This window comes from Staurois parvus, unplaced genomic scaffold (assembly GCF_062004578.1).
Source record: "Staurois parvus isolate SC_StPar_1 unplaced genomic scaffold, SC_StPar_1.0 ptg000209l, whole genome shotgun sequence".
Lineage (NCBI taxonomy): Eukaryota > Metazoa > Chordata > Amphibia > Anura > Ranidae > Staurois > Staurois parvus.
Window position 1 is genome coordinate 12,206,181 of NW_028318005.1, and position 72,089 is coordinate 12,278,269.

A 72,089-nucleotide genomic window follows, 5' to 3' on the forward strand; every position below is an offset into this window, starting at 1 on the left:
GGACACAGTACAGGAGATGACCAGAGACTGCAGACACAGTACAGGAGATGACCAGAGACTGCAGACACAGTACAGGAGATGACCAGAGACTGCAGACACAGTACAGGAGATGACCAGAGACTGCAGACACAGTACAGGAGATGACCAGAGACTGCAGACACAGTACAGGAGATGACCAGAGACTGCAAACATAGTACAGGAGATGACCAGAGACTGCGGACACAGTACAGGAGATGACCAGAGACTGCGGACACAGTACAGGAGATGACCAGAGACTGCGGACACAGTACAGGAGATGACCAGAGACTGCGGACACAGTACAGGGATGACCAGAGACTGCGGACACAGTACAGGGATAACCAGAGACTGCGGACACAGTACAGGGATGACCAGAGACTGCGGACACAGTACAGGGATGACCAGAGACTGCGGACACAGTACAGGGATGACCAGAGACTGCGGACACAGTACAGGAGATGACCAGAGACTGCGGACACAGTACAGGAGATGACCAGAGACTGCGGACAGCACAGGGGATGACCAGAGACTGCGGGCATAGTACAGGAGATGACCAGAGACTGCGGACAGCACAGGGATGACCAGAGACTGTGGATAGTACAGGGGATGACCAGAGACTGTGGACAGTACAGATGACTGCTGACCTTTGGGGAGGGGGGGAGCGGGTACCTGAATTTGACAGATACCCGCCCCCACTTCCGCGGAGTTGTTCTTTCATCTTACCTGTTTCTCTATCCAGCCGCGCGCTGTCTTCCCGGCTTCTGTAATGGTGCTCGGCATGACAGCCGGGTGCCCAGTGCTCATGAGCGAGAAGCACTTGCGCTTTGTGATTGGTCCGGCGGCTTTGGGATCTGTCATGTGTCCCAGGTGCCGCCTTACCATTCACAAAAAGCACCGCTTCTTGCGCATGCGCACTTGGCACCCGGCTGTCATGCCCACACTACAGAAGCCAGGAAGACCGCGCCGCTGGATAGAGGAACGGGTAAGATGAAAGAACAACTCCACGGAAGTGGGAGCGGGTACCTGTCAAATTCAGGTACCCGCTCCCCCTCCCTCTCCAAAGGTCAGCAGTCATCTCTATAAGGTCCCGCTGTAGAGCTGAGCGGCCGGCCCGGTATTCTGACACGGCGGCAGTGGAAATACCGAACCGGCCGCTCCATATTCGCTCCATAAGACGCACTGACATTTTCCCCCCTTTTTTGGGGGGAAAAAAGTGCGTCTTATGGAGCGAAAAATACGGTATGTGCCACTTTGTGTTGGTCTATCACATAAAATACCAATCAGACACATTTACATTTTTGGTTGGAACATAACAAAATGTGGAAAATTTCAAGAGATATGAATACTTTTTCAAGGCACTGTGTATAAGTGGACCACCACTTCTGAAAGCTATCAATAACATCAGTTACTTTTCACTTCTTGCACTATAAAAGACCAGCAATGGAGAACTGTGGTAACATCTTGATTGTGTTACAGGCTGCAGTAGACATCCCTCAATACATTGGGATAAATTTGCTGGTTGAAGGAGCCATGGTGAAAAATCCACGTGTCCCTCTTCCAAGACAACCCACTAACCTTGTCAACCCAGGCATGACTCACCTGATCAACCACCAAAGATCTCTCTCCATGGTGCAAGCCAAGGTGTCAACAGCAACAAGCTTTGTTGGGCCTCATGATACCACCAGACACCCACCCGCCATCCCATATTCAACATTCAAAGCAAATTATCGTACCAAAACACTGCACACCTTGAACAGGGCAAAAACCACAGTCATAGATAAAGAAAACAAAGCAACGACAGAAGCTCGGTGCGGATCAGAGAGCGTAGAGTTGGTCAGGCTTTCTGAGAAGTTTGGTGTTGATCACAAGAACACAAAATCGCTCATGCAAGGAGTAAGCACAGCAAAAGTCATACAGCTTCACCAACGTTTGCTTGCCACTCCTAAGCTGTGTGTTTCGGAAAAGCCTTCTTTAACAAAACACCTGATTGGGCAGAAAGATGCATCACGTTTGGATCTGAAGATTACAAGCCTTGACTCAGGAGAAATACAGCTTCTTAAGAGGGTGACGAGGGCAGGTAAAGAGATCTGTCATTTATAAAACATACACTCATAATTTGTCCAAGAAGGAGTTTAATTGGTTGATTGCTTCTAGTTTTTAAAGCGGAGCTCCACCCAAAAGGTAAGTTCCGCTTTAAGGACTGCTTCCCCGCTCCCTATTAAGGATTAGTACCTTTGGGGGGTGGGGGGGAGCGGGTACCCGAATTTGACAGGTACCCGCTCCCATTTCCGGTCCGATTGCCTAGGCGATCGAAAGCGGAAGGTGTCCTCCCTCCCTGTAGTCTTTTGGGACATGTGACAGGTCCCAGAAGACTACAGGACCATTCAGGAAGCGCAGTGCTACTCGCACATGCGCAGTGGGTACTCGGCTGTGAAGCCGCAAGCTGTCACAGCCGGGTGCCCACACTGAAGATGCCGGCCTCCTGGAATACAGGACAGCCGGTGAAACGGGCTACGGGGGACACACCGCGGGACCGAGGGACAGGTAAGTGGCTGTTTTTTATTAAAAGTCAGGAGCTACAGTTTTTGTAGCTGCTGACTTTTATTTTTTGACAGGGTGAACTTTAACTGGATAGTACACTTTTAATGGCGATCGCTTTTCCATTTGACGTATAAGGGCTACCCAAGGGCTGTGGTAAAGCCAATATCTCCAACTAGACATGTATGAATCATTTCATTACAAATTGAAATTCCGACAAAATTTTTGTTATTCAGAGATTCAGATGTATCAGAATCTCTGAATCACAATAGCAAATTTCAACAAATGTGAAAGAATTATAATGAAAACAACGAATGCTTTCGTATTCATTTGTTTAACCCCTCGCCCTCCAGAGGATTTACCCCCCCTTCCTGACCAGGCCATTTTTTGCGATACGGCGCTGCATTACTTTAACTGACAATTGCGCGGTCATTCAACACTGCACCCAAATGAAATTTATGTCCTTTTTTCCCACAAATAGAGCTTTTTTCCGGTGGTATTTGATCACCTGTGCGTTTTTAGTTTTTTGCACTTTAAACAAAAAGACCAACAATTTTGAGAAAAACAATATTTTTCACTTTTAGCTATTAAACATGTCCAGTAAAAAAATAAAAAAAATCAAATTTCGTCATAAATTTAAGCCAAAATGTATTCTGCTACATGTCTGGGTGGTGATCAGCAACTTATAGCGGGACTGCAGCGAGCATTCTGGGGGGGGACTGATTAACTATAGTAAATGTAGATCACTAATTCTCCCCAACTCTTTTTAAGCACACTTCACCTCTACCCTTAGAGGTGTACAAATATAAACATAAATATGCTCAGTGAAAATTAATAAATGAAACCCTTCATTAGATAATAATTTCAAATTAAAGTCCAAAATCTATATGAAAATAATTAAAAAATTGAAAACCGAAATGTCCAAAAAAAAAAATATATATATATCCAATATCCCAATAAAATAAATAAATAAATACGTGTAGTCCAAAAATTGATTCAAGTGAAAAAACTCTCCGCTGCTTGCAAAAACTTGATTACCTCAAAAAAAAAATATACACAGTGCATTATCCTTTATAAATCAAAAATTTACATGTGAAATCACTCCAGTAATATTCACCCAAGTGAAAACAAGTGTATATATCAAACCACATACACATGCAATATACAGTGCAAAACCATGCATGTGAAACACTCTACTGTGCTCAAAAACTCATAACACAGTGCACACTTCTATCAGGGTAAGGAGTGAATACCCTTACCAATATTCAAAACAATTTATGCTTTGATCTCAATCCACAGAAATTGCCTGATGATATAAATCCTCTTGCAGATGTCCTCAGGGTTTGCTTTGATCCTATAACACTGTATGGATCCTTCCACCCTAGCAACTCAGATATGTTTCCACCATATACGCCAGTCAGATACCCATATATAAGGAACAAATCATAGTGTAATACTGCCACATACTAAGATCCAAACTTTTAATCATACTGCTTACATTAAAAACATCTTTCCATCGCATAAAGCATATAGAAACCTTTCTGCCATCCAGGATCCAGGAGAGTCCTAATCGCAAGTACTTTAACTGACAATTGCGCGGTCATTCAACACTGCACCCAAATGAAATTTATGTCCTTTTTTCCCACAAATAGAGCTTTTTTCCGGTGGTATTTGATCACCTGTGCGTTTTTAGTTTTTTGCACTTTAAACAAAAAGACCAACAATTTTGAGAAAAACAATATTTTTCACTTTTAGCTATTAAACATGTCCAGTAAAAAAATTAAAAAAATCAAATTTCGTCATAAATTTAAGCCAAAATGTATTTTGCTACATGTCTGGGTGGTGATCAGCAACTTATAGCGGGACTGCAGCAAGCATTCTGGGGGGGAACTGATTAACTGCCACTGATATCCCCAGTGAGACTAATACAGTAGTTAGTGCTAATAAAAAAAGCACTGATACTGCACTAAAGGCACTGGGCAGGAAGGGGTCATTATATGGGGCGATCAAAGGGTTAACTGTGTGCTGTTTCATATTATGTGCTGTGTGGGTGCTTTCAACTGTAAGCACACTGCTTTGCATGGCTCTGCACAGACATTTCCCCCCATTTTTTTTAGCTAAAAATATGGTATTTAATGAATGAATCCAACATGAAACAAAATAAAAGAAAAAATTCCTTTCTTCTGAGTACTCTACACTAAACTGAGCATGCTAGGTGAGGTTGATTATCTACCTCACGGGTGTCAAACTGGTGGCCGTCCAGCTGTTGCCAAACTACAAGTCCCATGAGGCATTGCAAGATTGACAGTTACAAGCATGACTCCCAAAGGCAGAGGCATGATGGGACTTGTAGTTTCGCAACAGCTGGAGGGCCGCCAGTTTGACACCCCTGATCTACCTATAGTGTACTGACATCTTTAACAGTCCAATCTTTAACAAACTCGTGCAGACTCCACCTCCACAACATCGCCAAAATACGCGCGTTCCTAACCCCAGAAACCACTAAACAGCTCATCCACTTCCTCATCATATCACGACTCGACTACTGCAACTCCCTCCTCACTGGCCTGCCTCGCCGCTGGCTATCCCCGCTTCAGTCCATCCTGAATACGGCTGCCAGACTCATTCACCTTTCCAACCGCTCCATTTCCGCCACCCCCCTCTGCCAATCCCTCCACTGGCTTCCGATTGCGCAATGGATCAAATTCAAAATCCTAACAGTGACGTACAAAGCTGTCCACCATACTGCCCTGAACTACATCACTGACCTAATATCCAAGTACCACCCAGCACGCACTCTCCGCTCGTCACAAGACCTCCTTCTCTCTAGTTCCCTGGTCTCCTCCTCCCATGCCCGCCTCCAGGACTTCTCCAGGGTGTCACCCATCCTCTGGAACTCCCTGCCCCAACCCATCAGATTATCACGTACTCTCCTCTCCTTTAGGTGCACCCTGAAAACCCATCTCTTCAGGGAAGCCTACCCCACCCCCTGCTAACTTGCCGACCTCCTCCACTCTTCCTACCACTCCATCCCCCACAGCTATCTCCTCCTGTACCACCATCCCCTCCCTCCTAGATTGTAAGCTCGAAAGAGCAGGGCCCTCGATCCTCTCATGTTTTGCATTGTATTGTTATTGTTCTGTCCCCCTTTGTAATGTACAGCACTGAGCGAACTATCGGCGCTTTATAAATACTGTATAATAATAATAATAATCTTGAATGTTAGTGTCCAGATCCTCCTGTAGGTGGCAGTATAGCCATAACATGGAATTTAGAGCTGTGTCCCTAATAGAACATATAGAAAATGATGCTGGTATCCCCTATATGTAAAATAGACCTTGTTACTAAACTAACCTTCTTTATCATGCAGGACTTGACTCCCATCGGATGCCCTGCCTGTTCTGTAAGGGAATCTCCTCTCTGCAAGCCACATGTAGCTGTTGTAAGAGCACCAAACTCCCCCCTAAACCAATCCGCTTCCAGCTATCCAAAGGGACGCATCTCAGCAGGTTCCACGGAGGAGCACAACAGCTCTCGGCACGAGGAACCGCCATCATCACATCCTTGCTGCTGTGATCTCACCTGTCAGTCCATGCATCGACCTTTGGTTTTAAAGAGACTCTGTCACCTTAAAAACATGAAAGCTGCAGGTATACAGTGCCTATATTTTTTTTTTTAAGGTGACAGAGTCTCTCTAAAGTCAACCTATCACCAACTCAGACCTTACCAATGCAGACTAGACAGTATTGAAAGGTATCTCTTGCATTAGAATCTGTCGCTGCGGCATGATACTGTAAAACATGCAATATGCAAACACTGACTTTTTCAAAAGTCAGCAGTTGGAATCGCTTCCTGCACCTCCCTATATACACATTGCATTGTGGGATGTTTGGGGACATTTTCAGCCTCAACATCTCCAAAGACAGAAAGTTGAATATTGTAGGCCACGGAGTTGTTGAGGCTCCTCGGGGGCCCTGCAGTGGAAGACTCATGTAACCAATCAGAACCCGGTGCTGTCTTATCTTCATTGGTAAACATAGCCATATCAGTTGGGGGAGTGGCAGGTTTGTTTTAGAGAAACATGGAGGCTGCCATTGTTGATGGGTCTATCTGAAAATGTTGGCTGCCTGGCTGTTTCTTGCTTCAATAACTTGTGACCTGGAAAAAGCACTCAGGATTTGACTCTTCTGTGACTTTCTCTACATTCTTGATCCAAGGGGTGACTCAAAGTATTGAACTAGTAGCTTCTCTGCACCAAAAAAAATTAGCACTTTAAACTGAGTCATCCAATGTCTTCTAATACTGCTGCTGTTGCTGTCTTTACAATCAGCCTCTAAGAAGCCCAGGACCCTGGGTGTTTGGGCCATTCCACAGTCTTCACTGGTGTCTTCACTGGTGCTACCTTCTCCGAGCTTCCCTCTTTAAAAACATATTCAACATATTTCTGCCATAAATGCAAATTTCACTGTTTTATCTCTTTAAAAATGCTGAAAGTACAGAAAAAAACCAATCAAATCTGCCAGAAATCCAATGAGCTCCCAACTTTCTGTAGTGAGGTGACAACGCTGCCTCTGCTGCACTGAACTCCCAAACAGTGTTGTCAGCTCTTCCAAGCTCTTCTCTGCTGGATTACAAAACACCTTCCCCTCTCCATAACCCTAGGGAAAAGTGTACTGTAGTCAAGCAGAGGAAAACTCAGACAGGACTGACAACACTGCTTGGGATTTCAGCAAAATATATCGGTATTTTGGTGTTGGAGGGGTATAGCCAAAGTAACTTAAAAGTCCAATAAAAATCCAGCGAAATGTTCAATAACAAGTCCGTAAATAAAGTCAAACTTATAGCCAGGGGAATTAAAGGGAGAGGGATTGTTGGACAGGCTGTGGTTAATCAGGGGGGGTAGTGGGCAATAAATGGTAGCATCAGCGGCAGCACCCTTAGAGTAAAGCTGAACTCTGTAAACAGGGAAAGAGAAAATGGGGGCGCCAATCTAAGTGCAGCATTAAAAGTCATTTATTGCAAGGTTAAAAATATTAGCAACTCACTAGACATAAGTTGATAAAAGGCACCCTTGTACAAGGTCCTGAAGGATCGAGAAGCCGGTATGCGGCACAGCGAGTCTGGGCGTCCCGTTGGTAGCTGAGAGCAGGTTCTCTGAGGCACAGGAAGCGTCCGACCACGATGAAGGAACGAGCCTGGAGCGGAGATGGCGCTGGAGTAGACATGACGTCAGAGCGTGATGGCGTGAAACGGGGCAGTAATGCGTTTCGAAGCGTAGCTTCTTCTTCAGACCTCCTAAAGGCCTGAAGAATAAGCTGTGCTTGGAAACGCGTTACGTCATGTCCACTTCAGTGCCATTTGTGCTCCAGGCTGGTTCCTTCATCGTGGCCGGCCGCTTCCTGAGCCTCAGAGAACCTGCTCTCAGCTACCATCCGGACGCCCAGACTCGCTGTGCTGCATATCGGCTCCTGGATCCTTCAGGACCCCGTTCGAGGGTGACATGCCTTTTAACAACTTATGTCTAGTGAGTTGCTAATATTTTTAACCTTGCAATAAATTACTTCTAATGCTGCACTTAGATTGGCGCCCCTATTTTCTCTTTCCTTGGGATTTCAGTGCAGCAGAGGCAGCGGTGTCAGTTCACTAAAAGAAGTCATGAGCACACTGGATTTCGGACAGGTTCAACAGGTATTTTTTGGTACTTTTTTAAAGAGAAAGAAAATATAGGGAACTGTGCACATATTGAAGAGATGTACTGAATACTTTTTTTTTTTATAACTTTGACCAGACATACGCCCTCAGAGACTATATGACCCATGCTGTTTGTGAGGCCCCCTACAGGCTAAACATGGTGCATACACTGTGCTTTACTATTGCATACATGAGACTGTGATATATACTTTTTCTGTACTGATTGATGTAAAACTGTTTGGAAAATGAACAATCACTGCAGAAAAATGCACTCTTCTCTCACTATCTACCTTTATCTCCCTGGAGAAATGTGATGGTGCTGGTTGTCCCAGCTCTGTGCAAATAAAGTTTTATAACTGCTTATCATGTGTTTTCTTCTGGCTATTTCATTCATATTCCCTGTAAGGCCTCTGTCCTGGTTCAGACTTGAGTCGCACAGAATTGCATGATGATGGAAATCACATTGTTCTCAATGATGTCTATTTACATGAATGCAACTCAGCATGGAGCAATTTTGGAACTTTGATGCGATTCCAGAACAATTTTGGCCCCATAGAGTTCAAAGGAATCACATAGAAATTGCACGTATATTCGATTCTGATGCGATCTGGAAAGTGATTTCATGTTTTTTAACCTTCAACTCTCCATCCAGGTAAAGCAGCAACACCTTGACTACTAGGGATGAAACTGCATGAAATCCACAGGAGTAAAATCATGTCAAAATCACTCACAAGTTGCACTTCAAATTTATTTATTTCAGGTACTTATATAGCGCTATCAATTTACGCAGCGCTTTACATATATATTGCACATTCACATCGGTCCCTAACCCTCAAGGGGTGTACAATCTAAGGTCCCTAACTCACATTCATTCATACACATACTAGGGCGAATTTAGACAGGAGCCAATTAACCTACCAGCATGTCTTTGGAGTGTGGGAAGAAACCAGAGTACCCGGAGGAAACCCAGGCAGGCACAGGGAGAACATGCAAACTCCAGGCAGGTGGTGCCGAGGTTGGCATACGAACCAATGACCCTAGTTCTGCCAGGTGGAAGTGCTAACCATTTAGGCACAATCTCCTCAAAAACGCATTGCACTTGTTTGAACCAGGCCTTAGAGTCCAGGATCGGGATCCTTGATCCAGCTGGTTACAGTCAGATCAGGAAACTTCATGGGGTTGATTTACTAAAGGTAAAGAGGCTGTTCATTTTGCCCATCAGTTGAATCAGTGCCACCTAACAGTGCAGCCTCATCAGTGGCTCCTCATCAGTGCAGCCTATCTGTGCCAATCAGTGAAGGAGACAAATTAATTTTTTAAAAACTTTATAACAAAACTAAAAAAGCTAAAAAACTAAAACAATGTTTGGTCTTTTTTGGTTTGTTTAGCAAAAAATAAAAACCCCACTGGTGATTAAATACCACCAAAAGAAAGCTCTATTTATCTAAAAAAAAAAAAAAAAAAAAAAAAAAAGATAAAAATTTAGTTTGGGTACAATGTTGCATGACCGCACAATTGTCATTCAAAGTATAAGACTGCTGAAAGCTGAAAATTGGTCTGGACAGGAAGGGGGTAAAAGTGCCCGGTAGGTTAAACCGGATACAGTGAAGGAAATGCGTTCAGCAGGATTTCTGGCTACCAGATGTCTTTTATGCAGGTAGCAAGTTGAGATTAGAAGCAGTCTCTTAAAGGGAGTTCTGCTAATCTCATTTAATTACCTGTATAAAAGACACCTGTCCACAGGAGCAATCAAACAATTAGATTCCAAACTCTCCACCATGGCAAAGACCAAAGAGCAGTCCAAGGATGTCAGGGACAAGATTGTAGACCTACACAAGGCTGGACTGGGCTACCAAAGTAACACCAAGCAGTTGGTGTAATCATTTGTGAAATGGAAGAAACGCAAAACAACTGTAAGTCTCCCTAGTTCTGTTGCACCATGCAAGATCTCACCTCGTGGAGTGTCAATGATCATGAGAACAGTGAGGAATCATCCCAGAACTACATGTGAGGATCTTGTCAATGATCTTCAGCCACCAAGAAAACAATTGGTAACACACTATGCTGACAAGGATTGAAATCCTGCAGTGCCCACAAGGTCCCTCTGCTCAAGAAAGCACATGTCTGAAGTTTGCCACTAAACATCTGAATGATGCAGAGGAGGACTGGTTGAAAGTGTTGTGGTCAGATGAGACCAAAATCGAGCTCTTTGGCATCAACTCAACAAATTTGGAGGAAGAGGAATGCTGCCTATAACCCCAAGAACACCATCCCAACTGTCAAACATGGTGGTGGAAACATTCTGCTTTGGGGGTGTTTTTTTTGCTAAGGGGACAGGATAACTGCACTGCATCAAAGGGATGATGGACGGGGCAATGTACCATCAAATCTTGGGTGAGAACCTTCTTCCCTCAGCCAGGGCATTGAAAATGGGTCTTGGATTGGTGTTCCAGCATGACAATGACCCAAAACACACAGCCAAGGCAACAAAGGAGTGGCTCAAGAAGAGTGGTCTAGCCAGTCTCCACCCCTTAATCCCATTAAAAATCTGTAGAGGGAGCTGAAAGTTTGAGTTGACAAACGTCAGCCACCAAACCTTAAGGACTTGGAGAGGATCTGCCAGGAGGAGTGGGCCAAAATCCCTCCTGAGATGTGTGCAAACCTGGTGGCCAACTACAGGAAACGTCTGACCTCTGTGATTGCCAACAAGGGATTTGCCACCAAGCACTAAGTCATGTTTTGTGAAGGGGATCAAATACTTATTTCCCTCGTGAACATGCAAATCAGTGCATCATTTGTTAGCCATGCATTTCTTTCGAATTTTTTGTTACTATTCTCTCTCTCAGTGTTACAATACACCATTTGATTTTTAGACTGATCATTTCTTTGTGAGTGGGCAAACATTCAAAATCAGCAGGGGATCAAATTTCTATTTCCTTCACTGTATAACCAAAAATGATCATTTATTTTAATTATGTATAATTTATTATTTTTTAATATTTTTATTAGTTTTTTTTTTAAATATACTGCCTGATGAAGATTTTTTTTGAATACACCATAAAGGCTGTAAAAGCAATCATTTCTCCTACTGCGAGAGCTGCAATTGGTCACAGCTTGTCACATGGTACAAGGCTGTTGTGAATAGCCTTGTAGCGTGTGATCTCTGTGATCATTCACAGATTTCACTAGTAGTAAGCAATGATGTCAGGAAGTGACATCTTGCTTACTACTATTCATGTGATCACTGAGGTCCCGTACAGCGATCAGTGTTCCGCTGTGTCCGGAGGACAAAGCAGACACCAGATTGCGGTGCTGCACGCTCCCATGGAGCACAGACAGGCTCAAAATGCGGGCGCCATTTATGAACGGCAACCCGCTCCTGCACTGCTCCCGCCCGGCCGTTTATGGACATGTGCTGGACGGGAAGTGGTTAAAATGGTGACAACACTGTTCATTCTGCAGTGAAATCACACATGTAGACAGGAGATGGATATTGTCCATACCTCTGTTATTGCATGGTCCACGGTTCAGATTTTAGGTCCTTCTCAGCCCTGACAAAGGGGGACTCTTACAGCACCTGAAACACGTTGACTTTCCTATGAAGATTTTTAAATAAAATCCCATTCTGAACTTTTAGTGGAGGAGTGGTACTTCTATTACTTTATCTATATGGTATTGCACATCTTTTTATTGTATTTTGCCCACAGTCACATCAACCTATGCTTGGAGGCCAACATTAGAAAAGGTGATGTTTTATCATTACATGTGTTTATGTGTTAAAAAAACAATGAAGTCATAATTAAGAGCATGAAGTGACACTGTCATTTTAAGTTGCATTACAGTTAAAAAAAACAAAACAAAAAAACTATTTTGTAAATCCAGAAACGAGGCTACTTATTGTATGTGTTTTGGGATCACTCAAATTGTCCCCAAAAAATATATTCTGCAGGGAGCTACAGTTAAAAGTCCACAGTGAAATCATGATACAGTTGGAAATGGCTTAGACCAGGGGTGGGCAAAGTTTTTGACTTGAGGGCCGCAATGGGTTCATATATTGGACCTGGGGGCCAGACCAAGAGTAGATGAATGATGTGTATGTGTCATCCATAGTAAGTATAGTAATATTCCCCCATAGTAAGCATAGTAATTCATCCCCCATATAGTAATTCATCCCCCATATAGTAATTCATCCCCCATATTAAGTCCCCAAGTCCCCCGTGTCAATTCACTTACCTTTGCTTCGCGCGTTCCTATCGCCGTATTCTCGCGCCGTTCCGGTGTAGCATGAAAATCTGTCTCCTATGAGGATCTGTCCCCCTCAACGTATCTGCGCATGTGCCAGTTTCAGGCATTAGCAGCCGATCGGCGATCTCCGGCACATGCGCAGATACGTCGAGGGGGACAGATCCTCATAGGAGACAGATTTTCATGCTACACCGGTCTTCAGGGCAGACTGTGAGAGGAGCCTAGCGGGAGCCTAGCTCCGCGGGCCGGATTAAAAGGTCCGCCGGGCTGTATACGGCCCGCGGGCCGTAGTTTACCCATTGCTGGCTTAGACAATCCTGAAATCCATCTGCAGATGAAACCATGCTTAATGCAAGCAGGTTAATTTTGCATCCTAAGTCCCAAGAGTTCCATTGTCCGCTGGAAGAAGGGCAGGGGTGGAGCCTGGATATGTGCAGGGTACCTCCCTCGAGGATCCTTTGGCATTAACAGCTGGTGAAGGTGGAGGTGAAGAGGCATCCGATGCATCAGCTGGCTTGAAAAATGCATCTTACGAAGAATCCTCTCTTCTACCCGCTGGAGAAAACCAAGACAAACATGAATCGGTTTGTTACCACAATGTTCAGTAAACTTCTCTGGTGTTGGATAAATACAATGGATAGGTTTTCCTATTGAGATGATTTATTAGGATGGGAAATGTCTCCAATAGGGACACAAACAACAATACAATTTAAGCCGTGAAGAGGGGTTAGAACATCTGAAATGGTTTACTATCTGCGCCTTTCTGTCACGGTGATAATCCCTTTTATTTGGTGAACAGGAATTAAGGGGGAAGTCTATCAAACAGGTTCACAGGCAGAAATAAAAGCCTGACAGAAATGCAATTCTTCCTCAAGCCATCTAAAGCTAGAGATACATTTTGGTTGGAGTTTAAAGCCCAGGCTCACCCCTGCAGCCCGAGTTGTTTTGTTTACTTTTGCCCTGACTGGGTGACCATTTGCCTAGAGTTGAGCTTTCATTTTGGCTGTCTGAAGTGAAATTATGTCTCCCAATGAGTCTGGAATGCCAACAGGGTCTAAATGATTATCATCACTTTTTGCTCTTCAATGCCGTAGTATGTTATTAAATAAAAATAAATTTTCTTGTGTTTATTTTTTATTATAGGTCTCGTCATAAACATAATTTTAAACAAATATTAAAGCAGAACTCTAGGCATATACCTACAGCTACAATACAGATGAGATGGTATCAAAAGGTTTGGCGACTACCACTGTTTACAAGAAAGTACTTTATCTACGTTCACACACTTCCACCTTCAACATAGTCCCCTTGCACAGCAATACAGCGCTCCCAGTGTTCCGGTCACTTCTGGAATGTGTCCTGGAGGTCTTCTTTTCAAAGCGCATCAAGCACCTTCTGCTATTCTTGGATCTCTTCTTTACAAAGAGGGTAAAGTCTGCAGGAGCCAGATTTGGTGAGTGCAGAAGTGAGATAATTGCAGCCTGGGGTCGAACTTGGCAGCAACATGTTGTTGGGAATGCAACACAATGTACTATAATGTACTATATATAGTGTTGTATGTTAATATCACTTGACCAGTAGATGGCACTGTACACTAAGGTTATTAGTTGTGCATATGTGTAAAACTTGTTGGTTCTCTATTCTTCTCTCTCATCTCAAACCAAGATGTCTGCTGTCACAGTTTGCTGAAATGTGTTCTGTATGTTTGTAACTTAAGCCACACAAGTAAAGGCAGAGTTCTGCCTCATCACAAGCTACCAGTGTCTTCTCTAACACATAACCAACACATGTCACATGTTCAAATCACACATGAGGATAGCCTGGACTGCCTTCATGTTTCTTCAGGGGTGCCTTGGCCAAATGCCCAAAACTTGTATACAAGCCTGCCTTTTAGTTACACAAAGCCACAGGGTTTTCATTGTGCAACATTATGACCTTCTAGGTGCCAGCATCCTGACAACCAATGACATCATCAGTTGAAAAGCAGGATGTCAGCTGCCTGCACAGCATCCTAGTTTGACCCTTCCCTGCCCCCCTCCATCAGTGCTGGGGTCACATTAGCTCAGTGATGGAGAAAAACTGAGGGAGAGGAGAAACATGGGAATACTAGTCAGTACCAGTGTGCAAAAGTGTATTTGCTTTGGAAGAATGAATCCCCTCTAATGTTGGGTGTCCTACATGTGTGGATGTTGCTGCGTTATATAAAACATTTCACTTTTAGAATGGGGTGCCTCAAGACTGTCCATTTTAAAAGGGTGCCTCGGGATTGTCCATCATTTTTAAGGGTGCCTCGGGATTGTCCATTTTTAAGGGTGCCTAAACTGTAAAAAAGGTTGAGAAACACTGCCGTATGATATACCGACAATGGCAGCAATGTTGTGGATTGTTCTCCAATGATCATCATGCACAAATTGCCGATTGGTTTCGACATTTTCGAGGGTTGAGCTTGTTGAAGGTCTTCCTGATCTCTCCTCGTCTTCCAGTGATGTTCTTCTGCTCTTGAAGCACATGTGCTACTCAAAACACTTCAACCAACTCATTGCACCATTGCCATAAACTTTCTGAATCATGTCAAATGTCTCTGTGAATTTCACGTTTGCCCTTTGTTTTTTTTATTGCAGTAGTTAATACTTACAGACCTTATTCCCCTACACCCCCTGTGACTGAAAAGTGAATAGAAAAGCAGTAGGTTTGATAGGCTGAACTCTGGCACTTCACTCTCTCCTCCTATCGGGATACGCCACAGCAAAAGGAAATGCAGCAAACATTACTGCCTCCTTTATGCTGTTTCTCTTACTCCCAGTCTGAGCTCTGCTGTTTGAGGAACTACAAGATGCTGATACTGAGTCACATTCAGGCACTTACACTGCTTACATTAACCTCTTGCCGTTCACGTAATGCAAAATGAGTGGGCTTTAGAACCCACACATCTCATATATGCGTCCGTGGAAGGCAGAGCTTTATGAATTGAAGGCGTGCTCACGTCGTATACCCAGCACAGTGACCAAGCTGTCAAAGACAGCCTTTGGTCTCTATAAGGGCTCATGTACACGGGGTGTTTGGAAAACTCTTCTGAACTATGGAAACTGACTGCTGTAAAACGTAGGTTAAAAAAACATCAGTTTAGCTGCGTTTGCATACCGTGTTTATGCACGTTTGTGTTTAGAAGCATTTTTAAAAGATAACCTCAGGAGACCTTCCCAAACGCCCAGAATGCACTGAAAAACAGTAAAAAAGTGAAAACACTTTGCATGCATTTCTGATGATGAAAAAAGGCTCTGGACAGCATCTGGATATGGACCAGTTAAAAAAATGCTTCTAAACGCAAATGCTTATAAACGCAGTTAACCACGTTTACAAGCGTTTGAAACGCTGGTAAAATCTACTCCAGTTTGGTGCGTTCAAAAAAACAACTGTAAACTCAACTGCCTGTAAATGACTGTAAACGACTCTGTGTACATGGACACATAGGAAAACATAAAGGAGAGTTCAGGGGCTGCAGAAAAAAATGCTGAATGGCTCCTGAACGTCAGTTTATCAGCTGCAGTGTACATGAGCCCTTAATGATTGGAAGCTGGCAGGACTGGCTCACAATCACATAACCACCGATAGGCAATTGCAATGATCACACGATCGGCTGGTCTTTCCCACCCACCAGGCATAAAGACCCTGATACAGAGACCCTGGGCTGGGCTGGAAGGGGTTACAAAATACACGGAATGATAACAGAGCTGCATTCAATTGTGTCTTATATCTGCCTGGAGTTCACATTTCGGCAAAGAGCAGCAACGCTTCACGTTGTAAGATTTTGTATACTGGCTCTAGAACATTATTTATACTGGAAATGTGACAGGTACTCTTTAAGAAAATCAGCCAAGCATCTACCTGAGTTTGTGGAAGAGCCACATCAAAGGGGATATAGATGTCCTTTCCCAAAATCTTTACTACCCGCATGCTGTACGTGTGATCGCCAAGTACTGGACAAAACTTCAGGGTGCATTGAACCAGCAGCTGGTCTTTAAAGACTGCAAATAAAAAGTAGTAAAAAATATAAAATAATGATAAATGCAAATAATCCTCCCCAAAAGGAGCAATTCCATTTTTAGGTGACTGTAAGACAGTGGTCTCCCAACTGCGGCCCGGGGGCCAGATGTGGCCTTTTTCTTGGCTTTATCCGGCCCTTGGGACACTATTTCCCTTCACTGTCAGGAACAGTGGGGGATACTGTAGTTCCTGACAGACAACGGGACACCCACATTCTCCTCACTGACACCAATGATGGGACACTATTCTTCTCATTAACAATGACAGGGCACTACTCCTCCCGCTGACACCAATGACGGGGCACTACTCCTCCCGCTGACACCAATGACGGGGCACTACTCCTCCCGCTGGCACCAAAGACGGGGCACGACTCCTCCCGCTGGCACCAAAGACGGGGCACGACTCCTCCCGCTGGCACCAAAGACGGGGCACGACTCCTCCCGCTGGCACCAAAGACGGGGCACTACTCCTCCCGCTGGCACCAAAGACGGGGCACTACTCCTCCCGCTGGCACCAAAGACGGGGCACTACTCCTCCCGCTGGCACCAAAGACGGGGCACTACTCCTCCCGCTGGCACCAAAGACGGGGCACTACTCCTCCCGCTGACACCAATGACGGGGCACTACTCCTCCCGCTGACACCAATGACGGGGCACTACTCCTCCCGCTGACACCAATGACGGGGCACTACTCCTCCCGCTGAAACCAATGACGGGGCACTACTCCTCCCGCTGACACCAATGACGGGGCACTACTCCTCCCGCTGACACCAATGACGGGGCACTACTCCTCCCGCTGACACCAATGACGGGGCACTACTCCTCCCGCTGACACCAATGACGGGGCACTACTCCTCCCGCTGACACCAATGACGGGGCACTACTCCTCCCGCTGACACCAATGACGGGGCACTACTCCTCCCGCTGACACCAATGACGGGGCACTACCCTTCCCGCTGACACCAATGACGGGGCACTACCCTTCCCGCTGACACCAAAGACGGGGCACTACTCCTCCCGCTGGCACCAAAGACGGGGCACTACTCCTCCCGCTGGCACCAAAGACGGGGCACTACTCCTCCCGCTGGCACCAAAGACGGGGCACTACTCCTCCCGCTGGCACCAAAGACGGGGCACTACTCCTCCCGCTGGCACCAAAGACGGGGCACTACTCCTCCCGCTGGCTCCAAAGACGGGGCACTACTCCTCCCGCTGGCACCAAAGACGGGGCACTACTCCTCCCGCTGGCACCAAAGACGGGGCACTACTCCTCCCGCTGGCACCAAAGACGGGGCACTACTCCTCCCGCTGGCACCAATGACGGGGCACTACTCCTCCCGCTGACACCAATGACGGGGCACTACTCCTCCCGCTGACACCAATGACGGGGCACTATTCCTCCCGCTGACACCAATGACGGGGCACTATTCCTCCCGCTGACACCAATGACGGGGCACTATTCCTCCCGCTGACACCAATGACGGGGCACTATTCCTCCCGCTGACACCAATGACGGGGCACTATTCCTCCCGCTGACACCAATGACGGGGTACTATTCCTCCCGCTGGCACCAAAGACGGGGCACTACTCCTCCCGCTGGCACCAAAGACGGGGCACTACTCCTCCCGCTGGCACCAAAGACGGGGCACTACTCCTCCCGCTGGCACCAAAGACGGGGCACTACTCCTCCCGCTGGCACCAAAGACGGGGCACTACTCCTCCCGCTGGCACCAAAGACGGGGCACTACTCCTCCCGCTGGCACCAATGACGGGGCACTATTCCTCCCGCTGACACCAATGACGGGGCACTACTCCTCCCGCTGACACCAATGACGGGGCACTACTCCTCCCGCTAACACCAATGACGGGGCACTACTCCTCCCGCTGACACCAATGACGGGGCACTACTCCTCCCGCTGACACCAATGACGGGGCACTACTCCTCCCGCTGACACCAATGACGGGGCACTACTCCTCCCGCTGACACCAATGACGGGGCACTACTCCTCCCGCTGACACCAATGACGGGGCACTACTCCTCCCGCTGACACCAATGACGGGGCACCCTTCCTCTCGCTGACACCAATAACGGGGCACTATTCCTCTCGCTGACACCAATAACGGGGCACTATGCCTCCCGCTGACACCAATGACGGGGCACCCTTCCTCTCGCTGACACCAATGACGGGGCACTATTCCTCCCATTGACACCAAAGATGGGACACTATTCCTCCCATTGACACCAATGATGGGGCACTATTCCTCCCACTGATACCAATGATGGGGCACTATTCCTCCCACTGACACCAATGATGGGACACTATTCCTCTCACTGATACCAATGATGGAGCACTGTTCCCCCCACTGATACCAATGATGGGGCACTATTCCTCTCACTGATACCAATGATGGGGCACTATTCCTCCCATTGACACCAATGATGGGGCACCATTCCTCTCACTGATACCTCCGATGGGGCACTATTTCTCTTACGAATACCAATAATGAGGCACTATTGCTTCAACTGACACCAATGAAGGACCACTATTACTCTCCCAATACTAACAGTGTAGCATTTACTCCACTGACACCAGGACGCCTGTTTCTCCTACCGGCTACAGTCTAGCCCCCCTAAAGTCTGAAGGACAGTAATCTTGCCCTTTATTTAGAAATTGTGGACACCGCTGCTGTAAATTATGTTCAACACATTGGCGGGGGGAATAAAAAAAAAAAAATGAAATGCACATCTTTTACCTGCTAAATAATGTGCATTTACTATTTTTTTGTAAACGTTAGTAAACTGGATAAAACAATCTTTATGTATCCTTTGTTACTTCTGATCTCCTGCAGCTTCTTCCTGTCTACATGCACTCCAGTGATGGCTGCATAACATTTCTCAGGGTGGGTTTCCTGATGACAGCAGTAGACCATGCCTGTGTGATGTGGGTTCAAACAGCCACTTGTAATCTCTGTAAGAGGTCGTGTTACAGTGTGACAACATAGGAGCACAACTGGTAGACAAAGACAGAGCGTTGTCGCCCTGTAACAGGAAGTGCCTGCACAAGTACATTCATGGCAGGATCAGCAGGAATTATTAGAATGAAAAGTTGCAGATTTGAAAAGCTTGTATGTGATTTTAGCAATTGGATTTACATTTAACCTCTTCATGCCGGCCGAACCCAAATGTCCGGCCTGCCGGCGTTTGGGCCTAGACGCCGAGCGGCCACACATTTGCGTTCTATTAAAAAAGAACATATGTGCTGAGAGTGCCCGCCCTGCACGCTCCCAGGACACATGTCTGGTACTCACGGAAATATCCCGATCTCCACTTTCGATCGAGACCTTTCCCGATCATGTGACCGCCGTGACAACGTGTCACGGCGGTCACATGATCCTAAACCCCGCCTCCCAGTTTTCTGAAACCCTTAAAAGGGCCGGGAGGCGCCAGCACCAAGAGGTTAGAGCACTACGCACTCATTGAAAATATACTGTACATGGCCTTCCACCACAGGTGCGCTGCCTTTGCCCTCTGGCCTTGTTACATAGAGCAGTACAGGGGTTCCAGGACATGCAAACGTCTCACCACTGACTATCATTGAGCCTACAGAGCATTTATGATGTACCTTTCATGGGCTGCAGCTGTAACAAAGAACAACCATCCACAGAGTCCAGAACCTTATAGAATGTACGTCTCCTTCAATTCTCTTCTCTCCAGGCTCCCTTTGGATGGGTCAGTCACTAGAATGACCTGTACAAAAATCATAAACTGCATCTACACAGAAAAATAACTCAACACATCTGCTTATTTCATACCTCCTTCCCCCAGCAACATGCTAATGACATTTTTAAATAAAATCTTTTCATTGCATACCTTATTTTAGACCCAGTGACACTATCACTGGGTGTCTGTGCTTCTCTATGCAGTGCAGGCAGATCATGGCTATTGTGAGGGGCCAACAAGGTGCTGTACATACAGTAGTTTCCTAAATACACCACAGCCCCCTGCTTTAGTACTCCTTTCAAGAGCCCTCAGTGCCTAAGAAAACAATGAGCTGGTTCTTGGGAGGAGTTATGCAAATATTAAAGTGTCTTGATTAGTGGGAGCAGTGGGCATTCCGAGTCAGGCTTTATTTGTATGCAGACCCCCCTAGGTAACACCCCCAAGTGATCCTGAGCCTGCATGATTGGAAAAAACTGAAATCCAATGAATGAAAGGGTTGGGCCAGGGACAGTCAGGCTGGGGAGGAAAGGCCTAGAGCAGTGGTTCTCAACCTTTCTAACGCCGCGACCCTTTAATACAGTTCCTCATGTTGTGGTGACCCCCAACCATAAAATTATTTTCGTTGCTACTTCATAACTGTAATTTTGCAGGAGGAATAGTGCCCCGTCATTGGTGTCAGTGGGAGGAATAGTGCCCCGTCCTTGGTGTCAGTGGGAGGAACAGCGCCCCGTCCTTGGTGTCAGTGGGAGGAACAGCGCCCCGTCCTTGGTGTCCGTGGGAGGAACAGCGCCCCGTCATTGGTGTCCGTGGGGGGAGGAACAGCGCCCCGTCCTTGGTGTCCGTGGGGGGAGGAACAGCGCCCCGTCCTTGGTGTCCGTGGGGGGAGGAACAGCGCCCCGTCCTTGGTGTCAGTGGGGGGAGGAACAGCGCCCCGTCCTTGGTGTCAGTGGGGGGAGGAACAGCGCCCCGTCCTTGGTGTCAGTGGGGGGAGGAACAGCGCCCCGTCCTTGGTGTCAGTGGGGGGAGGAACAGCGCCCCGTCCTTGGTGTCAGTGGGGGGAGGAACAGCGCCCCGTCCTTGGTGTCAGTGGGGGGAGGAACAGCGCCCCGTCCTTGGTGTCAGTGGGGGGAGGAACAGCGCCCCGTCCTTGGTGTCAGTGGGGGGAGGAACAGCGCCCCGTCCTTGGTGTCAGTGGGGGGAGGAACAGCGCCCCGTCCTTGGTGTCAGTGGGGGGAGGAACAGCGCCCCGTCCTTGGTGTCAGTGGGGGGAGGAACAGCGCCCCGTCCTTGGTGTCAGTGGGGGGAGGAACAGCGCCCCGTCCTTGGTGTCAGTGGGGGGAGGAACAGCGCCCCGTCCTTGGTGTCAGTGGGGGGAGGAACAGCGCCCCGTCCTTGGTGTCAGTGGGGGGAGGAACAGCGCCCCGTCCTTGGTGTCAGTGGGGGGAGGAACAGCGCCCCGTCCTTGGTGTCAGTGGGGGGAGGAACAGCGCCCCGTCCTTGGTGTCAGTGGGGGGAGGAACAGCGCCCCGTCCTTGGTGTCAGTGGGGGGAGGAACAGCGCCCCGTCCTTGGTGTCAGTGGGGGGAGGAACAGCGCCCCGTCCTTGGTGTCAGTGGGGGGAGGAACAGCGCCCCGTCCTTGGTGTCAGTGGGGGGAGGAACAGCGCCCCGTCCTTGGTGTCAGTGGGGGGAGGAACAGCGCCCCGTCCTTGGTGTCAGTGGGGGGAGGAACAGCGCCCCGTCCTTGGTGTCAGTGGGGGGAGGAACAGCGCCCCGTCCTTGGTGTCAGTGGGGGGAGGAACAGCGCCCCGTCCTTGGTGTCAGTGGGGGGAGGAACAGCGCCCCGTCCTTGGTGTCAGTGGGGGGAGGAACAGCGCCCCGTCCTTGGTGTCAGTGGGGGGAGGAACAGCGCCCCGTCCTTGGTGTCAGTGGGGGGAGGAACAGCGCCCCGTCCTTGGTGTCAGTGGGGGGAGGAACAGCGCCCCGTCCTTGGTGTCAGTGGGGGGAGGAACAGCGCCCCGTCCTTGGTGTCAGTGGGGGGAGGAACAGCGCCCCGTCCTTGGTGTCAGTGGGGGGAGGAACAGCGCCCCGTCCTTGGTGTCAGTGGGGGGAGGAACAGCGCCCCGTCCTTGGTGTCAGTGGGGGGAGGAACAGCGCCCCGTCCTTGGTGTCAGTGGGGGGAGGAACAGCGCCCCGTCCTTGGTGTCAGTGGGGGGAGGAACAGCGCCCCGTCCTTGGTGTCAGTGGGGGGAGGAACAGCGCCCCGTCCTTGGTGTCAGTGGGGGGAGGAACAGCGCCCCGTCCTTGGTGTCAGTGGGGGGAGGAACAGCGCCCCGTCCTTGGTGTCAGTGGGGGGAGGAACAGCGCCCCGTCCTTGGTGTCAGTGGGGGGAGGAACAGCGCCCCGTCCTTGGTGTCAGTGGGGGGAGGAACAGCGCCCCGTCCTTGGTGTCAGTGGGGGGAGGAACAGCGCCCCGTCCTTGGTGTCAGTGGGGGGAGGAACAGCGCCCCGTCCTTGGTGTCAGTGGGGGGAGGAACAGCGCCCCGTCCTTGGTGTCAGTGGGGGGAGGAACAGCGCCCCGTCCTTGGTGTCAGTGGGGGGAGGAACAGCGCCCCGTCCTTGGTGTCAGTGGGGGGAGGAACAGCGCCCCGTCCTTGGTGTCAGTGGGGGGAGGAACAGCGCCCCGTCCTTGGTGTCAGTGGGGGGAGGAACAGCGCCCCGTCCTTGGTGTCAGTGGGGGGAGGAACAGCGCCCCGTCCTTGGTGTCAGTGGGGGGAGGAACAGCGCCCCGTCCTTGGTGTCAGTGGGGGGAGGAACAGCGCCCCGTCCTTGGTGTCAGTGGGGGGAGGAACAGCGCCCCGTCCTTGGTGTCAGTGGGGGGAGGAACAGCGCCCCGTCCTTGGTGTCAGTGGGGGGAGGAACAGCGCCCCGTCCTTGGTGTCAGTGGGGGGAGGAACAGCGCCCCGTCCTTGGTGTCAGTGGGGGGAGGAACAGCGCCCCGTCCTTGGTGTCAGTGGGGGGAGGAACAGCGCCCCGTCCTTGGTGTCAGTGGGGGGAGGAACAGCGCCCCGTCCTTGGTGTCAGTGGGGGGAGGAACAGCGCCCCGTCCTTGGTGTCAGTGGGGGGAGGAACAGCGCCCCGTCCTTGGTGTCAGTGGGGGGAGGAACAGCGCCCCGTCCTTGGTGTCAGTGGGGGGAGGAACAGCGCCCCGTCCTTGGTGTCAGTGGGGGGAGGAACAGCGCCCCGTCCTTGGTGTCAGTGGGGGGAGGAACAGCGCCCCGTCCTTGGTGTCAGTGGGGGGAGGAACAGCGCCCCGTCCTTGGTGTCAGTGGGGGGAGGAACAGCGCCCCGTCCTTGGTGTCAGTGGGGGGAGGAACAGCGCCCCGTCCTTGGTGTCAGTGGGGGGAGGAACAGCGCCCCGTCCTTGGTGTCAGTGGGGGGAGGAACAGCGCCCCGTCCTTGGTGTCAGTGGGGGGAGGAACAGCGCCCCGTCCTTGGTGTCAGTGGGGGGAGGAACAGCGCCCCGTCCTTGGTGTCAGTGGGGGGAGGAACAGCGCCCCGTCCTTGGTGTCAGTGGGGGGAGGAACAGCGCCCCGTCCTTGGTGTCAGTGGGGGGAGGAACAGCGCCCCGTCCTTGGTGTCAGTGGGGGGAGGAACAGCGCCCCGTCCTTGGTGTCAGTGGGGGGAGGAACAGCGCCCCGTCCTTGGTGTCAGTGGGGGGAGGAACAGCGCCCCGTCCTTGGTGTCAGTGGGGGGAGGAACAGCGCCCCGTCCTTGGTGTCAGTGGGGGGAGGAACAGCGCCCCGTCCTTGGTGTCAGTGGGGGGAGGAACAGCGCCCCGTCCTTGGTGTCAGTGGGGGGAGGAACAGCGCCCCGTCCTTGGTGTCAGTGGGGGGAGGAACAGCGCCCCGTCCTTGGTGTCAGTGGGGGGAGGAACAGCGCCCCGTCCTTGGTGTCAGTGGGGGGAGGAACAGCGCCCCGTCCTTGGTGTCAGTGGGGGGAGGAACAGCGCCCCGTCCTTGGTGTCAGTGGGGGGAGGAACAGCGCCCCGTCCTTGGTGTCAGTGGGGGGAGGAACAGCGCCCCGTCCTTGGTGTCAGTGGGGGGAGGAACAGCGCCCCGTCCTTGGTGTCAGTGGGGGGAGGAACAGCGCCCCGTCCTTGGTGTCAGTGGGGGGAGGAACAGCGCCCCGTCCTTGGTGTCAGTGGGGGGAGGAACAGCGCCCCGTCCTTGGTGTCAGTGGGGGGAGGAACAGCGCCCCGTCCTTGGTGTCAGTGGGGGGAGGAACAGCGCCCCGTCCTTGGTGTCAGTGGGGGGAGGAACAGCGCCCCGTCCTTGGTGTCAGTGGGGGGAGGAACAGCGCCCCGTCCTTGGTGTCAGTGGGGGGAGGAACAGCGCCCCGTCCTTGGTGTCAGTGGGGGGAGGAACAGCGCCCCGTCCTTGGTGTCAGTGGGGGGAGGAACAGCGCCCCGTCCTTGGTGTCAGTGGGGGGAGGAACAGCGCCCCGTCCTTGGTGTCAGTGGGGGGAGGAACAGCGCCCCGTCCTTGGTGTCAGTGGGGGGAGGAACAGCGCCCCGTCCTTGGTGTCAGTGGGGGGAGGAACAGCGCCCCGTCCTTGGTGTCAGTGGGGGGAGGAACAGCGCCCCGTCCTTGGTGTCAGTGGGGGGAGGAACAGCGCCCCGTCCTTGGTGTCAGTGGGGGGAGGAACAGCGCCCCGTCCTTGGTGTCAGTGGGGGGAGGAACAGCGCCCCGTCCTTGGTGTCAGTGGGGGGAGGAACAGCGCCCCGTCCTTGGTGTCAGTGGGGGGAGGAACAGCGCCCCGTCCTTGGTGTCAGTGGGGGGAGGAACAGCGCCCCGTCCTTGGTGTCAGTGGGGGGAGGAACAGCGCCCCGTCCTTGGTGTCAGTGGGGGGAGGAACAGCGCCCCGTCCTTGGTGTCAGTGGGGGGAGGAACAGCGCCCCGTCCTTGGTGTCAGTGGGGGGAGGAACAGCGCCCCGTCCTTGGTGTCAGTGGGGGGAGGAACAGCGCCCCGTCCTTGGTGTCAGTGGGGGGAGGAACAGCGCCCCGTCCTTGGTGTCAGTGGGGGGAGGAACAGCGCCCCGTCCTTGGTGTCAGTGGGGGGAGGAACAGCGCCCCGTCCTTGGTGTCAGTGGGGGGAGGAACAGCGCCCCGTCCTTGGTGTCAGTGGGGGGAGGAACAGCGCCCCGTCCTTGGTGTCAGTGGGGGGAGGAACAGCGCCCCGTCCTTGGTGTCAGTGGGGGGAGGAACAGCGCCCCGTCCTTGGTGTCAGTGGGGGGAGGAACAGCGCCCCGTCCTTGGTGTCAGTGGGGGGAGGAACAGCGCCCCGTCCTTGGTGTCAGTGGGGGGAGGAACAGCGCCCCGTCCTTGGTGTCAGTGGGGGGAGGAACAGCGCCCCGTCCTTGGTGTCAGTGGGGGGAGGAACAGCGCCCCGTCCTTGGTGTCAGTGGGGGGAGGAACAGCGCCCCGTCCTTGGTGTCAGTGGGGGGAGGAACAGCGCCCCGTCCTTGGTGTCAGTGGGGGGAGGAACAGCGCCCCGTCCTTGGTGTCAGTGGGGGGAGGAACAGCGCCCCGTCCTTGGTGTCAGTGGGGGGAGGAACAGCGCCCCGTCCTTGGTGTCAGTGGGGGGAGGAACAGCGCCCCGTCCTTGGTGTCAGTGGGGGGAGGAACAGCGCCCCGTCCTTGGTGTCAGTGGGGGGAGGAACAGCGCCCCGTCCTTGGTGTCAGTGGGGGGAGGAACAGCGCCCCGTCCTTGGTGTCAGTGGGGGGAGGAACAGCGCCCCGTCCTTGGTGTCAGTGGGGGGAGGAACAGCGCCCCGTCCTTGGTGTCAGTGGGGGGAGGAACAGCGCCCCGTCCTTGGTGTCAGTGGGGGGAGGAACAGCGCCCCGTCCTTGGTGTCAGTGGGGGGAGGAACAGCGCCCCGTCCTTGGTGTCAGTGGGGGGAGGAACAGCGCCCCGTCCTTGGTGTCAGTGGGGGGAGGAACAGCGCCCCGTCCTTGGTGTCAGTGGGGGGAGGAACAGCGCCCCGTCCTTGGTGTCAGTGGGGGGAGGAACAGCGCCCCGTCCTTGGTGTCAGTGGGGGGAGGAACAGCGCCCCGTCCTTGGTGTCAGTGGGGGGAGGAACAGCGCCCCGTCCTTGGTGTCAGTGGGGGGAGGAACAGCGCCCCGTCCTTGGTGTCAGTGGGGGGAGGAACAGCGCCCCGTCCTTGGTGTCAGTGGGGGGAGGAACAGCGCCCCGTCCTTGGTGTCAGTGGGGGGAGGAACAGCGCCCCGTCCTTGGTGTCAGTGGGGGGAGGAACAGCGCCCCGTCCTTGGTGTCAGTGGGGGGAGGAACAGCGCCCCGTCCTTGGTGTCAGTGGGGGGAGGAACAGCGCCCCGTCCTTGGTGTCAGTGGGGGGAGGAACAGCGCCCCGTCCTTGGTGTCAGTGGGGGGAGGAACAGCGCCCCGTCCTTGGTGTCAGTGGGGGGAGGAACAGCGCCCCGTCCTTGGTGTCAGTGGGGGGAGGAACAGCGCCCCGTCCTTGGTGTCAGTGGGGGGAGGAACAGCGCCCCGTCCTTGGTGTCAGTGGGGGGAGGAACAGCGCCCCGTCCTTGGTGTCAGTGGGGGGAGGAACAGCGCCCCGTCCTTGGTGTCAGTGGGGGGAGGAACAGCGCCCCGTCCTTGGTGTCAGTGGGGGGAGGAACAGCGCCCCGTCCTTGGTGTCAGTGGGGGGAGGAACAGCGCCCCGTCCTTGGTGTCAGTGGGGGGAGGAACAGCGCCCCGTCCTTGGTGTCAGTGGGGGGAGGAACAGCGCCCCGTCCTTGGTGTCAGTGGGGGGAGGAACAGCGCCCCGTCCTTGGTGTCAGTGGGGGGAGGAACAGCGCCCCGTCCTTGGTGTCAGTGGGGGGAGGAACAGCGCCCCGTCCTTGGTGTCAGTGGGGGGAGGAACAGCGCCCCGTCCTTGGTGTCAGTGGGGGGAGGAACAGCGCCCCGTCCTTGGTGTCAGTGGGGGGAGGAACAGCGCCCCGTCCTTGGTGTCAGTGGGGGGAGGAACAGCGCCCCGTCCTTGGTGTCAGTGGGGGGAGGAACAGCGCCCCGTCCTTGGTGTCAGTGGGGGGAGGAACAGCGCCCCGTCCTTGGTGTCAGTGGGGGGAGGAACAGCGCCCCGTCCTTGGTGTCAGTGGGGGGAGGAACAGCGCCCCGTCCTTGGTGTCAGTGGGGGGAGGAACAGCGCCCCGTCCTTGGTGTCAGTGGGGGGAGGAACAGCGCCCCGTCCTTGGTGTCAGTGGGGGGAGGAACAGCGCCCCGTCCTTGGTGTCAGTGGGGGGAGGAACAGCGCCCCGTCCTTGGTGTCAGTGGGGGGAGGAACAGCGCCCCGTCCTTGGTGTCAGTGGGGGGAGGAACAGCGCCCCGTCCTTGGTGTCAGTGGGGGGAGGAACAGCGCCCCGTCCTTGGTGTCAGTGGGGGGAGGAACAGCGCCCCGTCCTTGGTGTCAGTGGGGGGAGGAACAGCGCCCCGTCCTTGGTGTCAGTGGGGGGAGGAACAGCGCCCCGTCCTTGGTGTCAGTGGGGGGAGGAACAGCGCCCCGTCCTTGGTGTCAGTGGGGGGAGGAACAGCGCCCCGTCCTTGGTGTCAGTGGGGGGAGGAACAGCGCCCCGTCCTTGGTGTCAGTGGGGGGAGGAACAGCGCCCCGTCCTTGGTGTCAGTGGGGGGAGGAACAGCGCCCCGTCCTTGGTGTCAGTGGGGGGAGGAACAGCGCCCCGTCCTTGGTGTCAGTGGGGGGAGGAACAGCGCCCCGTCCTTGGTGTCAGTGGGGGGAGGAACAGCGCCCCGTCCTTGGTGTCAGTGGGGGGAGGAACAGCGCCCCGTCCTTGGTGTCAGTGGGGGGAGGAACAGCGCCCCGTCCTTGGTGTCAGTGGGGGGAGGAACAGCGCCCCGTCCTTGGTGTCAGTGGGGGGAGGAACAGCGCCCCGTCCTTGGTGTCAGTGGGGGGAGGAACAGCGCCCCGTCCTTGGTGTCAGTGGGGGGAGGAACAGCGCCCCGTCCTTGGTGTCAGTGGGGGGAGGAACAGCGCCCCGTCCTTGGTGTCAGTGGGGGGAGGAACAGCGCCCCGTCCTTGGTGTCAGTGGGGGGAGGAACAGCGCCCCGTCCTTGGTGTCAGTGGGGGGAGGAACAGCGCCCCGTCCTTGGTGTCAGTGGGGGGAGGAACAGCGCCCCGTCCTTGGTGTCAGTGGGGGGAGGAACAGCGCCCCGTCCTTGGTGTCAGTGGGGGGAGGAACAGCGCCCCGTCCTTGGTGTCAGTGGGGGGAGGAACAGCGCCCCGTCCTTGGTGTCAGTGGGGGGAGGAACAGCGCCCCGTCCTTGGTGTCAGTGGGGGGAGGAACAGCGCCCCGTCCTTGGTGTCAGTGGGGGGAGGAACAGCGCCCCGTCCTTGGTGTCAGTGGGGGGAGGAACAGCGCCCCGTCCTTGGTGTCAGTGGGGGGAGGAACAGCGCCCCGTCCTTGGTGTCAGTGGGGGGAGGAACAGCGCCCCGTCCTTGGTGTCAGTGGGGGGAGGAACAGCGCCCCGTCCTTGGTGTCAGTGGGGGGAGGAACAGCGCCCCGTCCTTGGTGTCAGTGGGGGGAGGAACAGCGCCCCGTCCTTGGTGTCAGTGGGGGGAGGAACAGCGCCCCGTCCTTGGTGTCAGTGGGGGGAGGAACAGCGCCCCGTCCTTGGTGTCAGTGGGGGGAGGAACAGCGCCCCGTCCTTGGTGTCAGTGGGGGGAGGAACAGCGCCCCGTCCTTGGTGTCAGTGGGGGGAGGAACAGCGCCCCGTCCTTGGTGTCAGTGGGGGGAGGAACAGCGCCCCGTCCTTGGTGTCAGTGGGGGGAGGAACAGCGCCCCGTCCTTGGTGTCAGTGGGGGGAGGAACAGCGCCCCGTCCTTGGTGTCAGTGGGGGGAGGAACAGCGCCCCGTCCTTGGTGTCAGTGGGGGGAGGAACAGCGCCCCGTCCTTGGTGTCAGTGGGGGGAGGAACAGCGCCCCGTCCTTGGTGTCAGTGGGGGGAGGAACAGCGCCCCGTCCTTGGTGTCAGTGGGGGGAGGAACAGCGCCCCGTCCTTGGTGTCAGTGGGGGGAGGAACAGCGCCCCGTCCTTGGTGTCAGTGGGGGGAGGAACAGCGCCCCGTCCTTGGTGTCAGTGGGGGGAGGAACAGCGCCCCGTCCTTGGTGTCAGTGGGGGGAGGAACAGCGCCCCGTCCTTGGTGTCAGTGGGGGGAGGAACAGCGCCCCGTCCTTGGTGTCAGTGGGGGGAGGAACAGCGCCCCGTCCTTGGTGTCAGTGGGGGGAGGAACAGCGCCCCGTCCTTGGTGTCAGTGGGGGGAGGAACAGCGCCCCGTCCTTGGTGTCAGTGGGGGGAGGAACAGCGCCCCGTCCTTGGTGTCAGTGGGGGGAGGAACAGCGCCCCGTCCTTGGTGTCAGTGGGGGGAGGAACAGCGCCCCGTCCTTGGTGTCAGTGGGGGGAGGAACAGCGCCCCGTCCTTGGTGTCAGTGGGGGGAGGAACAGCGCCCCGTCCTTGGTGTCAGTGGGGGGAGGAACAGCGCCCCGTCCTTGGTGTCAGTGGGGGGAGGAACAGCGCCCCGTCCTTGGTGTCAGTGGGGGGAGGAACAGCGCCCCGTCCTTGGTGTCAGTGGGGGGAGGAACAGCGCCCCGTCCTTGGTGTCAGTGGGGGGAGGAACAGCGCCCCGTCCTTGGTGTCAGTGGGGGGAGGAACAGCGCCCCGTCCTTGGTGTCAGTGGGGGGAGGAACAGCGCCCCGTCCTTGGTGTCAGTGGGGGGAGGAACAGCGCCCCGTCCTTGGTGTCAGTGGGGGGAGGAACAGCGCCCCGTCCTTGGTGTCAGTGGGGGGAGGAACAGCGCCCCGTCCTTGGTGTCAGTGGGGGGAGGAACAGCGCCCCGTCCTTGGTGTCAGTGGGGGGAGGAACAGCGCCCCGTCCTTGGTGTCAGTGGGGGGAGGAACAGCGCCCCGTCCTTGGTGTCAGTGGGGGGAGGAACAGCGCCCCGTCCTTGGTGTCAGTGGGGGGAGGAACAGCGCCCCGTCCTTGGTGTCAGTGGGGGGAGGAACAGCGCCCCGTCCTTGGTGTCAGTGGGGGGAGGAACAGCGCCCCGTCCTTGGTGTCAGTGGGGGGAGGAACAGCGCCCCGTCCTTGGTGTCAGTGGGGGGAGGAACAGCGCCCCGTCCTTGGTGTCAGTGGGGGGAGGAACAGCGCCCCGTCCTTGGTGTCAGTGGGGGGAGGAACAGCGCCCCGTCCTTGGTGTCAGTGGGGGGAGGAACAGCGCCCCGTCCTTGGTGTCAGTGGGGGGAGGAACAGCGCCCCGTCCTTGGTGTCAGTGGGGGGAGGAACAGCGCCCCGTCCTTGGTGTCAGTGGGGGGAGGAACAGCGCCCCGTCCTTGGTGTCAGTGGGGGGAGGAACAGCGCCCCGTCCTTGGTGTCAGTGGGGGGAGGAACAGCGCCCCGTCCTTGGTGTCAGTGGGGGGAGGAACAGCGCCCCGTCCTTGGTGTCAGTGGGGGGAGGAACAGCGCCCCGTCCTTGGTGTCAGTGGGGGGAGGAACAGCGCCCCGTCCTTGGTGTCAGTGGGGGGAGGAACAGCGCCCCGTCCTTGGTGTCAGTGGGGGGAGGAACAGCGCCCCGTCCTTGGTGTCAGTGGGGGGAGGAACAGCGCCCCGTCCTTGGTGTCAGTGGGGGGAGGAACAGCGCCCCGTCCTTGGTGTCAGTGGGGGGAGGAACAGCGCCCCGTCCTTGGTGTCAGTGGGGGGAGGAACAGCGCCCCGTCCTTGGTGTCAGTGGGGGGAGGAACAGCGCCCCGTCCTTGGTGTCAGTGGGGGGAGGAACAGCGCCCCGTCCTTGGTGTCAGTGGGGGGAGGAACAGCGCCCCGTCCTTGGTGTCAGTGGGGGGAGGAACAGCGCCCCGTCCTTGGTGTCAGTGGGGGGAGGAACAGCGCCCCGTCCTTGGTGTCAGTGGGGGGAGGAACAGCGCCCCATCCTTGGTGTCAGTGGGGGGAGGAATAGCGCCCCATCCTTGGTGTCAGTGGGGGGAGGAATAGCGCCCCATCCTTGGTGTCAGTGGGGGGAGGAATAGCGCCCCATCCTTGGTGTCAGTGGGGGGAGGAATAGCGCCCCATCCTTGGTGTCAGTGGGGGGAGGAATAGCGCCCCATCCTTGGTGTCAGTGGGGGGAGGAATAGCGCCCCATCCTTGGTGTCCAAGAGGGGAGGAATAGCGCCCCATCCTTGGTGTCCAAGAGGGGAGGAATAGCGCCCCGTCCTTGGTGTCCAAGAGGGGAGGAATAGCGCCCCGTCCTTGGTGTCCAAGAGGGGAGGAATAGTGCCCCGTCCTTGGTGTCCAAGAGGAGAGGAATAGTGCCCCGTCCTTGGTGTCCAAGAGGGGAGGAATAGTGCCCCGTCCTTGGTGTCAGTGGGGGGAGGAATAGCGCCCCGTCCTTGGTGTCAGTGGGGGGAGGAATAGCGCCCCGTCATTGGTGTCCGTGGGAGGAATAGCGCCCCGTCATTGGTGTCCGTGGGAGGAATAGCGCCCCGTCATTGGTGTCCGTGGGAGGAATAGCGCCCCGTCATTGGTGTCCGTGGGAGGAATAGCGCCCCGTCATTGGTGTCCGTGGGAGGAATAGCGCCCCGTCATTGGTGTCCGTGGGAGGAATAGCGCCCCGTCATTGGTGTCCGTGGGAGGAATAGCGCCCCGTCATTGGTGTCCGTGGGAGGAATAGCGCCCCGTCATTGGTGTCCGTGGGAGGAATAGCGCCCCGTCATTGGTGTCCGTGGGAGGAATAGCGCCCCGTCATTGGTGTCAGTGGGAGGAATAGCGCCCCGTCATTGGTGTCAGTGGGGGGAGGAATAGCGCCCCGTCATTGGTGTCAGTGGGGGGAGGAATAGCGCCCCGTCATTGGTGTCAGTGGGGGGAGGAATAGCGCCCCATCCTTGGTGTCAGTGGGGGGAGGAATAGCGCCCCATCCTTGGTGTCAGTGGGGGGAGGAATAGCGCCCCATCCTTGGTGTCAGTGGGGGGAGGAATAGCGCCCCATCCTTGGTGTCAGTGGGGGGAGGAATAGCGCCCCATCCTTGGTGTCAGTGGGGGGAGGAATAGCGCCCCATCCTTGGTGTCAGTGGGGGGAGGAATAGCGCCCCATCCTTGGTGTCAGTGGGGGGAGGAATAGCGCCCCATCCTTGGTGTCAGTGGGGGGAGGAATAGCGCCCCATCCTTGGTGTCAGTGGAGGGGAGGAATAGCGCCCCATCCTTGGTGTCAGTGGGGGGAGGAATAGCGCCCCATCCTTGGTGTCAGTGGGGGGAGGAATAGCGCCCCATCCTTGGTGTCAGTGGGGGAGGAATAGCGCCCCATCCTTGGTGTCAGTGGGGGGAGGAATAGCGCCCCATCCTTGATGTCAGTGGGGGGAGGAATAGCGCCCCATCCTTGGTGTCAGTGGGGGGAGGAATAGCGCCCCATCCTTGGTGTCAGTGGGGGGAGGAATAGTGCCCCATCCGTGGTGTCAGTGGGGGGAGGAATAGTGCCCCATCCTTGGGGTCAGTGGGGGGAGGAATAGTGCCCCATCCTTGGTGTCCAAGAGGGGAGGAATAGTGCCCCATCCTTGGTGTCCAAGAGGGGAGGAATAGTGCCCCATCCTTGGTGTCCAAGAGGAGAGGAATAGTGCCCCATCCTTGGTGTCCAAGAGGGGAGGAATAGTGCCCCATCCTTGGTGTCAGTGGGGGGAGGAATAGTGCCCCATCCTTGGTGTCAGTGGGGGGAGGAATAGTGCCCCATCCTTGGTGTCAGTGGGGGGAGGAATAGTGCCCCATCCTTGGTGTCAGTGGGGGGAGGAATAGTGCCCCATCCTTGGTGTCAGTGGGGGGAGGAATAGTGCCCCAACCTTGGTGTCAGTGGGGGGAGGAATAGTGCCCCATCCTTGGTGTCCAAGAGGGGAGGAATAGTGCCCCATCCTTGGTGTCCAAGAGGAGAGGAATAGTGCCCCATCCTTGGTGTCCAAGAGGGGAGGAATAGTGCCCCATCCTTGGTGTCAGTGGGGGGAGGAATAGTGCCCCATCCTTGGTGTCAGTGGGGGGAGGAATAGTGCCCCATCCTTGGTGTCAGTGGGGGGAGGAATAGTGCCCCATCCTTGGTGTCAGTGGGGGGAGGAATAGTGCCCCATCCTTGGTGTCAGTGGGGGGAAGGAATTGTGCCCCATCCTTGGTGTCAGTGGGGGGAGGAATAGTGCCCCATCCTTGGTGTCAGTGGGGGGAGGAATAGTGCCCCATCCTTGGTGTCAGTGGGGGGAGGAATAGTGCCCCATCCTTGGTGTCAGTGGGGGGAGGAATAGTGCCCCATCCTTGGTGTCAGTGGGGGGAGGAATAGTGCCCCATCCTTGGTGTCAGTGGGGGGAGGAATAGTGCCCCATCCTTGGTGTCAGTGGGGGGAGGAATAGTGCCCCATCCTTGGTGTCAGTGGGGGGAGGAATAGTGCCCCATCCTTGGTGTCAGTGGGGGGAGGAATAGTGCCCCATCCTTGGTGTCAGTGGGGGGAGGAATAGTGCCCCATCCTTGGTGTCAGTGGGGGGAGGAATAGTGCCCCATCCTTGGTGTCAGTGGGGGGAGGAATAGTGCCCCATCCTTGGTGTCAGTGGGGGGAGGAATAGTGCCCCATCCTTGGTGTCAGTGGGGGGAGGAATAGTGCCCCATCCTTGGTGTCAGTGGGGGGAGGAATTGTGCCCCATCCTTGGTGTCAGTGGGGGGAGGAATTGTGCCCCATCCTTGGTGTCAGTGGGGGGAGGAATTGTGCCCCATCCTTGGTGTCAGTGGGGGAGGAATAGTGCCCCATCATTGGTGTCAGTGGGAGGAATAGTGTCCCATCGTTGGTGTCAGTGGGAGGAATAGTGCCCCATCATTGGTATTAGTAACACCAATGATGGGGCACTATTCCCACTGACACCAATGATACTTACCTTGCTGATCCCTGCTCCAGCCTGGGCTCGCTCGCTCCCTCCCTCTCCCATGGTATCGACACTTACCTGTCAGCTGTCTTCCTTCTCCGGCCGCTCTCCTCCTCTTCACTCGCTCGATCTTCGCGGTGCCGCTTGGCTCCTCCTCTCCAAGCTCCACCTCCTCGCCGGTGATTGGCCGCCTGTGTGCCTCTCCTGAGCTATAGTTCCAGCGGCCAATCACAGACGAGGATTGATCCCGGGGTGTGTCCAGATGACAGGGGCGGCATGTCATCCCGCCCACACCTGGAGACGGCTAGAGGAGCGGTGTCTCGGTTCCTAAGACCATCGGAAATATGTGTTTTCTGATGGTCTTAGGCGACACCTGTGGAAGCGTCGTTCGTCCCCCAAAGGGGTCGCGACCCCCAGGTTGAGAACCGCTGGCCTAGAGGGTGCTGAATGTCCTCCAGCCAGAAAACGAGACAGGCCCCATGTGATCTGCTTCTAATGAACAATGGGAGAAGCCAGGGGCGTCCCTAGGGTTGGTGTCACCCGGTGCGGTAACACTTGGTGAGACCCCCTCCGACGATCTCCACAGAATAGATCGGATCTGCAGATTGAGCATAATGGATCGGACTACAATCTATTATGCTCAATCCGCAGATATGATCCATCCTGCGGGGATCGTCAGCTTTCTTTACAACTTACCTTTTCTTGGAGCGGGTCCGGTACAACTGCGCATGTCCCGGTTTCAGGCACGATCAATAGATGATAGCAGTAGCCCTATCATCGATTGATCGTGCCTGAAACCAGGACATGCACAGTTGCTTTAGGGGGACATATCTACATGGGAGACACATCTTGCCAATACACCGGTGTCACACCGCAGGATCGTCCGCATGCAACCTATACGGGGTGACACCGGATCCGCTCCAAGAAAAAGTTGTAAAGAAAGCAGACAATTGTCGGCTTGTTTTACAACTTACCTTTTTGTGGAGTGGGTCCGGTGTCACCCCTTGCAGTCGGTGTCACCCGGTGCGGACCGCACCCCCCGCACCTGCCTCGGGACGCCACTAGGAGAAGCTCACAGTGTGCAGTGAAATCAGAGTAAGCAATTACAGTACAGGAGAGGAGCTGTACAACAAGACTGAAGGGAAGGCTGGAGTTCAGCTTCAATCCCCAAAGGGCCACAAGCTGCTCAAATCCAATGAGACATCAAATCAACTTACCAGCCTTAGATCTTTAATACTTTCCTCCTTTAGAGATACTTTTACATCCCCTTCCGCTGGGTCTGGCACTCCCAAAGTGATCACACTGAAAAATAAGGGGCCATTATTCATAAGAAGTCTTTATTCAAATCCCAGCCACGACACTAACTACATGGAGTATGCATGTTCCCTATTGGGGCACTATTCCTCCCCCCACTGACACCAAGGATGGGGCACTATTCCTCCCCCCACTGACACCAAGGATGGGGCACTATTCCTCCCCCCACTGACACCAAGGATGGGGCACTATTCCTCCCACTGATACCAATGATGGGGCATTATTCCTCCTCCCACTGATACCAATGATGGGGCACTATTCCTCCTCCCACTGATACCAATGATGGGGCACTATTCCTCCTCCCACTGATACCAATGATGGGGCACTATACACCAGCACAATGGATTTGAAATTAAACTAACAAGATGTGCTTTATTTGCAGACTGCCAGCTTTAATTTGAGGGTATTTACATCCAAATCAGGTGAACGGTGTAGGAATTACAACAGTTTGCATATGTGCCTCCCACTTATTATGGGACCAAAAGTAATGGGACAGAATAAAAATCATAAATCAAACTTTCACTTTTTAATACTTGGTTGCAAATCCTTTGCAATCAATTACAGCCTGAAGTCTGGAACGCATAGACATCACCAGACGCTGGGTTTCATCCCTGGTGATGCTCTGCCAGGCCTCTACTGCAACCGTCTTCAGTTCCTGCTTGTTCTTGGGGCATTTTCCCTTCAGTTTTGTCTTCAGCAAGTGAAATGCATGCTCAATCGGATTCAGGTCAGGTGATTGACTTGGCCATTGCATAACATTCCACTTCTTTCCCTTAAAAAACTCTTTGGTTGCTTTTACAGTATGCTTTGGGTCATTGTCCATCTGCACTGTGAAGCGGCGTCCAATGAGTTGTGAAGCATTTGGCTGAATATGAGCAGATAATATTGCCCGAAACACTTCAGAATTCATCCTGCTGCTTTTGTCAGCAGTCACATCATCAATAAATACAAGAGAACCAGTTCCATTGGCAGCCATACATGCCCACGCCATGACACTACCACCACCATGCTTCACTGATGAGGTGGTATGCTTAGGATCATGAGCAGTTCCTTTCCTTCTCCATACTCTTCTCTTCCCATCACTCTGGTACAAGTTGATCTCGGTCTCATCTGTCCATAGGATGTTGTTCCAGAACTGTGAAGGCTTTTTTAGATGTCGTTTGGCAAACTCTAATCTGGCCTTCCTGTTTTTGAGGCTCACCAATGGTTTACATCTTGTGGTGAACCCTCTGTATTCAATCTGGTGAAGTTTTCTCTTGATTGTTGACTTTGACACACATACACCTACCTCCTGGAGAGTGTTCTTGATTTGGCCAACTGTTGTGAAGGGTCTTTTCTTCACCAGGGAAAGAATTCGGTCATCCACCACAGTTGTTTTCCATGGTCTTCCTGGTCTTTTTGTGTTGTTCCAAACAGTTGTTTTGGCCATGCCTAATGTTTTTGCTATCTCTCTGATGGGTTTTTTTTGTTTTTTCAGCCTAATGATGGCTTGTTTCACTGATAGTGACAGCTCTTTGGATCTCATCTTGAGAGTTGACAGCAACAGATTCCAAATGCAAATAGCACACTTGAAATGAACTCTGGACCTTTTATCTGCTCATTGTAATTGGGATAATGAGGGAATAACACACACCTGGCCGTGGAACAGCTGAGAAGCCAATTGTCCCATTACTTTTGGTCCCTTAACAAGTGGGAGGCACATATGTAAACTGTTGTAATTCCTACACCGTTCACCAGATTTGGATGTAAATACCCTCAAATTAAAGCTGACAGTCTGCAGTTAAAGCACATCTTGTTTGTTTCATTTCAAATCCATTGTGGTGGTGTATAGAGCCAAAAATGTTACAATTGTGTCGATGTCCCAATATTTATGGACCTGACTGTATATGTAAAGTGCTGCATAAATTGATGGCGCTATATAAGTACGAGCAGGATGTGTTAAACGATAACGATATTGTGAACAAAAAATGTTGTCGTTTTGCATACGAATGGCCGATTTTCTATGCGGTGGTATGACGGTCGTACGAAACAAATCAATCAAGCGCTATCACGCATGAGCGGAAACAGAAGATGACCCGGATGTTTATGTCCAAGGAATCTTCGTAAACACCAAGGAAAAATCCAAATGTTAAAAGTAGATTGTGCTAATGAGATAATGAAACCAGAATTCTGCAGATTATATATTATGTATCACTATTTATGTATGTAGGTCATGTAATAAACGATATTATACTCATTGCTGGTAATTGTTGTGTATATCGCTCGTTCTGGCCTGAAGGGCGTGGCTACAAGGTCACACGCACACCGCATCACTTGCACTTGTACAGAAGACGTCAACAGTACGCATTGCCCGATGAACGATTTTTTTTAGATAATTAATGTGGGCCACGATTTCGACCAACGAACAAACGCCTCTTGGTCGTCGGATGACCGATCGGTCGATTTTCTAATCGTGTATTCCCACCTTAAGGCTCATCCTTGCCATTAACAGCAGCGTTGTCAGCCTGCTGTGTTCACTCCTTCAGATGGTCATTGGGTTGTCTAACAGTTCTATCAGATAAGCAGCCTAATGGCCAACTAAAGCCCAGTACACATGTACCAAAAGTTGGCCAGTTCAGCAGGAACTGGTCAACTTTCAGCATGTGTATTGCTGTCTTCAACAGAATCTGGGCTAACAAGAGTACACAGCATGCTGACAATGCTTCTGCTAACTGAGGAACCAAAAAAAAAATCTAAAACCTTAAAGAGATCCCATGCAAAGCAAAGCAACAGCTTCATCTAGCTGCCCCCTCAACTGTTCTATTTGGCTGCCAGAAACAAAGAAATGAAGCCCTGTGTTAGAGTCTAAGCCCTGTATAAGCTCTAGACTCACTGTCTGCCTCCATGTCACATCATTGGTGGCTGTGCGACCAATCACCATTGCTGCAGGTCACATGCTCCCTGTATCTGGAAGTATTATTATTATAATACAGGATTTATGGTGCCAACAGTTTGCTCGGCGCTTTACAATATAAAGGGAGACAATACAGCAACAATACAGTTCAATACAAGAGGGTCCTGGGAGCAGGGGCGGACTGACCATTTGGAACCTCGGGCACTGCCCGAGGGCCCGGGGTCAGTAGGGGGCCCCATGAGATGCCCCTGGTACCTTTTTCATAGGCTTTTTTCAGTTTGCCCAAGGCCCTATGATCCCCTATTGCCCAGGGGCCCCATGAGTTGTCACTCTACCCCTGCCTGGGAGCTTACAATCTAAGAGGTAGGTGTTATTTATGCTTCTTCGCAGAACGGCAGTACAAGACGCTGAGTAGACTGGCACAAAAACCTTCATTCAAATATATTCCTCAGTAGCAATGGACTATATAAAACCACTATGTGTACTAAATGTCAGATATTACTTTGTAAAAGTAGCAGTGACATCATCACTGTGCTGTGCAATTCCTATGCATAGAGCAGAGCTGTGGGAAGGGTCCAGCAGGCTCCACCCATTACAGGCTGCCTGCAATAAACTACAGGAGGAGGCGGAGACAAGACCAGCCACCCTGCACAAGGAGAGAGCAGCAGTGACAGGTCTTTATTACAGGAAGCCAACGTTTCACACTGGAATACTGCAGAGATCTTGAAGAAATGCACAAAGCGCGCCAAAATACAAGGAAAAATAAACATGACGAATGTATTTAGGCAATATTTACTTATGCCCGAGTTCAGTTGTTGCTTTGCCCTATACGGGCTCACTTGGATTCTTTTGGCATCGTACATAATGCTCACACATCTTGGGTATAACTTACAGGACTTGAAGACACAAACTCACCAGAACGCTGTAAATGGTTTCTTTGCTTTCCGACACCGAGAATAAAAATCTTCAAAGTGCTTGGTTGTCACATGGCAGGTGGAGAGGAGGACGAGCCCGGAGCTCTCCCTACAGGACAGACAAGGAGAACCAGGGTGGATTTGATTTAAATCAAACTGATTTAAATCACGATTTAAATCACTAGTCAGTAAGGCTTGATTTAAATCCTAGTTTTCTACATAAAGACTAATTCTTGCTGGTATAACTTTAATATGCAAGTAGATGAAGATTTTTAGAATAACAACTTTTCATATTAGTTTTTTTATCCCCAGTTTAATAGGTTAATCTTTCATATTTGGACAACTTTTCTGTTGTACTTAGGAAGGAGAAAAATAATCATTACCTTAATAATAACAATTTAAATAGATTTATTCAACTGAAACAATAACATTCCAGCATATGTTATTTGCTTAACCACTTGCCTACCGGGCACTTATACCCCCTTATTTACCAGGCCAATTTTCAGCTTTCAGCGCTGCCGCACTTTGATTGACAATTGCGCGGTCATGCAACATATTACCCATATGAAATTTTGATCATTTTTTTCTCACAAATAGAGCTTTCCTTTGGTGGTATTTAATCGCCGCTGGGCACTTTACTTTTTGCGCTATAAATAAAAAAAGTGCAAAAAATTTGAAAACAAAAAAGTTTCTTTGTTTCTATTATAAAATTTTTCAAACAGGTATTTTTTCTCCTTCACTGATGTACGTTGATGAGGCAGCACTGATAGGCGGCACTGATAGGCAGCACTAAAGGGCACTGATAGGCAGTACTAATGAGGTGTCACGGATAGGCGGCACTGATAGACAGCACTAATGAGGTGTCACGGATAGGCGGCACTAATATGCAGCACTGATATGTGACACTGATGATGGGTACTGACTGGCGGCACTGACTGGCATCACTGCTGGGCACTGACTGGCGGTACTGACTGGCACAACCCCTGGGCACTGACTGGTGGCACTGACTGGCAGCACTGCTGGGCTGCACTGCTGGGTGGGCACAGGTGGGTGGCACTGGTGGGCACAGGTGGGTGGCACTGGTGGGCACAGGTAGGTGGCACTGCAGAGTGGCACAGGTGGGTGCACTGCTGGGCACAGGTGGGTGCACTGCTGGGCACAGGTGGGTGATCTGCTGGGCACAGGTGGGCGGAGCTAGTGGGCGCACTGCTGGGCACAGGTGGGCGAAACTTGCGGGTGGCACTGCTGGGCACCGATCATCAGTGCCCTGATGATCGGTGCCGATCCCCGCTCTGACAACTGCCGGTTCTCGGCAGTACTTTCCTCACGATCTGACAGCGTGAGGAAAGTGCAGCCGAGAACCGACACTTGCATTTCCCTCTGATCAGCGTGTCATTGGACACCGCTGATCACGTGGTAAAAGGCCGCTGTGATTGGCCTTTTACCACATCACGTGATCAGCTGTGTCCGTAGGACACAGCGATCACGGAGATCGCCGGGTGCGCGCCCCCTGGGGCGCGCAGGAGAGCGCGTTCTGGGAGGCCGTTATATGACGTCCACCCAGAACTGGCCGGCCGCAGTGCAGCCGTCATTCGACTATCTGCGGTCGGCAGCTAGTTAAACAAACATCCATGTTTGTCAACTAATTTGGCTAAACAAAATATATATATTTTAAGAAACTTAGACTGTCAGCCCTTCCTCCTCACACTTAGTTTCACTTTCTTCTTGTGCAGATCTATTCCACTCCAAACAATCAGAAAAATATTGTTTCTATTCTATTCACTGAACTTCTTGAAACTTAGCACTGAAGGGGTTGATTCTGTATTCATAGGTTTGTAGAAGTTAGGATTGAGGTCTTTTTCTTAACTCTGTTCATGTTATAACATTTTTGCTGTGAAGAAGAGGCATGTGATCTCCGCTGAGTCAAATTCAGTTTTGAGAACTGCAAAAGTAAACCAAGCATCTGTGATAATATCTTGTAGGCAGAGAAACTGCCCAATAATCTTACAAAAACCTCTGGAAGAGCATGACATTGTGAATGGATTCATGGAATTTATTTACCAAAAAAATTAAACATATACAGCCTTATTCTACATAGATTAAAAACTAATCTTTATTTCATGATGGAATAACCTTTGGATGGTAATATATTTTCCTCAAAAAGCATTTTATTCAAAAAAATCCGATTCAAATCAAAAAAATCCGATTTAAATTAAAAAAAAAATCCGATTTTTTTTGATTTTTAAAAAAAAATCATTGATTTTTATCCACCCTGAGGAGAACAGATGACAGCCATCCTACAGAAGTGCACTCATATGGGTTACATGTCTGGTGGGGTGGGACATAAAGATGGCCATACATCACTAGAATGCCTTTTGAAAAGGTTATTTCTTTGGCACATTTGTTTCATTTTCTAATGGTTAGTGGAGTCAAGTCGATGTTCGTTTGTGACATTACTGATGAGAAACTTTGAAGGAGGCTCTTGGGAGGAGTTATGCAAATATCAAAATACCTTGATGGGTGTTGCTAGGTGGGCTGTGTTTGCATGCAGATCACCCTAGGTAATGCCTACATGTAATGCTGAGGCTCCATGATTATAAAAACTGAATTCCAGAGATTGAAGGGGTGGGCCAGGGACAGTCAGGCTGGGGAGAAAAGTGCTAGATGATGCTGGATGTCCTCCACTCAGAAAATGAGGCAGGCTCTATTTGAATTGCTGCAGCTTCTAATGCACGTTGTGAGAAGCTCACAGTGTGCAGTGAAATCAGAAGAAGTGATTTCAGTCCAGACGAGGAGGTAATCTGGAGCCTAGGGCAGGGGTGTCAAACTGGCGGCCCTCCAGCTGTTGAGAAACTACAAGTCCCATCATGCCTCTGCCTTTGGGAGTTATTCTTGTAATTGTCAATATTGCAATGCCTCCTGGGACTTGTAGTTTGGCAACAGCTGGAGGGCCACCAGTTTGACACCCGTGGCCTAGGTGAAACATGCCAAACTGCACCCCCCCTCCAAGATGTATAACCATTATGTGTCAGCAAGAATCCCCCCCCCCCAAAAAAAAAGTTAAAAAAAAAAAAACTGAGCACTAATCTGCATGCTTACTAGCTATGCATGACCACAGTGCCCAGGGCAGCTGCCCCTCCTGCCCACCCCTTGTCCCGGCCCTGTATACAACTGTGCAAGACTGCATGGAAAGCCGGAGTTCTGGCTGGAGGCTGTAAGAATGTGACTACCATACACAGAAAATAATAATATCGCATATGTACTTAGGTGCTGCTTTCACAACATGCAGTTCAGGTTTGACCTCCAACAACTGCTGTAGATCCGGTAGTAGAGACACCAGAGAGATCTCCTCTGAAGTTCCTGCAGATAAAGGAAACATTGTTAACAGGAAATGAGACTAGATGACACCACCGCCATACAGGGAAGGATCTGATTGGCCAATACAGACACTGCTCTAACTCCAGTCTAATACATTGCTACATGCTGGATGACAGCTGACATCACACACGTCCCTTTGGGGAGATTTCTCTTCACTTCCTGTCCCAAGGAGACAAAGGAAGTAAGAGGAAATCACCTGGTGTCTCCATTGGAAGAGGTCTTCACTATTCCTGTTTCGGTGACAGCTGTAAAAATTTCCCATTACTTTCTGTCCAAGTGTAGATGGTCATCAGGACAAATAGAGAGGGTGAATTTCCCCAGTATTCTGCACTCCATCTAAAAAAAGAAAAATAAAACAAAAAAAACAAACAATTGGCTTTAGATCCTTTGAAGGTTTAGTTCAACTTCTCAGAAAAAAAAAAATAAAGGGTGACCAAACACCCTACCTCCCGTTCCCCGTTGTACTGATGAGCTGTCAGTACACACACAGCCGGTGTAGTGTTCCAGAGATTCTCCCTCTTCTCTCTGCAGGGCTTCCAGGATGGATGCTTTGTGCTGGTGCTGACCAATCAGAACCATTTGATCCATCCTGGAAGTGATGCACAGAGAAGAGCAGAGATTTCAAATCACCAGACTGCTATACTGGCTGCCTGGGCACTGATGGCTCATCACACAAAGAGGTAAGTACAGAGGGGACCAGGGGGAAGGTGGGGAGGCTGTACGGTGTAAGTTCACCTTTTCATTGTCTCTTAAAAGGTTGAACTTACACTTTAGGCTCCGTTCACACTGGGAGTTTTGAGTCGCAGGCAGAATCAGCGTGATTCCGCTCATGATTTTCACAGCTCTCTGCTTAACTGACAATAACTATATTCCCTTCGCACACATTCCTGGCAGTACGGCTCATCAATAGAGGGCGCTGTACTGACTGCCAGCTGGGACTGGAAACACCATAGGAAAACGTACATATTCAGTGCATTATTGTTTAAAATAATTTATTAAAGAAACAAAAATAGGTATCATACTCACAAAGGTTGGCTCTGAGGAAGAGGTTGTGTCCTCGAAACACATTAGCCAGTTGGTCATCCAGGGTTCCATCGTGTTGTTTGGATCATACATCTTGTTCAGTTTGACATGCCTGTGTTATTATGTCCATTGTGAGTATGATACCTATTTTTGTTTCTTTAATAAATTATTTTAAACGATAATGCACTAGGTCGGTGCGCCCTTTTTCTGTTTCTCCATTTGTATCCAGTGTATTCGGACCCCGGTCTGTTGAGGGCAGCAAGCAGTGCATATTCCAGAAAATTCCAGAACATTCCTATTGGGTCTACTGAGTCCTTTCCTAGCGCAGGAGTAAAGTGTTTGCTGTGTTAAACGTACATATTCGCCAGCACAGCACGGATCTCGATATGGTCCAAAAAGGTTTTCATTCCAAAAAGATCACATCGCAAAGAAAAGTGCAACGTTTCGGAGTCGTTCAGGACCCCTTCGTCACCCCTTCAAATGCCTGATGAAGGGGTCCTGCTAGGCTCCGAAACGTTGCACTTCACTTTGTGACGTGATCTTTCTTTGTGATGCGATCTTTTAGATGCCATTCATTTTACTGGCACCCAAAAGCGTGGTGCGGTTCTGCCATAAATGTAGAGCAGAAATTCGCGCTACAATCACAGCGAAGCTTGTCGCCCAAAAGAAGCTCCTTTTTGGGCAATGTCATGGAAATTTTGTATTGTTGGTTGAACTTTAAATGTGTCATATATGAGTGTTATTCATATGTCTCTCATGTGGCTTAATCAAAGCTCTGAAGGCTGCAATTGGGCCATGCGCATGTACAATGTATGTATTACAGTACTCAGCTCGGTAATGGATGAGATGACGGATCTGCGCTTATAGACCGGCGTGTATACCACCACGGCATTCGATGCGAATGCCGCTGGCAGTAGACCGCGAGCCTGTATCCACATATCAGCAGCATAGTACCACATGGACTTCGTAACGCAAGGCGCCAAGCGGTACGAACTCCACGTGTAGGCTTATGTATATCTTACAACCCATTACCGACCTGAACTGTATCCGGATGGATGTGTTTTAATAAAGATCGTATCGGGCCCATCCAGGTACAGACTGATGTTCCTAGGGGATGCTTGTACAGGGAATGGACATACTGCTAGGAGCTGGGAAATATGCTCTCCATAGAGGGCTCATGGGGGGAAGGGGAGGAAGTCTGCTGACCTCAGAAGGCTCATGGGGGAGGACCAGTGATAGATAATAAGAAAGGCTATGCTCCAATCGGAATGTACATCCTGTGTATAGGCACTCCCCATTGCATTGTTCGGTGGGAGGGGTTTGACCTTATTCATGTGGGGGGGCGTGTGTGTATTTGTAATAAAACCAAAGGGGAGAATGAAAACTTCCTCTATGTGAATTCCAACAGCAGCCTTAGAGTGTCGTGTGATCATTCCTGGGTAACGGAGCTCCAATCACTCACATATCAACAGAAGCTAACCCAGTTGGATGGGCAGGAATTGTGTAGTTTAGCTGCAGTCGTGGTAAGCGAGATTCGCACAGCTTTATGGGGGATTTCTGCGCATCCAACTGCGAGTACTCACGGTAAGGAGAAATTCGTTAAAGCGAATTTCCAAGACAGGCAACGAGCTTTACGTGATGCAATTGCAGCACGATTTATTGCATGACAATCATCGCAGAACCCCACTGCGTTTTTAGGTGCCTTTAAAATGAATGGCATCTGAAATTCGTGTTGTGCGATTTGTCATTTTAGCAGGGCGCTTTGAAATTGCAAAAACTCCCAGACGTGAACGAAGCCTTAAAGTTGGCAGAAAAAAAAAATACATTTTAATATATTCCTCAATAGCCACATTGAATAAAAATCCATTTGTGTGCACCAAACGCCTTTAAAAACCGGGATATTACTGTGGAAATGTAGTGGTGACATCATCAGTGTGTTGTAGATAGCCCGTGTAGAGAGCAGAGCTGTGGGAGGGACCCAGCAAGCCCCACCCACTACAGGCTGCTTGCAGAAAACAGGAGGGGGCGGAGTCGAGACCAGTCACCCTGCACAAGGAGAGAGAGCAGCAGTGACTGGTCTTTATTACAGGAAGCCAAAGTTTCACTCTGGAATACTGCACAGATGTGAAAAAAATACACAAAAGCACAGCAAGATTCCAGGAAGAATACACAGGGCGAACGTATTTAGACCATATTTGCTAATCCCGGAGTTCAGCTTTAAAGGTTCATGATCCGATCTCTGGTTTACATCAATGTGGAGTGGGGACAGGCTGTCATTAATGTTGTATACAATGGGTGTGTACCTGTGATCGACAGTCCTTGTGGTTTGTTAATGGCAAGGATCGGACCTAAAAAAACAGAATAATGCTGTAGTCAGTAAAATAAAAAGGGTATTCTAGATCTAAAATATTCAAAAGAGAAAAACTCAACACCTGGACTTTCAAAAAGGTGCCTCAAAGAGTAACACACAAGATGCCAATTGTAAAAATAGCAGGGGGGGGGGGGGTTACCTCCCCAATTACTCTTTATTAATACTCTCCTAATCATTCTACATCTTTATTCTAGATCTAAATAGAAGAACATTAAGGGCTGCTGGATCACACCAATCACGGTGTGGGAACATACGTGGAAGTGCGTGTTTTCCCACACTGCACAGGGACGTGCTGCTGGCTACAGATTTGCCCCCGTGCATCTTGGAAACGTGGGTGTATTCACAGCCACCAAAACACATGGTACCACAGTGATTTGGTGCGAAGCGATCTTAACCCCTTCCCGCCGGCACCTCCCGGCCCTTTAAGAGTTTTAGAAGACGGGAGGCGGGGCGTGTTTTAGGGATCATGTGACTGGCGTGACGCGTCGTCACGGCGGTCACATGATTAGGAAAGGTTCCGATCGAAAGAGCAGACCAGGACCTTTCCGTGAGTACCAGACGTGTGCTGAGAGCGTGCAGGGCTCACATTTGTGTGCGGCCGGAGTGAAGGGGTTAAAAGTCGCACCTGCCATACCTTTTTTTTTTTTGCATGGAAACGTGCAGAACCATGGGAACCGGTCCTAAAGTCGAAGTTTAGTTAATCATTTGAGCACCGGAAGATTTTACCCCTTTCATGACCGGGCCATTTTTTTTTTTTTGCTATTCAGCACTGTGCTAATTTAAACTGGCAATTGTGTCATCATGCAACACTGTACCCAGATAAAATTTATATAATTTTTGTTCACACAAATTGGGCTTTCTTTTGGTGGCATTTGATCACCACTGGGGTTTTTGATTATATAAACAAAAAAAGACAGACATTTAAGAAGAAGAAGAAAAAAATATATATATATACACACACACAGCTGTGCTCAAAAGTTTGCATACCCTGGCAGAAATTGTGAAATTTTTGCATTGATATTGAAAATATGACTGATCATGCCAAAAAATGCCCTTTTACTGAAGGATGATGATCATATGAAGCTATTTATTATCACAGAGTTGTTTGGCTCCTTTTTAAATCATAATGATAACAGAAATCACACAAACGGCCCGGATCAAAAGTTTCCCTCCCCTGGAATGTTGGCCTTGGTACAAACACACAAGGTGACACACACACGGGCTAAAATGCCAATTAGAGGTAATGTCCAACATCTGTGGCTTTTTAAATTGCAGTTAGTGTCAGTGTATAAATAGTCAATGAGTTTGTTAGCTCTTACGTGGAAGAACTGACTAGGCTAAATACTGAGCCATGGGGATCAGAAAAGAACTGTCAAAAGTCCTGCGTAACAAGGTAATGGAACTTTATAAAGATGGAAAAGGACATATAAAGATGTCCAAAGTCTTGCCTATGCCAATCAGTACTGATAAATCACCTAGTAAGAAGGGGAAAGTTCGGGGATCTCTTGATACCAAGCTAAGGTCAGGTAGACCAAGAAAGATTGCAGCAATAACTGCCAGAAGAATTCTTCGGGATATAAAGAAAAACCCACAGGAAACCTCAAAAGAAAAACAGGCTGCTCTGGAAAAATTAAAATTAAATTTAATCCTTAAAGCGGAACTTCCCCTTTTGGGTGGAGCTCCGCTTTAAAGCGGTTATCCTCCCACAGCGCTGGAAGTTCAGCAGCAGGAAGAGGACAGGGCAGCCCTTCACTGAAGACTTCGAAGGAATCCAGCAGCCTGCACATGGATGTCAGTGAGTGCTCCCAGGTCCGGTAGAGCGCCATCCTTTGTGGTTTGGTTTACCTTCCTTGTAGACAACATTCTGAGCCAGATGCTGGCACAGCTCCTCCTTGCTGTGTCTACTGACGGTGACGACCCCCGGGTTCCTCAGGATGCTTTGCCGGTCTCGGTCTTCCTTCTTAACCTTCTTTGTTTTATCCTGTGTTTGCAGAATCTCCTGGTATCTACCGCAAGGGAAACAACACCGTGATACATATTTCCCAATGTAACCCTAGAACCTAATAGGGATGCACCAGTGCCGATACAGGTGTCAGTGCCGATACAGAGAACTCGTACTGGTGAAAATGCTCCCAATACCGGACACCAATACTTTGTGGCACAAAATTACTGAGTGCAAATCCCAATGCAAAGAACCGTATGCAATTTGAACAGGAATGCAATGCAATGCGATTCCTGTCCAAATCACATGCGGTTTCCCCACTGCTCCTGCATGAAGCCAAGCTTGTCATAGTAACTTTGAGCTTGAGTTCACATAGGAGGGGTGGGGGAAACCTCCCTGCATGGCGGGTTCCACCAGCTCCTGATCTGACTGTTGACATCAGTGGCTGCGGCTTTGGCTTCTCCTGCCTCTCCCATGGCTCTCTCCCCAGCCTCCAACAGTTCCAGCCATCCACTGGACCTCCTCCTCACCCCCCCCCCCCAGTCCCGCTGTACCAGATTGCCGATCCCTGCTGTCAGGAGCAGTGCGGGAAACCTCCCTGCACCGATCCCCGTTGTCAAGCAACGAAAAGCTGCTTCACAGGTCTGGGGATTTGCAATCCCTGCAGCTTTCTCGCCTCTCCTTGCAGGGATGACTGTATGGGCTAGGTGGCTTCAGATTGGTCAGCACTGTCACATGGACAGTGCTGACCAATCAGTAGCTGTCTAGCCTGTACTGTTATCCCTGCAAAGGGAGAAGAGTAGCCCCCAAGGATTGCAAATCCCCAGACCTGTGAAGCAGCTTTTCGTTGATTGATAGCGGGGATCGGTGCAGGGAGGTTTCCCCCACCCCTCCTATGTGAACTCAGGCTCAAAGTAACTATGACAAGCCTGGCTGTGTGGGAAACCGCATGCAGTTTGGACAAGGAATCGCACCACATTCCTGATCAAGTCACATGCGGTTCTTTGCAGTGCGATTTGCGCCCATTTATATTGTATGGATGCAAATCGCAGTGCAAAGTATCGGTATCTACCAATAAAAAAAAAAGGGTATCAGTGCGTCAATAGAACCTACCTGACCTATAGACGTCCTATGCAGTGATGGAGTCGGAGGGCCCGATGAGACCCCCGGGGCATAACAGGGATTCCAGAACAATCATCCATTTATAATTTCTTATACACTTCCAGTTCCCAATAGGGTCAGTTGACGTTAATGTGATTAATGGGCACAGTGGGTGTACAGACCCGGGAACTCAGCACAGAGACGGTGGGAACCCCTCATAATGGGCAGAGCAGGCGTACAGACCCGGGTACTCAGCACAGGGATGGTGGGAACCCCTCATAATGGGCACAGCGGGTGTACAGACCCGGGAACTCAGCACAGGGATGGTGGGAACCCCTCATAATGGGCACAGAGGGTGTACAGACCCGGGACTCAGCACAGAGACGGTGGGAACCCCTCATAATGGGCACAGCAGGTGTACAGACCCGGGAACTCAGCACAGGGATGGTGGGAACACCTCATAATGGGCACAGCGGGTGTACAGACCCGGGAACTCAGCACAGGGATGGTGGGAACCCCTCATAATGGGCAGAGCAGTCATACAGACCCGAGAACTCAGCACAGGGATGGTGGGAACCCCTCATAATGGGCACAGCGGGTGTACAGATCCGGGAACTCAGCACAGGGATGGTGGGAACCCCTCATAATGGGCAGAGCAGGCATACAGACCCGAGAACTCAGCACAGGGATGGTGAGAACCCCTCATAATGGGCACAGAAGGTGTACAGACCCGGGAACTCAGCACAGAGATGGTGGGAACCCCTCATAATGGGCACAGCAGGTGTACAGACCTGGGAACTCAGCACAGGAGTGGTGTGAACCCCTTATAATGGGCACAGCAGGTGTACAGACCCGGGAACTCAGCACAGGGATGGTGGGAACCCCTCATAATGGGCACAGCGGGTGTACAGACCAGGGAACTCAGCACAGGGATGGTGGGAACCCCTCATAATGGGCACAGCGGGTGCCCAGACCCAGGACCTCAGCACAGGGATGGTGGGAACCCTTCATAATGGGCACAGCGGGTGTACAGACCCAGGAACTCAGCACGTGGATGGTGTGAACCCCTCATAATGGGCACAGCGGGTGTACAGACCCAGGAACTCAGCACAGGGATGGTGGGAACCCCTCATAATGAGCACAGCAGGTGTACAGACCCGGGTACTCAACGTAGAGATCTCACTAATGTCTACCAAACTCTGAACTCTCAGTTTAGGGTGGAAGAACACATGCTTCACCTGCTATCCATGCAGGATTTACAGGCGGTGCACTCCCTGTCCTCTCATGTCACCTTCATGTCCCCATAATTATCTACATAAAGGACTCACCAGGGCACTGAGTGCCTCCTCCCTGCAGAGGGGATGTGGAGGCCAGTAATGTGACAGATGAGCCCACACACAAGCAGACAGGTCCTCTTCCAGGGCAGAGCCATCACCTCCCTCTACCCATCAGATGTCAGCACAGCCCTGCACATGCTGAGGGGGGTAGCTGCAGAACGGAACTCTGTTTTCTACAGGAAACACGTGACCTCCACTTTTTTTTTTTAATGAACTTTAATGTAAACACTGGCAAAGTCTACAGCGTGGAGCTCCACTCGACAGAACACGTGTCCTCCACTTCAACTTTTTTTGAATTTATTGAACTTTAATGTAACAAACAACTCATAGACACAAGGCAAGGAAGTGGAGGTCACGTGTTTCCTGTCACATCTTTCCTGTGTATATTTTTTAAAGGGGCCTAGCCGCAGACTGGAGCTCCACTCTGGACAGGAAACATGTGACCTCCACTCCAACTTTGTTTTAGTGGACTCCACCTTTATTCTTTATTTAATGAACTTTACCCACTTGCCCTGCAGATGATTTGCCCCCTTTCCTGACCAGGCCATTTACTGCGATACGGCGCTGCATTACTTTAACTGACAATTGTGCAGTCATGCAACGCTGCACCCAAATTAAATTTACAGCCTTTTTTTCCCACAAATAGAGCTCTCTTTCGGTGGTATTTGATCTCCTCTGTGTTTTTTATTTTTTTGCGCTATAAACAAAGAAAGACCGTGAATTTTGAGAAAAAAGCAATATTTTTTACTTTTGGTTATTAACCGCTAGCCTACAGGGCACTTATACCCCCTTCCTGCCCAGGCCAATTTTCAGCTTTCAGCGGTGTCACACTTTGAATGTCAATTGCGCGGTCATGCAACACTGTACCCATATGAAATTTTTATAATTTTTTTGTGACAGAGCTTTATTTTGGTGGCATTTAATCACCTCTGGGTTTTTTTATTTTTTCTTAAACAAACCAAAAACCACTGAAAATTAAAAAAAAAAAGTTTTTCTTAGTTTTTGTTATAAAATGTTGTAAATAAGTGATTTTTCTCCTTTACTGATGTGTGCTAATGAGGCTGCAGTGATGGGCACTGATAGGTGGCACTGATGGGGAGGCACTGGTAGGTGGCACTGATGGGCATTGACAGGCATCACTGATGGGCACTGAAAGGCAGCACTCATATAAGGCACTGATAGGCGGCACTGATAGGCGGCACTGACTGGCACTGTTAGGTGGCACTGACTGGCACTGTTAGGTGGCACTGATGCACACTGATAAGCGGCACTAACTGGCACTGATAGATGGCACTGATTGGCAGCACTTATAGGTGGCACTGATGCACTGATGGGTGACACTGAAAGGCAGCTCAGAATGGCACTGATATGTGGCATTGATGTGGCACTGACGGGCACTGGCAGGTGGCATGGATGAGCACTGACAGCTCACAGTGATGGACACTGACAGGTGGCACTGCTGGGGCTACACAGATCATCAGGGCACACTGATCATCAGTGCCTTGATGATCAGTGCACATGTCCCCTCCGAGGAATGCCGATTACCGGCTCTGCTCTCCTCTGGAGCTGTCAGCGTGAAAGCTCGTGAGGAATGCCGATAACCGGCATTTCCCTATTTACATGTGATCAGCTGTGATTGGACACAGCTGATCACATGACCAAGCCGACATATACGGCTCTTTCCATTGATCGGTGATCTGCTGTATCCGAAGGGACACAGCGCACCACCGATCGCCGCGCTGCGCGCTCCCGGAGCCGCGCATGCACAGTTAGAATGGGAGGACGTCATATGACGTCCTCCCTGAACGAGAGAACCGCCTTGCGCCCATCATTGTACTATATGGCAGGCGGGAGGCGGTTAAACATATCTAGTAAAACAAATTTAAAAATCAAATTTCGGCATAAATTTAGGCCAAAATGTATACTGCTCCATATTTTTGCTGGAGAAAAAATCCCATTACGTGTAAATTAATTGGTTTATGTGAAGGTTCTAGCGTTTAGATACAGGTCTCTCCCCAGTCAGTGTTCCTCAGCGATCGCTGGGTCCCGGCAGGGAATCACTGGCTGGGACCCAATGATCAACAGCTGTCAATGCACGTGTGCCCCCTACCCGGAAGTGCAAAATCATGTATATATACGTGATTTTGCACAGCCTTGCCGCCCTGTAGCTGTATTTCTACTATAGGGCGGCGGAAAAGTGCTTAATATAACAAACAACCAATAGACACAACTCAAGGAAGTGGAGGTCACGTTTCCTGTGTAAATGTTTACAAAAACACTGTGGTCTGTATTTTGGCAAACACCCAGAAGTGCGTTTCAATATACAGGACACTGCAAAGGTAAGTATAGTGCCTGTCCTATTACAGTGCTGTTTATTTTTTGCAAGCTAACCTGTGGTGACAGATCACTTTAATCGGCTCAATACCCTGCCGTATTGTAAAAAAAAAAATGGTGGGGAGATGGACGCTATTTTCTAATGGGCTGGAATAAATGGCTCTTCAAAAAACACACATGGGTGGCCAGCGCTTCCATAAATGGCTGCCATTGAACAGCTCAGATCACATGCACAATGTACAGAGCCAATCAGAGTGGCTCAGTACCTTGTGATCACTGTGAACTAATCAAAGTCATCACAGGTGTAAATACTGCTAGTGTTTACAAACATTCAGCCAATTCACAGTTGCTGAAGGAGAGTAAAGGGAGCACTAAATATTTGTAAACACAGTAGGAAGAAGGATCAGCAGATGGAAGGTGAAGGTAGGGGGTCTTAAAGTGTTAAAGTGCTACTGACCACCAATGATGGTGGAATTTGTTTCTCCAGGGTCAGAGCTGGGGTTAAAGTGCTACTAATCGGCAACGATTTTGGGATTGTTTTGGGGGTTTAAAGTGCCATTGGCCACTGATGAATAGGGACCATGCTGCATGTTGCACACTAAATATACATGGTCTAAGGCAGGCCATACATTTACCATGGGTTGAAGGAAAGGAAATTGCTTGATTTCTCTATCAACACAGTCTGTGTTTGGGGAATCCCTCCCACTGTGCTATTGTATTCTGATGGCGGAAGGTTTCACCGCTGTCAGAATACATTGATCAATGCTGGTGCCTATAGTGATCGAACAAAAGAAAAAAAAAAAAAAGAAAAAACACAGTCTGGTTGCACTGAAGTCAATCAATAGATAGCTCGACTTCAGTTCTACCAGTCTGATCATAGAAGGATTGAAATTCGTCCGGTTCCTGCTGAATCAGCCAGGTTTAGATTTGTCTATGGCTGGCTTAAATGCGGCCTATAAACTGTTCAGAGGTCATGACAGTGTCTCAGTCTATAATTATATAAATTTTAAAACTAAAAAAAAAACCCCTTGTGTATGGACTTGTAACCGATACCAAAGTAAAAAAGAAAAACGACTGGGAATTTTAGGGCCGGTTCACACCTGAATCGCACACATTCCTACGCCATTCAGAACGGTGCGAGTTTCAGCCCATTCATTTGAATAGGCTGCACTTGCACTAGATTGCACATAAAGTAAAGCACGCACTAATTTTCAAAAACACACAGCACCAAATCACATGGTACTGCGATCTGGGGGTGGGCAAATGCACTGTGTTTGCAATCTGTTTGGGGTGCCATTAACAAATTATTGGCACCCACAGCAGATCAGTGGGTTTTGGATGCGGTGCGAGAAACGTGCACGGAACGAGAAAGCAAGGGGCTTTATGAGGAGAAAGAGGAAAACGGACAGCTAGGAGACCCAGATTATGGACCTGTCAGCATACCCATCAACTTGAGTGTATGGTTGTACCTACACTGTGTCAAACAAAACACCCAAGATTCTGGGTCAGAGCAGCTGACGTCTAGTAAATTCCTGCAAGCCAAAGGCGTAACTACAACCTTCAGGGCCCTGGTGCAAAAAACCATGAAGGATCCCCCTGATCCGAGCCTGGGGCCCTTTATTATGGTACTGCAGAGGGGCCCTCTCACATGTTCTGCAGCGTGCCCCCTTCCTGTCATTACATTAGAATCCCCTCATACATCAGAGTTCCCAGCCTTCCCAGAGACCCCTTTACATCAGAGTTCCCCTTTACAGTACATCAGAGTCTACAGGATTTGCCTTATAGTGCAAGGAGAAACTCTACGGAGCCCGATGTAAAGGGAACTCTGCAGACCCTGATGTAAAGGGGAACTCTCTGGACCCTGATGTAAAGGGGAGCTCTCCGGACCCTGATGTAAAGGGGAACTCTCTGGACCCTGATGTAAAGAGGAACTCTCCAGACCCTGATGTAAAGGGAACTCTCTGGACCCTGATGTAAAGGGGAACTCTCTGGACCCGGATGTAAAGGGGAACTCTCTGGACTCTGATGTAAAGGGGAACTCTGCAGACCCTGATGTAAAGGGGAACTCTCCGGACTCTGATGTAAAGGGGAACTCTCTGGACCCTGATGTAAAGGGGAACTCTCTGGACCCTGATGTAAAGGGGAACTCTCTGGACCCTGATGTAAAGGGGAACTCTCTGGACCCTGATGTAAAGGGGAACTCTGCAGACCCTGATGTAAAGGGGAACTCTCCGGACCCTGATGTAAAGGGGAACTCTGCAGACCCTGATGTAAAGGGGAACTCTCCGGACCCTGATGTAAAGGGGAACTCTCTGGACCCTGATGTAAAGGGGAACTCTCTGGACCCTGATGTAAAGGGGAACTCTCTGGACCCTGATGTAAAGGGGAACTCTGCAGACCCTGATGTAAAGGGGAACTCTCTGGACCCTGATGTAAAGGGGAACTCTCTGGACCATGATGTAAAGGGGAACTCTCTGGACCCTGATGTAAAGGGGAACTCTGCAGACCCTGATGTAAAGGGGAACTCTCCGGACCCTGATGTAAAGGGGAACTCTCCGGACCCTTATGTAAAGGGGAACTCTTTGGACCCTGATGTAAAGGGGAATGTTACTGACTTGGTGTAAAGGGGAACTCTGGTGTAAGAGGTTCCCTGGTCACTAGAGACCCCCCCTTACATAAGAGTTTGCAGAGTTCCTCCTTACCTCAGAGTCTGTAGAGCTCCCCTTTACATCAGTGTCCACAGATTTCGACTAAAGCAGGGGTCTCCGAACCTTTCAGTATGATGGCTATATTGGTTATTTTACAAATATTTGTGGGCCAAAACCAAAAAAATTTAATAAAGAAATGAGTCCACTTTTACATCAGAATCCCCCCTTATATCACAGTCCCCCTTACATTAGAGTATCCACTTATATCAGGGTAATCCTTTCATCTGGGTTCCCATCAGAGTCCCCTCTTACATCAAGTCAAAGCAGAGACCATAGGCAGCCTCTGTTGGGCTGAAACCCAGGTCTGTGCACATTAAGGATAAGTCACTGCCACTAGTCGTTGGCTGGAAAAAATCTTGCAGTAGGCCGGTTATGGTGACCCCATTCTAGACAAAAATTTCTGGAAAAATAGAGGAAATGTTAAGTACAACTCATGTCTCAATCTTTATTGCAATCTTGATTCAAACTGCAAAAAATCTTAATTTAGATATAAGATTCAGACATGTAGATAGATCAGATAGGGAGCTGGGTTATCACTGAGAGAGAATGTGATGGGAAATCTTAGAAAAGGAAGGCCCAATCCTGTGAGCACCCAGGCAAATTGCTAAATGTAGTGTTCCCTCTAAAGCTGGGAGAACAATGCATCTAGTAGGGGTGGTGAGGAGATTACAGGAAGGTCTAAACCAGGCTTTTTCTATCGTAAATCCTCTAACAGTATAAAAAAAATAATAATTTTCAGGTTTTCGGGAACCTTTACTTACAAGTTTAATCAGGGTCAATTGCAAAAGTGTCCTTCACATTGGTGGTCAGTAGGAAGAATGCACCCCTTACCTAATGTCATGCTGTAGTCTGGTGTCACACATGAAACTAACCAGGCACCATCAAATAGGAGGTCAATTAGAGGAAAATCTGGGGGTTCTCAAAAAACAAACATCCATACTCCCCGCCACAATGCAGCATCAGTCTGAGATGTATTGGGGTACTAAAAAAAAACAAACATACTTACCCACTTCTATGCTGCAGCATCACTGTGATGCTGCAGCTGTCCGCAACCAACTCCTTTGGCTCCTGTTGCTGTCACTCAAGGGACCAGGGGCGAGGCTGAACTGCAGTGTGTGTATTAATAGACGCACACAGCTCAGCTCGGGATCAAACCCGTGCGAGTGCCCCCATAGCAAGCAGCTTGTTGTGGTGGCACTTGGAAGGGAGGAGGAGCCAGGAGTGCTGGCGGGGGACCCCAGAAGAGGAGGATCCTGGGCTGCTGTGCCAGAACAGGTAAGTATAACATGTTTATTATATGAAAAAAATAATCAAACCTTTATAATCACTTTAATTGTATCAGAGAAAAGCCCATCTAGACCGTGTTGTGCTGTGTGTGGGAGCTGTGTAACTATCACCAGTGTACGGACAGAAGCACAAATCCTTTGGCAGGTAAGACGGCTCCCTTGTATGGATCTCATTTGTGGATTTAGCTGTGTTCCCGTAGGTCACTTTTAAATAACTGAAGTAAATCTATGAGTAGCCCATCAATTCTTACCTCTGTGCAGTACACTAGAATGTTGATTACAGATGAAGTATTATTCTGTAAAGGCGATTTATCGATCTGGCCCCTTACTATGTGCTCTGCTGGGAGCTTCACTGGGATACCTGTTTAAAAAATACCTTTAGTAACATTTTTCAAACACAATATATTGGTTAAAAAAGGCATCTTCATTTTTAGGTTTACAGCTGAACTCCGAGCACAAACACTTTAAAATATATAATTCCTAATAGCCACAAAGGATGTCCACTTTGGGAGCACCATATGCCTTTGCAAACCCAGATATTATCTTGTACACGTAGCAGTGACATCTTCACTGTTCTGTACATAGCCTGTGCAGAGAGCAGAGCTGTGGGCGGGACCAGGCAGGACCCATCCATCGCAAGCTGCCTTCAGAAAACCACCAGAGGGGAAGAGACAAGACCAGTCACCCTGTGCAAAGAGAGAGAGCAGCAGTGAGCGGTCTTTATTACAGGAAGCTCCTGCACAGAGGGAAAAGTTCACACTGGATTACTACGCAGATCTGGAAGAAATAAACCAAACACATTGAGATTCAAGAAGAATACACAGGACTCTTGTATTTAGACAATATTTGCTTATCCTGGGATTCACCTCTAAACCTTCACAGAACAGCTGCCCCATCTGAGTACCCCCATAGATCAGGTGCTCCCATCTGAGTACCCCCATAGATCAGGTGCTCCCATCTGAGTACCCCCATAGATCAGGTGCTCCCATCTGAGTACCCCAATAGATCAGGTGCTCCCATCTGAGTACCCCAATAGATCAGATGCTCTCATTAGAGTATCCCATAGATCAGAGTACCCCCACAGATCAGTTGCCCCCACCAGAGAACCCCCATAGATGAGGTGCCCAAATCAGAGTACTCCCATAGATCAGAGTACCCCCACAGATCAGGTACCTCAGAGTAACCCCATAGATTAGAGTGTCCCCATAGATTAGAGAACCCCCACAGATCAGTTGCCTTCATCAGAGTACCCTCATAGATCAGAGTGCCCCCATAGATCAGAGTACTCCCACAGATCAGGTGCCTGAGAGTACCCCCATAGATAAGAGTGCCCCCCATAGATTCAAGTACCCCCACAGATCAGTTGCTGTCATCAGAGTATACCCATAGATCAGAGTTCCCTCATAGATCAGAGTAGACCCACAGATCAGGTGCCCCAATCAGAGTACCCACATAGATAAGAGTGCCTACATACATCACAGTACCCCCACAGATCAGTTGCAGTCATCAGAATACCCCTCATAGATCAGAGTTCCCTCATAGATCAGAGTAGCCCCATAGATCAGTAGAGCCCATCACAGTGCCCAGTGCCTATCCGATATGTTCGTGAAGAATGGCAGACAGGAGACGGAAACGGGGAGGAGGTGTGCTACAGGGGACAAGGCATACACATGACATCATTGGTTGCTAAGAAGTTGCTAAGTACGCTGGCGTTCCTAGCAATCATTGACTGCTGCTCAGTGGGGATCCAGCACTGCACACTGGCGGGCTGACGATCCAGGTCTGCCATTTCCTGAAGAGCTTTCAGTAAGTTTGAAGGATTACAGAGCCTGAGTAAGAGGTGGAGCCAAGGATGAGAGGTGGAGCCAAGGATGAGAGGTGGAGCCAAGGATGGGAGGTGGAGCCAAGGATGGGAGGTGGAGCTGAGCACTCCAGCGGCCATCTCTTTTATGGTAAAGTGACCCTTTCATTCCAATGTCTGGTGTTGGCAGCAGGGAATGTGGTGCAGATACACCCCAGAGGGGTGCAATAGCTGCAATACACCCCAGAGGGACCCCTGATGGCTGTTGCCATCATCCATACACATCCATACATCCATGAATAGCAGTTTTAGTACAAAGCTGTGATAATCTGCCAGCCCAGCACAATGTTGCGGGGTGGAGCCGAGCGCTCAGAGCTCTTTGTTCTGGTAAAAGAATGACTTCCTTTATCATTTTTTGTAAGCTATAAAGTACATTCCATGAACGCATGCAAAATCGCATTCATTTCAGTAGGCGGCCCTACACATGACACACGTGCCAAAGTAGCATGAAGCTTTGTGCGTTTTGACATGTCTGCCACGTGGAACAACACATGTGTGCTTGAGGTGTTTGTGATGTCATTAACAATGAATGGCACCACAACGTTTCATAAATGCACATAAAAACTTACGATTTTGCTGCGCTCACGAAACAGTCAGGTGTTTTGGTACATCATCAAGGGGCCGCTGTCTCTCCCGGGTTCTTGTAGCCGTCCCCCTGATGGCACGCATTGGCCAAAGTGCAGCATCATGGCTACAGCTGCAAGAATCAGGAAGAGACTGCCAGAGCCCTGATGATGCACAGCAGCGCATGCGTTGTACAGGACCCCGAGGCTTCCTGGGATGCATGACATCAGTATTCCAGGAGGATGTCGGAGAGTCCTGCCAGTGGTGGGAGGGGACAAGGAAAATGGTATTACAAAAATTAATAAAGAAATACAAAAAAGGCGAATAATTCATAAAAGAAATACAAAGAAATGTCCATCTGTGACAGTGAGGGGGAGGAGTGCAATGATACAAAGTGTGCGGGGGGGGGGGGGGGGAGAGGGTCACTTTAAAAGAAAACTGACAAACAAAAGCAGCAAAGTGTCCATAGAAAGCAGAGTGTGATGTCATGATCACCTGTAAATGTGAGGAGACAATAAAAAAAGATATTACAACAATAAACAAATTTAAGAAAAAATGCCAAAAAAAGTAGAATAATAAATAGAATAATGAAATAAAATGTCCATCTGTGACAGCGGAGGGGGAGGAGTGCAATGATACAAAGTGTGGGGGGAGGGGGAAGGGTCACTTTATATAAAACCTCTGACAACAAAGTAGTAAAGTGTCCATAGAACGCAGAATGTGATGTCATGATCACCTGTACATGAGATGACAGACATTTCTATAGCAATGCTTGTGTATACAGAGCTAGATCCCCTCTGAGGTCCCCCATAGATCACAGTCCCCCTCCCCATAGCTCAATACAGCTCCTATCACAACCCCCATTATACCTGACAAGTTCCAGAAGTCAACCAATCAGGGAGAGGGAAGTGGGAGGAGTCAGGCACAGCAGGGGGCGGAGCAAACCTCGGTTGCTAAGTACTCTGGAGTCCCTAGCAACTATTCATTTGCTGCCTTCTCATCGAGAGGAGTGGACTGCTGGGCTGAAGCTCCACCTCCGTCAGTTATGAGGACACTACAGACTGGGCCATATGAGAGGAGGAGCCAAGGAGAGGCGGAAACGAATACTATGATGGCCATCTTTGTTAAGGTACAGTGACCTATTCTCCTCTATATACAGTGTGGGCAGCCGTGAATGTGATTCAGAGTAGTAATCGCCAGAGTGCACTCTGGAGGGGCAGATCATCCATTTTGTAATGTTTGTACATGTTTGAATGCTGATTTTGATTCAAGTTTCAAAGCCGTCATTAGTTGCTAACCCAACATCTGTGTGGGTGGAAGTGAGGACTTCAACGGCCATCTTTGTTATGGTAAAAGAACTCATTCCTTTCTATGTACAGTGTGGGCAGCCGGGAATGTAATTCAGAGCAGAAATAGTACCCGCACACCCCAGAGTGACATCTCATGGCTTTTCGGCTGATTATTTATGTACCAATGCTGATTTTGTTTCCAGTTTTAAAGCTGTCATTACTTGCTAAGTAGCTAAATGGGGCGGAGCTGAGGACTCCGGCGGCCATGTTTGTTATGGGGAAGGGACCTATTCCCTTCTAGGTGCAGTGTGGGCAGCTGGGGATGTAATTCAGAGCAGTAGTAGCCACAGAACAGCCCAGAGGGGCAGCCAATGGCTTCTGGGCTAATAATACATGTATGAATGGCGATTTTGGGTGCAGTTTTAAAACTGTCATTTGCAGCTAAGCCAGCATGTGAGTGGGCGGAGCTGAGCAGTCCACATCTCTTTATCCTGGTAAAGTGCCCCCTTCCTGCCATGTATGGTGTGGGCAGCTGGGACTGTAGTACAGACAAATAATGACACATACTACACCCCAAAGGCCACCCTCATAATTGTAAAAGATTTTTTTCCTTTGTAATTTTTTTTATCCTGTATCTATAAACTGCATTTTGTGGACGCAGGTAAAAAGAGCACTTTTTTTGTGCGTATTTGTGTACTACACGCATAGGGCAGCCCATTCATTTCAATGGGCTTCCCTACGCACAATACACGCGCCAAAGTAGTGCATGTAGCTTTTTCAGCATTGAACTTTGTGCGTTTTGACACGATTTTTGTGCACTTTTCCACATGCAGAAACATGTCTGCTTACTGCGTTTGAAGTGCCATTACCAGTGAATGGCACCACAAGCGTCACATGCATGTTATGCGCATTTTGTAAATGCATGTAAATACTTGGGATTTTCTGTGCGTTTACAAAACGCTCAGGTGTGAATGGGGCCTACTGAATATGCTGGATACTGAAGATCCTAATGGCTCTGTAACCCTGGAAGAGAGTGGTGATTCCACTCCATCATAAGTATAATATATAGATTTTAACCCCTTGCCTACCGGGCACTTATACCCCCTTCCTGCCCAGGCCAATTTTCAGCTTTCAGCGCTGTCGCACTTTGAATGACAACTGCGCAGTCATGCAACATTGTACCCATATGAAATTTGTATCATTTTTTTCACACAAAAAGAGCTTTCTTTTGGTGGTATTTAATCACCACTGGGTGTTTTATTTTTTGTGCTATAAGCAAAGAAAGAGTAAAAATTTTGGAAAAAAAAGTTTTTCTTTGTTTCTATTATGCAATTTTGCAAACAGGTAATTGTTCTCCTTCACTAATGTGCGTTGATGAGGCTGCACTGATAGGCAGCACTGATAGGTGGCACTGATAGGCAGCACTGATGGGCACTGATAAGCAGCACTGATATGCGGCACTGATGAGGCGGCACTGTTATGCAACAATGATGGGCACAGATAGGCGGCACTAATGAGCAGCACTGACTGGCAGCACTGATGGGCACAGGTGGGTGGAACTGCTAGGCACAGGTGGGTGGCACTGCTAGGCACAGGTGGGTGGCACTGATGGACACTGATCATCCGGGCACTGATGATCAGTGCTGATCCATCCTCTGACAATTGCCAGTTATCGGCAGTACTTTCCTCACACAACTGCATTTACCGGTGATCTGCTGTGTCATTGGACACGGCTAATCTGGTAAAAGGCCACTGTGATTGACCTTTTACCACATCACGTGATCAGCTGTGTCCATAGGCCTCCCTCCCAGAACTGGCCGGCCGCAGTGAAGCCATCATTTGGCTATCTGCGGTCGGAGAGTGGTTAAACAGAACACTTTCTGTGTGTTTCTGTGCGTCATATTAAGGCAGCCCATTCTGTATCGGTTGCCATGAGTGAATCTAGTTTGAGATTGTAGATCGCCGGGTGCGCGCCCCTGGGGGCGTGCGAGAGGGCACGTTCTGAGAGGACGTCATATGACACCCTCCCAGAACTGGCCGGCCGCAGTCTGAGTGTCATGTTTGGGCAGCCCATTAATTTCAATGGACTGCGCTATGCACAAGAAATGTACAAAATAATTCCCTGGCCTCTATTAAAAATTGCACCACATTAAAATGTAATAAAGTACCATATATTTTGGCACACATGAATGTACACACATTAGCGTGGCGCATGGAGGTGCCATTAAAAATTATTAGTAATGCTGTGCACCTGATAAAGGGCTGCAAAGTGCGCAATTGTGCATGTGTTCCCACAATGGACAAGTGAGAACAGAGCCTTTGGATATATGAACACATTTGGACTGCAGGCTTCCCATTTGCACTTGGGAGTAATACATAGATTTCTGTATCGGTTGCCATGAGTGAATCTGGTTTACCTATACAGAGAACTGATATTACTTGTTGAACCATAACTAACAGAGACCCAACCAGATTCGCTGCAATTATTGATGCATGCGATGGCTACTGCCCAGCCGCTGCAGCTCCAAGACACTTGATGCAGATTGCCATAGAGCCTGCTCTTTACACTGCAGAGGGGTTTTCTAATTATACCGCCTCTCCAGCTGCAATTCGCTGCAAGCTGTTCACCATGCCTCCATCTTGTTTACTTACATCGAGGGGCCGCTGTGTCTTCCGGATTCTTGTAGCTGTCCCCCTGATGGCATGCACGTGCCACAGTGTAACATCAGGGATACAGCTGCAAGAACCAGGAAGAGACAGCCAGAGCCCCGATGATGCACAGCAGCGCATGCGTTGTACAGGACCCCAAGGCTTCCTGGAATGCTCCTGGCAGTGGCGGGAAAGGACAAGAAAAAAGGTACTACCACAAAAAATTTTCATACAAAATGCAAAAAAAGTAGACTAAGAAATTAAAAAATATTCAATTGTGACAGTGGAGGGGGTAGGAGTGCAATTATACAGAGTGGGTGGGGAGGGTGAAGGTTCCCTTTAAACAGAACTTTTTTAAAAAAAAGTTACAAACTGTCCATAGAAAGCAGATTTTATTATCATTATCACTTGTAAATGTACATTTCTATAGGAATGCTTGTGCATACAGAGCTAGATTCCCTCTGAGTTCCCCCATAGATCAGAGTCCCCCTCCCCATAGATCAGCACAGCTCCTATCACGGCGCCCATTATACCTGACAAGTCCTTGTAGCCAGCCAGGCAGGGGCAGGAACTAGAGGAGAGAAGCATGCCGCAGGGGGTGGAGCAAATGGGGCTTCATCAATTGCTAAAGAAACCCCTAGCAACCATTCACTGCTGCTTAGCGGGAATCCGGTGCTGCTGATTGGCAGGCTGACAGTCTAGGTCTGCCCTTTATTGAAGAATCTTCAGGAAATGTATTGGTCAACGGAGCCTGAGTGACAGGTGGAGCCAAGGACAACTTACGAGTTTAATCAGGGTCAATTGCAAAAGTGTCCCTCACATTGGTGGTCAGTAGGAAGAATGCACCCCTTACCTAATGTCATGCTGTAGTCTGGTGTCACACATGGAACTAACTAGGCACCATCAAGTAGGAGGTCAATTAAAGGAGAACTTTGGGGTTCTCAAAAAACAAACATTTATACCCCCCGCCACACTGCAGCATCAGTCTGAGATGTATGGGGGTACTAAAAAAAAACATACCCCCTCTATGCTGCAGAATTGCAGGTGCCCCATTCAGAGCACCCCCATAGATCAGAGTACCCCCATAGATCAGGTGCCCCAATCAGAGTACCCCCACAGATCAGGTGCCCCAATCAGAGTACCGCCATAGAGTGCCTCTACAGATCAGAGTACCCCCACAAATCAGAGTACCCACAAAGATCAGTTGCCCTCATCAGAGTACCCCCATAGATCAGGTGCTCCAATCAGAGAACCCCATAGAGTGCATCTACAGATCAGAGTACCCCCACAAATCAGGTACCCCAGTCAGAGTATCCCCATAGATTAGAGTGCCCACATACATCAGAGTACCCCCACAGATCATTTGCATCATCAGAATACCCCCCATAGATCAGAGTTCCCTCATGGATCAAAGTAGCCCCATAGATCAGTAGAGCCCATCACAGTGCCCAGTGCCTGACCAATATGTCCCTGAAGAAGGGCAGACAGGAGACGGGAACTGGGAGGAAGTGTGCTGCAGGGGACAAGGCATATACAAGACACCATTGGTTGTTAAGAAGTTGCTAAGTACGCTGGCGTTCCTAGCAATCATTGACCGCTGCTCAGTGGGGATCCAGCGCTGCAGATTGGCGGGCTGACAGTCCAGGTCTGCCATTTTCTGAAGAACTTTCAGTAAGTTTGAAGGATTACAGAGCCTGAGTGAGAGGTGGAGCCAAGGATGAGAGGTGAAGCCAAGGATGAGAGGTGAAGCCAAGGATGAGAGGTGGAGCCAAGGATGGGAGGTGGAGCCAAGGTTGGGAGGTGGAGCTGAGCACTCCAGCGGCCATCTCTTTTATGGTAAAGTGACCCTTTCACTCCAATGTCTGGTGTTGGCAGCAGGGAATGTGGTGCAGATCAGTAATAGCTGCAATACACCCCAGAGGGACCCCTGATGGCTGTTGCCATCATCCATACACATCCATACATCCATGAATAGCAGTTTTAGTACAAAGCTGTGATAATCTGCCAGCCCAGCACAATGTTGCGGGGTGGAGCCGAGCGCTCAGAGCTCTTTGTTCTGGTAAAAGAATGACTTCCTTTATCATTTTTTGTAAGCTATAAAGTACATTCCATGAACGCATGCAAAATCGCATTCATTTCAGTAGGCGGCCCTACACATGACACACGTGCCAAAGTAGCATGAAGCTTTGTGCGTTTTGACACGTCTGCCAAGTGGAACAACACGTGTGTGCTTGCTGTGTTTGTGATGTCATTAACAATGAATGGCACCACAACGTTTCATAAATACACATAAAAAGTTACAATTTTGCTGCGCTCACGAAACAGTCAGGTGTTTTGGTACATCATTAAGGGGCCGCTGTCTCTCCCGGGTTCTTGTAGCCGTCCCCCTGATGGCACGCATTGGACAAAGTGCAGCATCATGGCTACAGCTGCAAGAATCAGGAAGAGACTGCCAGAGCCCTGATGATGCACAGCAGCGCATGCGTTGTACAGGACCCCGAGGCTTCCTGGGATGCATGACATCAGTATTCCAGGAGGATGTCGGAGAGTCCTGCCAGTGGTGGGAGGGGACAAGGAAAATGGTATTACAAAAATTAATAAAGAAATACAAAAAAGGCGAATAATCCATAAAAGAAATACAAAGAAATGTCCATCTGTGACAGTGAGGGGGAGGAGTGCAATGATACAAAGTGCGCGGGGGGGGGGGGGGGGGAGGGTCACTTTAAAAGAAAACTGACAAACAAAAGTAGCAAAGTGTCCATAGAAAGCAGAGTGTGATGTCATGATCACCTGTAAATGTGAGGGGACAAGAAAAAAAGATATTACAGCAATAAACAAATTTAAGAAAAAATGCCAAAAAAAGTAGAATAATAAATAGAATAATGAAATAAAATGTCCATCTGTGACAGCGGGGGGGGAGGAGTGCAATGATACAAAGTGTGGGGGGAGGGGGAAGGGTCACTTTATATAAAACCTCTGACAACAAAGTAGTAAAGTGTCCATAGAAAGCAGAGTGTGATGTCATGATCACCTGTACATGAGATGACAGACATTTCTATAGCAATGCTTGTGTATACAGAGCTAGATCCCCTCTGAGGTCCCCCATAGATCACAGTCCCCCTCCCCATAGCTCAATACAGCTCCTATCACAACCCCCATTACACCTGACAAGTTCCAGAAGTCAGCCAATCAGGGAGAGGGAAGTGGGAGGAGTCAGGCACAGCAGGGGGCGGAGCAAACCTCGGTTGCTAAGTACTCTGGAGTCCCTAGCAACTATTCATTTGCTGCCTTCTCATCGAGAGGAGTGGACTGCTGGGCTGAAGCTCCACCTCCGTCAGTTATGAAGACACCACAGACTGGGCCATATGAGAGGAGGAGCCAAGGAAAGGCGGAGACGAGTACTACGATGACCATCTTTTTTAAGGTACAGTGACCTATTCTCCTCTATATACAGTGTGGGCAGCCGTGAATGTCATTCAGAGTAGTAATCGCCACAGTACACTCTGGAGGGGCAGTTCATGCATTTTGTAATGTTTGTACATGTTTGAATGCCGATTTTTATTCAAGTTTCAAAGCTGTCATTAGTTGCTAACCCAGCATCTGTGTGGTTTGAACTGAGGATTTCGGCGGCCATCTTTGTTATGGTAAAAGAACTCATTCCTTTCTATGTACAGTGTGGGCACACCCCAGAGTGACATCTCATGGCTTTTGGGCTGATTATTTATGTACCAATGCTGATTTTGTTTCCTGTTTTAAAGCTGTCATTACTTGCTAAGTAGCTAAATGGGGCGGAGCTGAGGACTCCGGCGGCCATGTTTGTTATGGGGAAGGGACCTATTCCCTTCTAGGTGCAGTGTGGGCAGCTGGGGATGTAATTCAGAGCAGTAGTAGCCACAGAACAGCCCAGAGGGGCAGCCAATGGCTTCTGGGCTGATAATACATGTATGAATGGCGATTTTGGGTGCAGTTTCAAAACTGTCATTAGCAGCTAAGCCAGCATGTGAGTGGGCGGAGCTGAGCAGTCCACATCTCTTTATCCTGGTAAAGTGCCCCCTTCCTGCCATGTATGGTGTGGGCAGCTGGGACTGTAGTACAGACAATAATGACACATACTACACCCCAAAGGCCACCACCATAATTGTAAAAGATTTTTTTCCTTTGTAATTTTTTTTATCCTGTATCTATAAACTGCATTTTGTGGACGCATGTAAAAAGAGCACTTTTTTTGTGTGTATTTGTGTACTACACGCATAGGGCAGCCCATTCATTTCAATGGGCTTCCCTACGCACAACACACGCGCCAAAGTAGTGCATGTAGCTTTTTCAGCATTGAACTTTGTGCGTTTTGACACGATTTTTGTGCACTTTTCCACATGCAGAAACATGTCTGCTTACTGCGTTTGAGGTGCCATTACCAGTGAATGGCACCACAAGCGTCACATGCATGTTATGCGCATTTTGTAAATGCATGTACATACTTGGGATTTTCTGTGCGTTTACAAAACGCTCAGGTGTGAATGGGGCCTACTGAATATGATGGATACTGAAGATCCTAATGGCTCTGTAACCCTGGAAGAGAGTGGTGATTCCACTCCATCATAAGTACAATACATAGATTTTAACCCCTTGCCTACCGGGCACTTATACCCCCTTCCTGCCCAGGCCAATTTTCAGCTTTCAGCGCTGTCGCACTTTGAATGACAACTGCGCAGTCATGCAACATTGTACCCATATGAAATTTGTATCGTTTTTTTCACACAAATAGAGCTTTCTTTTGGTGGTATTTAATCACCACTGGGTGTTTTATTTTTTGTGCTATAAACAAAGAAAGAGTAAAAATTTTGAATGTACACACATTAGCGTGGCGCATGGAGGTGCCATTAAAAATTATTAGTAATGCTGTGCACCTGATAAAGGGCTGCAAAGTGCGCAATTGTGCATGTGTTCCCACAATGGACAAGTGAGAACAGAGCCTTTGGATATATGAACACATTTGGACTGCAGGCTTCCCATTTGCACTTGGGAGTAATACATAGATTTCTGTATCGGTTGCCATGAGTGAATCTGGTTTACCTATACAGAGAACTGATATTACTTGTTGAACCATAACTAACAGAGACCCAACCAGATTCGCTGCAATCATTGATGCATGCGATGGCTACTGCCCAGCCGCTGCAGCTCCAAGACACTTGATGCAGATTGCCATAGAGCCTGCTCTTTACACTGCAGAGGGGTTTTCTAATTATACCGCCTCTCCAGCTGAAATTCGCTGCAAGCTGTTCACCATGCCTCCATCTTGTTTACTTACATCGAGGGGCCGATGTGTCTTCCGGATTCTTGTAGCTGTCCCCCTGATGGCATGCACGTGCCACAGTGTAACATCAGGGATACAGCTGCAAGAACCAGGAAGAGACAGCCAGAGCCGATGATGCACAGCAGCGCATGCGTTGTACAGGACCCCAAGGCTTCCTGGAATGCTCCTGGCAGTGGCGGGAAAGGACAAGAAAAAAGGTATTACCACAAAAAAGTTTCATACAAAATGCAAAAAAGTAGAATAAGAAATTAAAAAATATTCAATTGTGACAGTGGAGGGGGTAGGAGTGCAATTATACAAAGTGGGTGGGGAGGGTGAAGGTTCCCTTTAAACAGAACTTTTTTAAAAAAACGTTACAAACTGTCCATAGAAAGCAGATTTTATTATCATTATCACTTGTAAATGTACATTTCTATAGGAATGCTTGTGCATACAGAGCTAGATTCCCTCTGAGTTCCCCCATAGATCAGAGTCCCCCTCCCCATAGATCAGCACAGCTCCTATCACGGCACCCATTATACCTGACAAGTCCTTGTAGCCAGCCAGGCAGGGGCAGGAACTAGAGGAGAGAAGCATGCCGCAGGGGGTGGAGCAAATGGGGCTTCATCAATTGCTAAAGAAACCCCTAGCAACCATTCACTGCTGCTTAGCGGGAATCCGGTGCTGCTGATTGGCAGGCTGACAGTCTAGGTCTGCCCTTTATTGAAGAATCTTCAGGAAATGTATTGGTCAACGGAGCCTGAGTGACAGGTGGAGCCAAGGACAACTTACGAGTTTAATCAGGGTCAATTGCAAAAGTGTCCCTCACATTGGTGGTCAGTAGGAAGAATGCACCCCTTACCTAATGTCATGCTGTAGTCTGGTGTCACACATGGAACTAACTAGGCACCATCAAGTAGGAGGTCAATTAAAGGAGAACTTTGGGGTTCTCAAAAAACAAACATTTATACCCCCGCCACACTGCAGCATCAGTCTGAGATGTATGGGGGTACTAAAAAAAAACATACCCCCTCTATGCTGCAGAATTGCAGGTGCCCCATTCAGAGCACCCCCATAGATCAGAGCACCCCCATAGATCAGAGTACCCCCATAGATCAGGTGCCCCAATCAGAGTACCCCCACAGATCAGGTGCCCCAATCAGAGAACCCCCACAGATCAGGTGCCCCAATCAGAGTACCCCCACAGATCAGGTGCCCCAATCAGAGTACCCCCACAGATCAGGTGCCCCAATCAGAGTACCCCCACAGATCAGGTGCCCCAATCAGAGTACCGCCATAGAGTGCCTCTACAGATCAGAGTACCCCCACAAATCAGAGTACCCACAAAGATCAGTTGCCCTCATCAGAGTACCCCCATAGATCAGGTGCTCCAATCAGAGAACCCCATAGAGTGCATCTACAGATCAGAGTACCCCCACAAATCAGGTACCCCAGTCAGAGTATCCCCATAGATCAGAGTGCCCACATACATCAGAGTACCCCCACAGATCATTTGCATCATCAGAATACCCCCCATAGATCAGAGTTCCCTCATGGATCAAAGTAGCCCCATAGATCAGTAGAGCCCATCACAGTGCCCAGTGCCTGACCAATATGTCCCTGAAGAAGGGCAGACAGGAGACGGGAACTGGGAGGAAGTGTGCTGCAGGGGACAAGGCATATACAAGACACCATTGGTTGTTAAGAAGTTGCTAAGTACGCTGGCGTTCCTAGCAATCATTGACCGCTGCTCAGTGGGGATCCAGCGCTGCAGATTGGTGGGCTGACAGTCCAGGTCTGCCATTTTCTGAAGAGCTTTCAGTAAGTTTGAAGGATTACAGAGACTGAGTGAGAGGTGGAGCCAAGGATGAGAGGTGGAGCCAAGGATGAGAGGTGAAGCCAAGGATGAGAGGTGAAGCCAAGGATGGGAGGTGGAGCCAAGGATGGGAGGTGGAGCCAAGGATGGGAGGTGGAGCTGAGCACTCCAGCGGCCATCTCTTTTATGGTAAAGTGACCCTTTCACTCCAATGTCTGGTGTTGGCAGCAGGGAATGTGGTGCAGATCAGTAATAGCTGCAATACACCCCAGAGGGACCCCTGATGGCTGTTGCCATCATCCATACACATCCATACATCCATGAATGGCAGTTTTGGTACAAAGCTGTGATAATCTGCCAGCCCAGCACAATGTTGCGGGGTGGAGCCGAGCGCTCAGAGCTCTTTGTTCTGGTAAAAGAATGACTTCCTTTATCATTTTTTGTAAGCTATAAAGTACATTCCATGAACGCATGCAAAATCGCATTCATTTCAGTAGGCGGCCCTACACATGACACACGTGCCAAAGTAGCATGAAGCTTTGTGCGTTTTGACACGTCTGCCAAGTGGAACAACACGCGTGTGCTTGCTGTGTTTGTGATGTCATTAACAATGAATGGCACCACAACGTTTCATAAATACACATAAAAAGTTACAATTTTGCTGCGCTCACGAAACAGTCAGGTGTTTTGGTACATCATCAAGGGGCCGCTGTCTCTCCCGGGTTCTTGTAGCCGTCCCCCTGATGGCACGCATTGGACAAAGTGCAGCATCATGGCTACAGCTGCAAGAATCAGGAAGAGACTGCCAGAGCCCTGATGATGCACAGCAGCGCATGCGTTGTACAGGACCCCGAGGCTTCCTGGGATGCATGACATCAGTATTCCAGGAGGATGTCGGAGAGTCCTGCCAGTGGTGGGAGGGGACAAGGAAAATGGTATTACAAAAATTAATAAAGAAATACAAAAAAGGCGAATAATCCATAAAAGAAATACAAAGAAATGTCCATCTGTGACAGTGAGGGGGAGGAGTGCAATGATACAAAGTGCGCGGGGGGGGGGGGGGGGGGAGAGGGTCACTTTAAAAGAAAACTGACAAACAAAAGTAGCAAAGTGTCCATAGAAAGCAGAGTGTGATGTCATGATCACCTGTAAATGTGAGGGGACAAGAAAAAAAGATATTACAGCAATAAACAAATTTAAGAAAAAATGCCAAAAAAAGTAGAATAATAAATAGAATAATGAAATAAAATGTCCATCTGTGACAGCGGAGGGGGAGGAGTGCAATGATACAAAGTGTGGGGGGAGGGGGAAGGGTCACTTTATATAAAACCTCTGACAACAAAGTAGTAAAGTGTCCATAGAACGCAGAGTGTGATGTCATGATCACCTGTACATGAGATGACAGACATTTCTATAGCAATGCTTGTGTATACAGAGCTAGATCCCCTCTGAGGTCCCCCATAGATCACAGTCCCCCTCCCCATAGCTCAATACAGCTCCTATCACAACCCCCATTACACCTGACAAGTTCCAGAAGTCAGCCAATCAGGGAGAGGGAAGTGGGAGGAGTCAGGCACAGCAGGGGGCGGAGCAAACCTCGGTTGCTAAGTACTCTGGAGTCCCTAGCAACTATTCATTTGCTGCCTTCTCATCGAGAGGAGTGGACTGCTGGGCTGAAGCTCCACCTCCGTCAGTTATGAAGACACCACAGACTGGGCCATATGAGAGGAGGAGCCAAGGAGAGGCGGAGACGAGTACTACGATGACCATCTTTGTTAAGGTACAGTGACCTATTC

At 50.1% G+C, this 72,089-nt stretch overlaps 1 protein-coding gene and 1 pseudogene across 1 annotated transcript; one reads left to right on the top strand and one right to left on the bottom strand.

Moving 5' to 3' along the window:
• The first annotated feature begins 1,458 nt into the window (after positions 1-1,458).
• On the top strand, positions 1,459-2,118 carry LOC149461180 (tubulin tyrosine ligase 3-like). Its single transcript, XM_089678805.1, has one exon. The coding sequence runs from the start codon at positions 1,459-1,461 to the stop codon at positions 2,116-2,118; it is 660 nt and encodes a 219-aa protein (XP_089534931.1).
• A 9,833-nt stretch (positions 2,119-11,951) lies between these two features.
• On the bottom strand, positions 11,952-50,677 carry LOC149461181 (mitochondrial mRNA pseudouridine synthase RPUSD3-like; annotated as a pseudogene).
• Between the last annotated feature and the right edge of the window lie 21,412 nt (positions 50,678-72,089).

Coding starts and splice junctions, on each gene's coding strand:
- LOC149461180 (XM_089678805.1), top strand. CDS start 1,459: ATGGAGAACTGTGGTAACATCTTGATTGTGTTACAGGCTGCAGTAGAC.